The sequence below is a fragment of the Nicotiana tabacum genome, chromosome 19 (assembly GCF_000715075.1).
Source record: "Nicotiana tabacum cultivar K326 chromosome 19, ASM71507v2, whole genome shotgun sequence".
Classification (NCBI taxonomy): domain Eukaryota; kingdom Viridiplantae; phylum Streptophyta; class Magnoliopsida; order Solanales; family Solanaceae; genus Nicotiana; species Nicotiana tabacum.
Window position 1 is genome coordinate 132,973,128 of NC_134098.1, and position 72,089 is coordinate 133,045,216.

The 72,089-nt window shown below is 37.3% G+C and overlaps 2 protein-coding genes and 1 long non-coding RNA gene across 3 annotated transcripts; 1 reads left to right on the forward strand and 2 right to left on the reverse strand.

The window, feature by feature from the left end:
* Positions 1 to 36,614: 36,614 nt before the first annotated feature.
* On the reverse strand, positions 36,615 to 38,174 carry LOC142173307 (uncharacterized). Its single transcript, XR_012702971.1, has 2 exons — positions 37,999 to 38,174; positions 36,615 to 37,195 (listed from the first exon to the last, which is right to left on the reverse strand). It is a non-coding gene; the product is annotated as an uncharacterized LOC142173307 (long non-coding RNA).
* Positions 38,175 to 38,314: 140 nt separating this feature from the next.
* Positions 38,315 to 40,095, forward strand: LOC107761484 (glyoxylase I 4). Its single transcript, XM_016579699.2, has 3 exons — positions 38,315 to 38,850; positions 39,119 to 39,456; positions 39,763 to 40,095. Exons 1-3 carry the CDS (start codon positions 38,615 to 38,617, stop codon positions 39,858 to 39,860), a joined length of 672 nt encoding a protein of 223 aa, XP_016435185.1. The 5' UTR covers positions 38,315 to 38,614; the 3' UTR covers positions 39,861 to 40,095.
* A 13,980-nt stretch (positions 40,096 to 54,075) lies between these two features.
* Positions 54,076 to 55,979, reverse strand: LOC107761485 (protein TIFY 3B). The gene is made up of 5 exons (XM_016579701.2): positions 55,740 to 55,979; positions 55,536 to 55,644; positions 55,272 to 55,401; positions 54,809 to 54,866; positions 54,076 to 54,667 (listed from the first exon to the last, which is right to left on the reverse strand). Exons 1-5 carry the CDS (start codon positions 55,904 to 55,906, stop codon positions 54,592 to 54,594), a joined length of 540 nt encoding a protein of 179 aa, XP_016435187.1. The 5' UTR covers positions 55,907 to 55,979; the 3' UTR covers positions 54,076 to 54,591.
* Positions 55,980 to 72,089: the final 16,110 nt, after the last annotated feature.

Here is a 72,089-nt window from a genome sequence, read left to right on the forward strand (position 1 = left end):
TATTATGTTGGATTTGAATCTTTCTAACCCTGATCCTTGTGAAAGAAAACAAAATTCAAAATATCCTCATAATCTACGCGACCGAGTGAGAAGACATTATGTTCAAAGGGGGCCTTGTCGGCCTCGTAATTTTATTTTTTCAAAAACAAATTTCGGTAAAATATTGCGTCACTTTAATCTGGAATGGTTTAAAACTTCATATTCTGGATGGTTAGAATACAGTATTAAAGAAGATGTAGCGTTTTGCTTATGCTGTTACTTGTTTAAAAATGAGATTGGAGGATATGAAAAAAAAAAGAAGTGATTCTTTTACAAAAGATGGTTTGAATATGGATTTACAAAAAAAAGATCAAGATATTGTTAGTGCTATGAAGCTTGTTAGTTTCGCAAAGAAACAATTTCAAGATATGAGAGATTCTAGATAGGGTTCTTTGGTAGAAGATGTCTCTTTATTTTGTGTCAAGCATGGTATTATGATCCCCGAAATGGATATGAATTATGTTCGTGGAAAGTCGAAGCGTAAGAAATCAAGTGTTACATATTTTTATCATTTACGTGTAGAGGTTTTCTGTGCTGTTATTGATTTGCAAATTTCGGAGCTTGACAGCCGTTTCAGTGAAGTGAATACTGATCTACTTCTTGGTATGGCTAGTTTGAGTCCAGAAAATTCTTTTGCAAATTATGATAAAGATAAGATTATGAAACCTGCTACACACTATCCGAACGAGTTCACTAATTCTATGCTTGAGGATCTTGGTTTTGAGCTTGACATCTATATTGACTAAGTGCGAGAGGCAGGCAATGAATTTTCTAACTTGAAAAGACTTGGTTATCTTTCAGAGACGTTAGTTAAAATAAATTTGCACATAACTTGGAGACTTATTTATTTGCTTGTGAAGTTAAATTTGATATTGCCTGTCGCTAAAGCAACGGTAGAAAGCTTTTTCTCCGATGAAGTACGTTAAAAATGACTTGCGATGCAGAATTGGTGATGAATTTTTGAATGATTGTTTAGTTTGTTATATAGGGGATGAAGTATTTGAAAGTGTACCTAATGATGCGATCATTGATCATTTTCAAAACATGACAAGTCATCGAGTATAATTGTAATAGTAATGTTTATATTCATATGTTATCTTTAAGTATTTTGTTATTTTGAAATTTATGTTGAATATCGATACTCGTTCCATAGTTCGATTATTATGATATATTGATTTGAAATTGCGGTAAGAACCCATACACTTCAATTCCTAGGTCCGCCTCTAATAACGAGCCCAAGGGCAATACTTAACCGGAATACGAACGATCGATCCCTCACTCGGGGTCTGCCGTCCAACTCAAACAGCCCAAGTCATCGGGCCTCAGGAGCAAAAGACATAATAGGCAATGCCCTGATTTCTAAAGGCCATGGCTACCCCCAATCAGGGACTATTATCTCGGGCAAGCCCGGATAAAATGGGAAAACAAACCCAATGTGTAGCTCCCAAACTAAAAGGTTACGACCAATTTAACAGGCTCGGAGACGTCCGAAATCCGTAACAAAAATAGGCCTTCGAAAAAGAGAAATCTTTCACAACCGGTTCTAAAGGCTACCCTCGGCAAAGTCTCAAACTTAAGATGTTTTCGGAGAAAAACTTTGGTAATATCGAACCTCAATAACGCCTTAACCCAGAAAGGCAGTAAAGGCAAGGTTTGTTCGAACCCTCGAACATAACCTTATTGTTATATGCTAAGGCATTTCAATCTTTGTAAATACAAATAACAAAGCAAAGGAAAAATGTGAGAGCCGAAAGGCAAAGAAAAGCCTTATAGTTATATATAATAGTTTTTTTCAAAGGCCAAATCAGCCTAACACAAAAATTTACAACGTCCAAAAAACGGCCCCAGAAAAAATGCAAAAGATAAACAAAAAGTCCTAAGTGGCTTGGTATTCATCAGAGGTTACATCTCCATCATCGAGATTTTCTCCATCTTCAGATTCACTTGAGCTCTCATAATCTTCCTTAGGGAAGGCCAGCCTCCGGGCCCTGGCTTCCTCTGCTTTGGAATTTTCGATCTCAACCATAACATCGAAAACCTGGGCATGAACTCCCTCAAGGGCTTCCCTTCGAGCTTGCCATTTTTCATGATCCACCATGCCCTTGGCCTTGGCCTGGATAGCCTCGACGTCGACCCTAAACTAGGCCACTTTAGCATCAACTTTTGTGTTGGCCACGATCACCTCACATCTGGCCACTTCGAGTTCGTTGGCCAAGCTCGCCTTATCAGAAACAGCCAAATCCAACTGAGACTGAAGCTCCTTGATCTTCTCGACTTGCACCAAGGCCTTTTCTTTTGTAGCTTGGAGCTGGGTCATGGCCGACTCCAATTGCGCTTAGACTGTTTCCTTTTTCGAGGCTAGGATGTCCATGTTCTTTTTGAATTCTTCCACATCGGCATGTATCGCATCTACCTGCGTCTGGAGCCGTCCGATTTTTTCGAGCCTCGGCCAGACCTGCAGAATCGGATCGTTAGTGGTTATCTCCAATTCGTCTTCACTATCGTGAAGAACTCGGAATACCTGCTCGGCCATCTTGGCATGCTCATCCCGAGCCATCACTAAATCGGCCTGAAGCTTCTCACTGAGAAGCTTGCAGGTATCACTTTTCTTAGTGAGGTCCCGAACCTCAGCCTTGTGCTCCTCCTGAATTCGGAGTAAAGCCTCATGATGAAACACCGAAGCCCACAAATAAGTAAGAAGATATTAGAATTATCTACAACTCCAAAGTTTAAAAGAAATAATGAGAGACCCTCGAAGTTACCCGATTCAGAGCATGCTGGGACTCATTAAACAAGAAAGAGCGTCCCACCGCATTCATCACGGCTTGGTCTTCCTCGTTCACCAAGGATCTAAGGTAGCTAGAAATCCCCACGGGGGGAGAGAAAATTCGGGCATCCTCCGGGACAGAAAGCACTATATTCCGCCTGCAGTCGGGGTTAATACTTGGGGCTGGGAATCGGTCCACCAGTTTTGGGCTCGATGAAGACCCGGTAATGCCCAATGATGGTATCATCTTCGATACCGGTAAACCACCAAACCCGGTGACATCCTCTGAGGCAGCGAACTCAATCACATCCAAGAAGCCTTGGATATCAGTCTCCCCCTGAAGACCCTCGTAAGAGCGACCTTCCAACATATTGGCCTCACGGATCATAGCGTCCAAAACCTGAAGGGATCCATAAATATCGATCATCTTGGGACGGAGTGGCCTCAACTCTTCCTGGTTCAGGAACTTTGGCCAAAGCTCTCTCATCAACCTCCGCCAGTTCAGAAGACTTTTGTATAGAAACACCAGCCCGTACACGGGCCACTAGTTTGGAATTATCTCCCTCTTCTCCTTCTTCGGAATCGTCCCTTAATTGGCGGATTAAGTCTGAAGGTATAGCACCAGTATCCCCCTTGGGCTTGCGAGACTTCCTCGCCGGTTTTTTCTTTTCCGAGCCTGGAGAACTCAGAGCCCCTTTTCTCTTCTTCTCTTTGGCCTGTGATTGGGGAAGGACTTCTTCGCCACCAGATGGGAGCCTCATTGCAACATCCTTCTCGAGGCCTACAAAGGAAAAAAAGGGAGTAAGCAAGAGAAGAAGCCCGAACAGTAACCATTCTAAGAAAGAAACTTACCATGATTGCGGGCCTCCCATTGACCCTTTGATAACTCCATCCAAGAACACTCGGAGTATGTTTTCTGCGACACCAGGACCTCGACCCATTGCTTGAGTTCCGGAATCAGGTCTGGTATCTGGGCCACATCTGCAACACCAAAAACATACATGGGGAAAGAAGATAAGAAGCAAAATAGCAAAATTGAACATTCAAGGCAAAATATTACTCACGGTTCATGTTCCATTTCTCAGGAAATGGCTTGTCTTCAGCAGGGATCATATTACGACCCAAAACCTAACCCGTCGTGATGGCGCCTATCGTGATACTAGACATTTAATAGAAATGAATTAAGACATTTAAAATAACTGAATTTTTCATAAAAATGGGGTGTAACCCAAAGCATAAGTGCGAAAAAATAGTCAGACATCGGTGTGTCACTAAGTCATAAGGATATAAACAACCAGTCTAGAAACAGAGTCTACAACAGTCTGTGCCAAAATGCCAATACAGGAAAGAAAAGATAACAAAAAAGGAGGGACAAGGACTGCGAACGCCGGCAGCTACCTCGTAACACTCCGATACTCAACCACGCACGAGATCAACGTCCACCGTGTTCGAAAACACCTGGATTTGCACACGAGGTGCAGGGAGTAACGTGAGTATATCCAACTCAGTAAGTAACAATAATAAATAAGGAACTGAAGATAGTGACGAGCTATACAGTTATAGTTCATTTTCAGTAGTTCCAGCAAAGAATAGACATGCTTTCAAATCTGGCAGTTTAAGTCAAATCAGTTTTATACAGTTCAAGTTCAGGTATTCCGGATATAAAATCTTTCGGAAATTTCACAACAATGACAGATAGAAACTAAGTGCAACAACAAATGAAAAGCAAGTATAGCCTCTCAGGGAAACAGTTACTCAACTCATCACAACAGCTCAATCACTCGGCGCTCAGCCCTCAGTACTGACACTCAATAGGTACCTGCGCTCACTGGGGGTGTACAGACTCCGGAGGGGCTCCTTCAGCCCAAGCGCTATAATACGCACGGACAACTCACGTGCTGCACGCACAACTTACGTGTTATAATATCAATATCTGGATCCGTACGGACAACTCCGGTGCTATAGTATAATATATGGATCCACACGGACAACTCATGTGCTATAGTATAATATATGGATCCGCACGGATAACTCACGTGCTATACTATCAATATCTCACAATCAGGCCAACGGTCTCACTATGTCATAAATCTCTCCAGTCTCCCGGGCTATCAATAAGCATGAAAAATCAGCCCAAACAACAATGATATGATGCATCAGTAAGGAACAATAGAGACTGAGATAAAATAAATAAGTAAACTGTGACCGAGTACAAAATAACAATTTAGTAGATAATTCAATATGTACACGACCTCTGTGGGTCCCTACAGTGCCAACACATAATCTAAACATGATTTGTGGTTCAATGTCTCTACTACATGGAGAATGTACAGATAACAACAGATTATTCAACTACACAGTTCCATGGAATAGACCAAGTCTCAATTCCCACGGTGCACGCCCACATGCCCGTCACCTAGCATGTGCGTCACCTCCAAAATACTCACATGATACAATCATCCGGGGTTTCATACCATCAGGACCAGATTTAAAACTGTTACTTACCTCAAACCGTGTAATTCTTTATTCTGCTATGCCCTTGCCACGAGAATTGGTCTCCGAAAGTTTCGTATCTAGCCACAATTAATTCGATTCAATCAGTACCAATTATTGTAATTAATTCCCTAAGGAAATACAAATTTTTTTCCAATAAAATCCGAAATCAACTCAAAAATCGCCCATGGGGCCCACGTCTCGGAACCCAACAAAAGTTACAAAATATGAACGCCCATCCAACCACGAGTCCAATCATATAAATTTCACCAAATTCCAACATCAACTCGACCCTCAAATCTTTAATTAAAGTCTTTGAAGATTTCTACCATTTTCAACCCAATCTTTACCCATTTGAACTCAATAATATTTCCATAAACCTTATTGATATGTACAAATAATACTATTACACCCAAGAATCATACGATTAATCACCCATCTTTACCCAAACTCGAAATTGAAGACTAGGGGTTAGAACCTTACCTCTTGGGTGAAGATCTTGTGATATTTCCTTGTTGGATTTCAAAGATTGAACAAGATCTTGATGAACAAAGCACTTGAGCTTCTTCCTCTCTCTAGAACACTCTCCATTCTCTCTAAAAATGTCAGATTTTTGCTCCAAAATGAGCTTCAAGGGCTATAAATCGAAGTTGGATCGGGTCAAAAATTTGAAAGAATTGAAGCCCCGATGCAGATTTGCGATCGCATAACACGTATGCGGTCAGCATAAGTGAAGCTCCAAAATGAGGGTCGTCTGTTTAGGTCTGCGGGTTGTTACAGATCAGGTCCAAAGTCCTTATTCGGACAAATCGACCCATCCAACCTCGATCAGGAGCCTCGTCTATGCTCGAAAACGGGGCTTTGTTGGCCCCGTGAGCGAGCTTGATTAGCCTTCCCCGATAGAGTCGGGGACTGTAAAGGCGCATAAGGTGATCGGGGGTGAAAAGTCATCCCTCGATTTTGCTTGTGAAAAATCGGAGGAGAATCACTATTCTCCAAAAGGAAGGATGGATCTGGCCAAGGGTCACGTCGTATCTCTTGCAGAAGACAACGATGACAGGGTCTAAGGGACCTAACGTGAAGAGGTAAGTGCAAACACTTAGAAACCCCTCCACGTGGGTAGTAATCAATTCCTTAGGCAAGGGGACTACTACATATTTTTTGTCCCAATTGCATTCCTCTTTGACTTTGTCGAGGAGCTTTTCAGTGATTAAGTATATGTACCTCGAAACCGGCTCATATCAGCCCGGTACCGAGGAGGCCTTTTCGACCTTAAAGTCAGCGACAGTTGGGTACCCTACCGGAATGAATTCCTTAGGGTGGGGCTCCGTCGCAGCCTCACCACCAGCAGAACGTGATGTATAAGCGGCCTCCTTTTGCGGTACGATTTTAGAAGTTTTCACCATTGATGAACATGGAAAAAGAGAATTAGGATGGTATGCAGTTTGATTAGAGTTATAGAAATTTGGATGTGAAAATTGTGAAGCAAAGGGATTTTCTAAAGAAGAATCAAAAGTAGAAAGAGCTATGAGTGTAGAAGTTTGAAATGAGAAAAGCTAGGGTTCTTATAGCTTGGCGACGGTTCGGAACATGTAATGGCCGACCAGCGACTGATAGACATTTAATGCCTTAGTAACTAGACCGACGGGATATTTCGTCGCATACGTCATAATCGGGCTCATCGCTGATGTCATTACCCATCTAGTCGGAGTTCGGAAATTCATATCATTTCTCGCCATCTTCCTTCCGATAAATGAGGGGACTATCTGTATAGGTCAAAATCGAGCTTGCCCTTCATATGACTAATTGAGATTGGAACATAATAGGACAAGGTTCGAACTCGTGTAATATCGAACCGTGATGCGAGGTTTGAGTGCCGAGCTCGTAACTTAGAGACGGATCGAGATCGGGACCGTCCAAGATTGAGACCGAATAAGATAGAGATCGAGCGAGACCGGGGGAAGCTTATCAAGCCAAAAAATAGAAAGCTGGAATATCCGCAATTGGGCGAGAATCACAGCGGAAATCCTGGCGCATATCGAGGAAAGGCCAATTAATTAACCTATCATGAGATTTACTGTATTTAGAATTATATCAAGAGTAGGACTTCCCTTCTATATAAAGGGGGTCTGATCATTTGTGGAGGAGGAGATTTATTCATGCAATAAAAAGCAATATACTGCCTTTCTTCTGGTTTTCAATATCTAGTTATTTTGTTCTAGTACTAGTTTATTCTCCACTTGGTTTAAGAGTGATCGAACTTGAGGGCCAAGGCTAATTGATTCATTTGATTTGCATTTATTTCTTTTACAGTTAATTTCAACACAAATATATATATTTTCTCAATTTGTGCCAAGTTATATCACGTATCCTTAAAACCACGTATAAATTCAATTATTATCCATTTTTCGGATAAATAAATATATAGTCATAACGTGAGATACATTAAAAGTTACTACTATTGCTGCACTAGTTGAGTTATATGCTAAACTCATGCATGTTTTACCCAAAAACTAGTTTTGAGATTAAATAATTAAATTTCTAATTTTTAAGGGCCACTAGCAATTTGTTTGACTCGATAAGGTCGTAGATAGTGAATAAAAATAAACAAGAAATAGCAAAATAGACTTAGAAAGAATAATGCGGCAGAGAAAACTCTTCTTTATTTTCAGTTCTGAGCGGTCTCTGCTCACAAGTGTAGTTGAACTACAATGCTTAGTTAGAGAAATGCTAGAACAAGATGGTATTTTTATTGCAGAAAAAGTTTTTATGTGTCTTTCGATGATCCCCCCTTCTGAGCGTAGGAGCAACTTTTATAGCGGTAAAAAGAGAATTGTCCTTTCGAGTTTTGAGCCAGCACGCTAGTGAATTAGGTAGTAGGTAGCGGGATCCTTATATCGTAAGTATCCACAATATAAGGATAAGGTAGATCGAGTCTCCGAACTTATTCGACCACCTTCGAATACTTGACCCTTCGATGACCATGACTTCAGAATTTTCTAAATTCGGCAACGGGTCTCGTCACTTGATCTCTAGGTCTCAATTGTCACGTGGGACTTTTCAGTCATGACGCATGAAGAGGGTAATCTCATAAGAAATCCCTAGCATCCAAAACCTCGATATCCTCTCAAATCCAACAATCTTATTCTCTGAACAATGTGAAATTGCTATATATATATATATATATATATATATATATATATATATATATATATATATATATATATATAAATAATTAATTTCCGCAGACCGATCAATTTTGAGTTTTGCCAAATCATATAGGCATCAGATTTTTTGCTCATCGTCTGGAGTCTATCGTGGAAGACATTTCAATTTTATTGGACTAAGTTCATATAATAAATGCTTGTATCACTTATATACGAATAGTTGTATTAATTCGTGCAATTGTATTCGTTCACACACACAACAAATACAACATGTATCAACTCGTTGAGCGAACGAATTATCAAGAGTCGAACTCAAGACCTTTGCATACTACGCGCGCACTCTAACCAACTGAGCTACAAAGAGCTTATTGCTCTCTTGTTTCAATTCAAAATAATTGATCTCTTATTTCATGGATTTTGCTGTAAAACTCAAATATAGATACGAATGGTAAATATAGTATATATGTTTGATGTGTCGCATAATTTTCTCATTCAAAAATATTCATCCAAAAGCATAGGTCAAATATGGGTTTTTTTCACTTTTAGCCCGTAACAGAAACTATTTATATTCGATAGCTGAAAAAATTTATAAAATTTATATAATTTTTGTATAAAATTTATATATATATATACAAAAAATATTATTATTTTGAGAGCGGTTATAAGGATTCATTTTTTCGAGTTATATTGGTTTATTAAAAGTTCAATTTGGTTTGGGCTAGTCGATGTGATTGGGTCTCGAGTGCTGGGCCTTGTATCATTAGCCTAAGGTCCAATAGAATAATAGAATGTTACTTATCTTAAAGGTCTAAATTTCTGCCGCCGTTAAGTGACGTGGTGTGCCAAATTAAGCAAATAAACTGCTGGAATCATGCCACATCCCAAATAAGGTGGCATGCCAAATCAAGTCAGAGCGCCAGTAAGAACATGTCAAGTATACAAGTCACAAGTGACACATTCTGCCCAAATATGATTTTTTTACTAGTTTAATATGACTTGTTCATTAATTCAAGTGAATCAATCAAATCAAAGCAAAATAAATTTGTCTTAATCACAACTCATTAGTTTCACAATTAAAAATAGAGAGCATCCATAAGTTCAAGGATCATCGTATAAGACATATCCAGAAGGCTCATGAAAGCTAGTTAAAACTTTGAAGAAAAAATGCTCGTCATTTTTTGAAATTAAATATTACATTTTGTAGTATTATTTCTCTTGTCTAATTTGTTATAGATTCAAAAAATTGTGTTACATGCTTACAGCTTGTTATTTGGGAAGACTTTCCCATGTGAAGATCATAAAGAATTCCAGCTCAAAAGAGAATAAACAATTAATAAAAGATCGTTGAAAAAGAAAATGAAAGTGACAACATTAATACGGAGTAGTTGCTATTCAGCTAAGGTGCGGTTTGCAATCATTTATATTGTGTAAATAAATAAAAGGGAAATGAAAAAGCCAAACACCTCCAACTCTGTCAAATTTGATATTCAGTGCCTGTTTCAGCATCCTGTATATAGCAACTTCTCAGATAAGCATATCCACTTATATCTCAGATCCTGGTTTAAGTTTCAACTAAATAATGTTTAAAAAGTTATTAAAAGAAAGGCGAGGAGAGGACAGATTTTCGGGAATTGAACTTGCCAAGAATTTGAAGCTTCAGATTCTCTTGTGAATCAATTTATGACAACTCAAAGCTTGAGAAGATTTGAACACTTTGTGACAGTCTTGGTACTTAAATATCTTTAACGTGTCCTTGTTCAAGCGAGATTGGTTTTTTTTTTTATCGCACATATATGTCAAAATTTTCAATGCTAATAGGTGGCATTGAGACTCAAACTATCTGCCTTAATACCATATTAAATTATGTGATTATCTCAATTAAATATTTAAATTATTAAAAAAATATATTTTTATTTACTTAATTATATTTCAAACATTCTAAATTTTCAAGCAAGTATCCCTAGACACAGTGACACGACAAAGGAAAGTCTTATTTGGGGAATTCCACTTATTGGCTATTTGATTATTATAAAGGCTTCCAATTGTATTTTCTTAAAGTAATGGAACTTGTATACATTATTACAGCCTTACAAGTTACAGGTAAGGACTGGGATACTTCCAGCTGGATTTTCGTACAACATGTAAACCTGTTTGTTAATTAAACAAATTAAATGTGGGGGGTGGGGGGTGATTGAGGCTACCCATCAAGATTAATAATGTGGACACGAATCGATTAACAACAATTGCTTTCACATATTGCTGCCCTACATTAATTGTATAATCCCTTTTATAAAGTGAAATAAGTGAGGGCATATGCAATTAGGTAACAGGTACTATTAATTTGTTATTGGCCGGCCAAGATTCTAGAATCATATTATAGTCTCCGTCATATTCAGAGCCAAAATAATTGAGCACATGATTCTCGAGACCACTTGTCTATTCTAGCCGTATGACGTAAAACCTAATTCATATTTAACGTTTATACTAAATCAAATAATTTAATCTAGATAATAAGAAACAGAAATGAGAGAAACGGAGCGGTGACTCATGAAACGATCGGTCGAGTCGTTACCATATATATAAGACACGTATAAAATATTAGAGCACTTCTTTATTCCATTTCGCTCGTTTCTCCATTATTCTCATCCTTCAATCTCCAAAAACTAAACCCTTATCCACTATAGCTTTGTAGTATGTAGTTAATCCCTGCAAAATTAATTTTTTTTAATTGTTATTGAAAAAGCACTATACTGTATGTGTTATAATTAATTCCAAAACTTGCTCCCAAGAATTAAGATGATTTTGTTGGTATACATTTTTATATGCTTAAAGAATACGTATAAGGCAATCATCAATCAAATGTCAAACAATATTGGATCTTTTAACATCAATCATATGACAAACATTGAATATTTCATATTCATACCAACTAGTAGCCTAGTAGGTATACCCAAGAATAACGACTGTGGCATAAAATACTAAGAATCTAATTTAAGTTATTTCTAGTTGGTCTTTCGAGAATCTAAAATAATGTTGCAAGTATATATCTATTTCCGAAATAAACAAAACACTAATATTCCCATCAAATCTTACATTTCAGCAACTACTTGAAATGTAGGTTGTTTCTTTGAGGAAGTTTTCGGTTCGTTTTTTTTCTTAATAGACTTAAAGAGAAAATACCAGCTAATTGCGATTGAAGTAGGACTAATAAAAGAACATCCATATTTACTTGTGCTTCGTTGATAAAACTTGAAATAGAGGAAGTATCATTTTCGCAGATTATAAAAACAGAAAAAATAAAAGATGAAAGAAAGAACATGGTCGGTGATTTATGGGGATGAAATAAGAACGTGCTGCCGACGACAAAATGAATAAGCACCCACTAAAAGAAAAAATAAAAATAAAAACAAAGACGAAAACGAAAACAAAACAAGAGAAAACAAACCACAGGTTTTAAGAACTTAATATTAATTGTTACAAAAGTCAAAATTTTACTTCTATTATAAGCTCTACTTTAATAGATTCTTCGCAATTGATTTTCCACATATTAGTGTTATTCTTCCTGATATAAAACACTAAGCTAGCGTTTGTCCATAAATTCCTAAATTTATTTTGAAAAATCTGATTTGAGTGAAGTTTGGTTTGAAGATGAAAATGTGTTTGAACATCTATTTTTGGTGAAGTTTGGTTTGGAAAAACATGAAACATGACTTATACCCACAAGTTCTAAAAACTATCACAAATACCCAACAGTACCATTATCAATAACATTCATTATATTATCGCAAATCATAGTCCTGAACATAAATAAATTTGATATAAAATTATCATTTTTATAATGAATTACATGATACACCATCAGATGACCGAGAAGACGAAGCAACATCGTTATAAAATAATAAATGGTTGGCTCTTTTATAAAATACAAAAATTTGGGGCAATTTTAAAAAATATAATAGTGATATTTTGGCCCAAAACCAGCTGGTTTTGGGATTTGGGATTTGGGATTTGGGATTTGGCCAAAATGTAGACAAAACTTATGGCCAAACATGTGTTTGCCAAACAAAACCCAAATTTATTTTAACAAAATATATGACCAAACGGGTCCTAAGTGTAAGAAGGATTAGTTAAGAGATTGCCAGCTAATTAAATATTGCCAAAGTCATACTTAAAAAACAACTCGGAATTAGTCATTACTTTGGGTTGCCAACTTCACCCGCTACTTCATTAAAATTTCAATAATTAGCAAATGAATATTCTGTTAGTATTTGACATTTTAATTTAAATAAATAAATCGGGATCTGCATCTAGGTGTGTGTAAGTGTGTTAATTGTTATGTATCCTGGCCGGCCGATAATTCTATCAAATACTTCGTCCGTTTATTTTTACTTGGCCACTATACTCAAAGTATATTTATACTAAATCAAGAGAAAAACAATCTTTTTTTCCTATTTTACTCTTATCATTAACTGCTCATTCCCCAAGATTTTTGGAAATGCTATTCTTATTATGGGTAAAATTATAAAATAAATACTTCATTTATTTTTATTTAAGAGAATGCAAAATTAAAAATGAACAACTAAAAGTGAACGGATAAAGTATTATTAAGAATACTCGCCATCGTCATAAGAATAAAAGCCAAATAATTGAGCACATGGCCCTCTAGTTTAGAGAACGAATATATATTTTCTGTAAAATTATTATTATTATTATTATTATTATTATTACTATTATTATTATTATTATTATTATTATTATTATTATTATTATTATTATTATTATTATTATTATTATTATTATTATTATTATTATTATTATTATTATTATTAAAATTATACCCAACTCTCTCCTAGCTTTGATTGACACTGCAAAACCTTTTGTCACTTTCTTTTGGGCTAAAAGTAAACCAAAAAAGTTTTGTATAGTGTCCAAGTTGCCCGAGCTAAATGTCATGCCAATTAACTTTAATCACTACTTTATTTTATCCGTATGCAAATAGAGCTATGATTTAGTCGGAACTAATTTATTTTTCTATTATTAAAAAAAATGGTTGGAATCGTAACATATTGTTGTTGCAACTTTACCTTGTGTCAATTAGATGCAGAGAAAATCAATTAAGGGCCCTCCCCTCTTCTATATTTATTTCCTTTTACTATTCACGGGAAACGTCCATCCACTAAAATTCTCAAAATAAAATTAACTTTTCATTCTCTATCTTTGTTTAAAAGGAAATACCTCCAGAAATATCAAAAGTATCTGCAATGTTTTTTTATTACTCTTTTTTTTTTGTTTAAACAAATTAAAGTCCACCGTGGTGGTCTGGTGGATATTGGGGTTTTGGCATATACCCAACCTGTATATTATCAAAAAGAACTAGTATACGGAGGAGGACATAGACCATAGCCTCCAAAACAGGATGAGCACCGATATATATCATCCTTAGTTGGGAAATGTACTCCATTACAATTTGACACTTGACTTCACAAAAGGTTGATGTACACATAGTTAGCACCACTATACACTGCTCAAGACTAGGTACTGTCAGTGTATACGGTCGAAATAGATTTCGGCCTTCCTACATTTGATCGAATTCGAGTGTTAAAAAGTCGGAGAGAGATTTTGGGAATGAGCTCTCAGGTCAGTACTAACGAACCTCGAGCCCGAAGGTCGCTCGAGGAGGCGACTCGATAATTCTATCGAGCCCGTGACTGAATCGATCCGCAAGGTACTGCTTCGAGGTCGGAAATGCGTGACGCCCATCTCGAAGGTCGAACTTGATCCATGGCCGAAGGGCCCGATCCAGTAACGCATTCGAGCTAGTATCGAGATCACAGACAAGAGCCGTTGCAACCGCACCAAGAGAGAGAATCTTGGCGGAAATCAAGGAAGAGATAAGTCATCATGGGCCTTCCACTGTATGTTTTATTTTATTATTTTTTGTAATGACCCTCTTTTATAAAAGGGGGAATCCTTGTAAGCTAAGGGGGCTGGAACGAGAGATCACTTCTTATATTGATAGCTATCCCCTTGTGCTTGTATTATTTATTCATTCTTTTTGCTTATTATTTTTATTCCTACAGTCAATAATACACATATTTTCATTTCTCTACGCGATTTATATCGAATTGTATTGCATATTCTTAGAACCATACACAAATCTAACGTTATCCGATTTTTCTGGTAAACAGTTTGGCACCCACCGTGGGGCTAAGGGTAACAGTGATCGTTTGATATAAATCTAAAGTACACGCCAATTTGCAACTTCAAATCAGCAATGGCTTCACCTATCGACCACGAAGCCGGCCTTCAAGATGAAACCAACAACTTGGCACCCGGGGCCGGAAGGCCACTCGATGGTGGCACTGAGGCTCGAATCGAATCACCCGAAATTCGAGCGGAAGTACCATTGGATGTCAATTCGCAAATAGCTCTAGAGGCGAATCAGCGTTCCGAACCTGAAAAAAATATTCAGGGCAGTACTCGATCCGTAGCTCGAGACACCCATAACGTGGAGGAGATCGGAGTCACCTTACGGATGATATTCGAGATGTTACAAGCCCAGAAAATAGCGATAGCTCAGTTGCAGAGCCAAACTCAGGTACAAAGCAGGTCGGAGCCCAATCCGCTTCGAGAAGTCACCCACAGAACGGAACCAGCCATAGAGAAGTCAAATGAGCAAGAATCAGGGACTACTCCCAAAATTACTAAATTGCGCGAGGAACTCACGAAACGAGTCGAAGCCAACGATAAAAAAATAGAAACATATAATTTCAGGGTCGACCAGATCCCGGGAGCTCCACCAATAATAAAAGGGCTAGATTCGAAAAAATTCATTCAAAAGCCTTTTCCCTCGAAGGCAGCCCCAAAACCAATCCCCAAAAAATTCAGTATGCCCGAAATACCCAAATATAATGGAACGACCGACCCCAATGAGCATGTTAATTCTTACACGTGTGCCACCAAGGGCAATGATTTGGAAGATGATGAGATTGAATCTGTATTATTAAAAAAATTCAGTGAAACCCTGTCAAAGGGGACAATGATATGGTATTATAATTTACCATCTAACTCCATTGATTCTTTTGCTATGCTTGCAGATTGCTTCGTAAAAGCAAATGTCGGAGCCATAAAGGTCGAAACCAGAAAGTCGGACCTGTTCAAGGTAATACAAAAGGATAATGAGATGCTAAGGGAGTTCGTAGCTCGTTTTCAAATGGAACGGATGGATCTGCCACCAGTCACAGATGATTGGGCTCTTCAAGCTTTCACTCAAGGTCTAAATGAGAGGAGCTCGAGGGCTTCACGGTGACTGAAGCAAAATCTGATCAAGTACCCAGCTATTACTTGGACCAATGTGCACAATCGATATCAATCCAAAATAAGAGTCGAAGATGACCAGTTGACTTCTAAGTCCATTACGAAAAAGCAAAGGTCGACCAGAGATCGATACCAGCCATATAGCGGAAACGATACTACTGCTGAGTATCCGAGGCCTCTTTAAAATCAACCTCGTACACAGGGGGGGCTTTGTCATTGAACGCATCTGTGATGATTATCAAGTTCGGCGCAAAGGAAGTTACTTCGTTATTTCATGACAAACAGTGTCTCAACGGGAAACGTTGTAAGGGCCAGATGGTCAAAATGAACCATGCTTATATAGTTGGAACGAGCCCTGACGCAAAACATGAACCCATGTATAATAACTTACAAAGAAAGCTCTCTTCTTTACCAATATTCTATCTTCAAGATTTATTATACAAAATGAATCGAGTTTGAACGAGCGCTCACTCGACCATTAAGCCTACGGGCTACTTTAACTATTACGCCTACAGGCTACATTGCATCGAGTTCGAATCATTCGCTCGATTGCCAAGCCTACAGGCTATATTTATTTCGAGTTCGAGCAATCATTCACTCGATCATTAAGCCTACGGGCTACTTTGACTATTACGCCTACGGGCTACATTGCATCGAGTTCGAATCATTCGCTTGACTGCCAAGCCTATGGGCTACCTTTATTTCGAGTTCGAGCAATCACTCACTCGATCATTAAGCCTACGGGCTACTTTGACTATTACGCCTACGGGCTACATTGCATCGAGTTCGAATCATTCGCTCGACTGCCAAGCCTACGGGCTACCTTTATTTCGAGTTCGAGCAATCACTCACTCGACCATTAAGACTACGTGATACTATGACTATTACGCCTACGGGCTATATTGCATCGAGTTCGAATCATTCGCTCGACTGCCAAGCCTATGGGCTACCTTTATTTCGAGTTCGAGCAATCACTCACTCGATCATTAAGCCTACGGGCTACTTTGACTATTACGCCTACGGGCTACATTGCATCGAGTTCGAATCATTCGCTCGACTGCCAAGCCTACGAGCTACCTTTATTTCGAGTTCGAGCAATCACTTACTCGATCATTAAGCCTACGGGCTACTTTGACTATTATGCCTACGGGCTACATTGCATCGAGTTCGAATCATTCGCTCGACTTCCAAGCCTACGGGCTACCTTTATTTCGAGTTCGAGCAATCACTCACTCGGCCATTAAGCCTACGGGTTACTTTGACTATTACGCTTACGTTCCACATTGCATCAAGTTCGAATCATTCGATCGACCGCCAAGCCTACGGGCTACCTTTACTTCGAGTTCGAGCAATCACTCACTCGACCATTAAGCCTACGGGCTACTTTGACTATTACGCCTACGGGCTATATTGCATCGAGTTCGAATCATTCGCTCGACCGCCAAGCCTACGGGCTACCTTTATTTCGAGTTCGAGCAATCACTCACTTGACCATTAAGCCTACGGGTAATTTTGACTATTATGCCTACATGCTACATTGCATCGAGTTCGAATCATTCGCTCGACTGCCAAGCCTACGGGCTACCTTTATTTCGAGTTCGAGCAATCACTCACTCGACCATTAAGCCTACAGGCCACTTTGACTATTACGCCTACGGGCTACATTGCATCGAGTTCAAATCATTCGCTCGACTGATAAGCCTACGGGCTACCTTTATTTCGAGTTCGAGCAATCACTCACTCGATCATTATGCGTACGGGCTACTTTGACTATTACGACTACGAGCTACATTGCAATGAGTTCGAATCATTCGCTCGACTGCCAAGCCTACGGGCTACTTTTATTACGAGTTCGAGCAATCACTCACTCGATCATTAAGCCTACGGGCTACTTTGACTATTACGCCTACGGGCTACATTGCATATAGTTCAAATTATTTGCTCGACTGCCAAGCCTACGGGCTACCTTTATTTCGAGTTCGAGCAATCACTCACTCGACCATTAAGCCTACGTGATACTTTGACTATTATGCGTACGGGATATATTACATCGAGTTCGAATCATTCCCTCGACTGTCAAGCATACGGGCAATTTTTCATTTCGAGTTCAAGCAATCACTCACTCGATCATTAAGCCTACGAGCTACTTTGACTATTACGCCTACGGGCTACATTGCATCGAGTTCGAATCATTCGCTCGACTGCCAAGCCTACGACCTACCTTTATTTCGAGTTCGAACAATCACTCACTCGACCATTAAGCCTACGGGCTACTTTGACTATTACGCCTACGGGCCACATTGCTTCGAGTTCGAATCATTCGCTCGACCGCCAAGCCTACAGGCTACCTTTATTTCGAGTTCGAGCAATCACTCACTCGGCCATTAAGCCTACGGGCTACTTTGACTATTATGCTTATGGGCCACATTGCATCGAGTTTCGCTCGACCGCCAAGCCTACGTGCTACCTTTATTTCGAGTTCGAGCAATCACTCACTCGACCATTAAGCCTACGGGCTACTTTGACTATTATGCCTACGGGCTACATGGCATCGAGTTCGAATCATTTGCTCGACTGCCAAGCCTAAGGGATACCTTTATTTCGAGTTCGAGCAATCACTCACTCGATCATTAAGCCTATGGGCTACTTTGACTATTACGCCTACGGGCTACATTGCATCGAGTTCGAATCATTCGCTCGACTGCCAAGAATACGACTTACCTTTATTTTGAGTTCGAGCAATCACTCACTCGACCATTAAGCCTACGGGCTACTTTGACTATTACGCCAACGGGCTACATTGCATAGAGTTCGAATCATTCGCTTAACTGCCAAGCCTACGAGTTACCTTTATTTCGAGTTCGAGCAATCACTCACTCGACCATTAAGCCTACGGGCTACTTTAACTATTACGCCTACGGGCTATATTATTTCGATAAAAACTACTCGTTTCTTCGAATTAAAACAAACATTTGACTATTTAAGCTGAAGGACGCTCGAGCCCAATAAAGCAAAGGGGACTACCCACGAGGCCCGAATGCAACGGAGATTTAAAATTCAAACTATCTATTTAGTTTGAAAGGCCATTTCTCTTCAAAAAGAAGAAAGATTTGTATTTACAATTTTTTTTTTGTACAGAGGCGGCTACACTTCCGAAAGGAAATTCTTTATACAAAAACCGAAAGCGGTATCACAAGAACGCAACGATCGACCTAAGGCCCTAAATGAGTCAATCTTCATCGAAGGCCATATTCTCAGCATCGTCCTCGTCTTCAGACTCCCCCGAGTCATCGGAGTCCTTCTCAGGAAAGGCCAACCTCTGAGCTCTGTTCTCCTCCACACTGGCGAGTTCAATCTCGGCCCCAATATCGAAGCCCTGAGCTTTGACCCCTTCGAGAGCCTCTCTCTCCGAGCCTGCCACTTTGCATGTTCGACCATGCCCGCTGCTTTGGCTTGATTAACTTTGACATCGATCCTGAACTGAGCCACTTTGGCATCTGCTCTTTTGTTGGCCTCGACCACTTTAGATCTGGCCACTTCGAGTTCTTTGGCAAAATCTGCTTTATCTAAAGTGGCCAAATCCAACCGATGCTGAAGCTCTTTCATCTTTTCGATCAGTCCCAAAGCATTTCATTTCGCAGATCGAAGTTGGGCATCGGACAGCTCCAACTGAGCTTCGACGACTTTCTTTTTTTCGAGGCAAGGTTATCCATACACCTTTTAAATTCTTCTGCCTTGGCCAGCAACGCATCTACCTGTGAATTAAGCCATCCAATCTGCTCGATCCTCTGCCGAACCTGTAGAATCGGATCGTTAGTGGTTATCTCTTTTTCATCTTCACTATCATGGAACATTTGGAATACCTGCTCAGCCATCTCATCATGCTCTTCCCGAGCCGCTGTCAAATATGCTTGAAGGTTTTTCACTAAGAAGCTTGTACGAGTCACTGTTCTCAGTGAGGCTCCGAACCTCGGGACCATGCTCCTCCCTGATTCGGAGAAAAGCCTCGTGATGCAACATCGAAGCCTGTAAACAAAAGGAGAAACATTAGAATTACCTACAACTCTGTGTAAAAGAAGCGGCGAAAATGCCATCAGAAGTTACCCGATTCAAAGCATGATGGGCCTCGTTGAAAAGACAGGCGGGCCCCACCGCATTCATCACTGATTGATCTTCTCCGGTCACCAAGGACCGAAGGTAATTGGCAATTCCCATAGGGGAAGAAAAAATCCGGGTATCCTCGATAAAGTCGGGGACTGTAAAGATGCATAAGATGATCGAGCATTACATACGTCATGGTCGGGATCGATAAAAATATCAGTGTATATCTGATCGAGTTGCTGGGAAATCATATCGTTTCTCGCCACATCCTTTTTCGAGAAACGAGGGGACTATCTGTATACGGTCGAAATAGATTTCGGCCTTCCTACGTTAGATCGAATTCGAGTGTTAAAAAGTCAGAGACAGATTTTGGGAATGAGCTGTGAGGTCGGTACTAACGAACCTCGAGCCCAAAGGTCGCTCGAGGAGGCGACTCGATAATCTTATCGAGCCCGTGACCGAATCAATCCGCAAGGTACTGCTTCGAGGTCGGAAATGCGCGACGCCCATCTCGAAGGTCGAACTCGATCCAAGGCCGAAGGGCCCGATCCAGTAATGAGTTCGAGCTAGTATCGAGCTCACAGACAAGAGTCGTTGCAACCGCACCAAGAGAGAGAATCTTGGCAGGAATCAAGGAAGAGACAAGTCATAATGGGCCTTCCACTGTATGTTTTTTTTTTTTTTGTAATGACCATCTTATATAAAAAGGGGAATCCTTGTAAGCTAAGGGGGTTGGAACGAGAGATCACTTCTTATATTGATAGCTATCCCCTTGTGCTTGTATTACTTATTCATTCTTTTTGCTTATTATTTTCATTCTCACAGTCAACAATACACATATTTCCATTTCTCTACGCGATTTATATCGAATTGTATCGCATATCCTTAGAACCATACACAAATCTAACGTTATCCGATTTTTCTGGTAAACAGTCAGCATCATTAATAACAAAATGATTCTTGTTAGGCTTAACTCTGAAAGAAGGGATGCCATCTTGGTCCATTTTCAGTAAAGACTTCATTGTATTCGGTAAGGAATTAGTTTCATCCATTATAATAAGACCTTTTATTGTTTCTCCCATATTCGCAAGTTGATCGGCCACCATATTGTTCTCTCTGAAAATGTGAACAAAAACAAAATTACCTTTGCTAGGGAGTTGAACAATCTCACTAGTGATATGATGAATATGATAAGTATCTTCATTTTGTTGTTAATCATGTTGATAATCAATCGCGAATCAGATTCCACTATAACTGTGTATACGGTCGAAATAGATTTCGGCCTTCCTACATTTGATCGAATTCGAGTGTTAAAAAGTCGGAGAGATTTTGGGAATGAGCTCTGAGGTCGGTACTAACGAACCTTTTTCCCGAAGGTCGCTCGAGGAGGCGACTCGATAATCCTATCGAGCCCGTGACCGAATCGATCTGCAAGGTACTGCTTCGAGGTCGGAAATGCGTGATGCCCATCTCGAAGGTCGAACTTGATCCAAGGCCGAAGGGCCCTATTCAGTAACGAGTTCGAGCTAGTATCGAGCTCACAGACAAGATCTGTTGCAACCGCACCAAGAGAGAGTATCTTGGCGGGAATCAAGGAAGAGACAATTCATCATGGGCCTTCCACTGTATGTTTTTTTTTTTTTTTGTAATGACCATCTTATATAAAAGGGGAAATCCTTGTAAGCTAAGGGGGCTGGAACGAGAGATCACTTCTTATATTGATAGCTATCCCATTGTGCTTCTATTACTTATTCATTCTTTTTGCTTATTATTTTCATTCTCATAGTCAATAATACACATATTTCCATTTCTCTACGCGATTTATATTGAATTGTATCGCATATTCTTAGAACCATACACAAATCTAATATTATCCGATTTTTCTGGTAAACAGTCAGCATCATTAATAACAAAATGATTCTTGTTAGGCTTAACTCTGAAAGAAGGGATGCCATCTTGGTCCATTTTCAGTAAAGACTTCATTGTATTCGGTAAGGAATTAGTTTCATCCATTATAATAAGACCTTTTATTGTTTCTCCCATATTCGCAAGTTGATCGGCCACCATATTGTTCTCTCTGAAAATGTGAACAAAAACAAAATTACCTTTGCTAGAGAGTTGAACAATCTGACTAGTGATATGATGGATATGATAAGTATCTTCATTTTGTTGTTAATCATATTGATAATCAATTGCGAATCAGATTCCACTATAACTGTGTATACGGTCGAAATAGATTTCGGCCTTCCTACGTTTGATCGAATTCGAGTGTTAAAAAGTCGGAGAGAGATTTTGGGAATGAGCTCTGAGGTCGGTACTAACGAACCTCGAGCACGAAGGTCGCTCGAGGAGGCGACTCGATATTCCTATCGAGCCTGTGACTGAATCGATCCGCAAGGTACTGCTTCGAGATTGAAAATACGCGATGCCCATCTCGAAGGTCAAATTCGATCCAAGGCCGAAGGGTCCGATCCAGTAACGAGTTCGAGCTAGTATCGAGCTCACAGACAAGAGCCGTTGCAACCACACCAAGAGAGAGAATCTTGGCGGGAATCAAGGAAGAGACAAGTCATCATAGACCTTCCACTGTATGTTTTATTTTATTATTTTTTGTAATGACCATCTTATATAAAAGGGGAAATCCTTTTAAGCTAAGGGGGCTGAAACGAGAGATCACTTCTTATATTGATAGTTATCCCCTTGTGCTTGTATTACTTATTCATTCTTTTTGCTTATTATTTTCATTCTCATAGTCAACAATACACATATTTCTATTGCTCTACGTGATTTATATCGAATTGTATCGCATATCCTTAGAACCATACACAAATCTAACGTTATCCGATTTTTCTGGTAACCAGTCAGCATCATTAATAACAAAATGATTCTTGTTAGGCTTAACTCTGAAAGAAGGGATGCCATCTTGGTCCATTTTCATTAAAGACTTCATTGTATTCGGTAATGAATTAGTTTCATCCATTATAATAAGACCTTTTATTGTTTCTCCCATATTCGCAGTTGATCGGCCACCATATTGTCCTCTCTGAAAATGTGAACAAAAATAAAATTACCTTTGCTAGAGAGTTGAACAATCTGACTAGTGATATGATGGATATGATAAGTATCTTCATTTTGTTATTAATCATGTTGATAATCAATTGCGAATCAGATTCCACTATAATTGTGTATACGGTCGAAATAGATTTCGGTCTTCCTACGTTTGATCGAATTCGAGTGTTAAAAAGTCGGAGAGAGATTTTGGGAATGAGCTCTGAGGTCGGTACTAATGAACCTCGAGCCCGAAGGTCGCTCGAGGAGGCGACTCAATAATCCTATCGAGCCCGTGACCGAATCGATCCGCAAGGTACTGCTTCGAGGTCGGAAATGCGCGACGCCCATCTCGAAGGTCGAACTCGATCCAAGGCTGAAGGGCCCGATCCAGTAACGAGTTCGAGCCAGTATCGAGCTCACAGACAAGAGTCGTTGCAACCGCACCAAGAGAGAGAATCTTGGCAGGAATCAAGGAAGAAACAAGTCATCATGGGCCTTCCACTGTATATTTTATTTTATTATTTTTTGTAATGACCCTCTTCTATAAAATGGGAAATTCTTGTAAGCTAAGGGGGCTAGAACGAGAGATCACTTCTTATATTGATAGCTATCCCCTTGTGCTTGTATTACTTATTCATTATTTTTGCTTATTATTTTTATTCTCACAGTCAACAATACACATATTCTATTTCTCTACGTGATTTATATCGAATTGTATCGCATATCCTTAGAACCATACACAAATATAATGTTATCCGATTTTTCTAGTAACCAGCCAGCATCATTAATAACAAAATGATTCTTGTTAGGCTTAACTCTGAAAGAAGCCATCTTGGTCCATTACAAGCCCAGCAAATAGCGATAGCTCAGTTGCAGAGCCAAACTCAGGTACAAAGCAGGTCGGAGCCCAATCCGCTTCGAGAAGTCACCCACAGAACAGAACCAGCCATAGAGAAGTCAAATGAGTAAAAATCGAGGACTACTCCCGAAATTACTAAATTGCTCGAGGAACTCACAAAACGAGTCGAAGACAACGATAAAAAAGTAAAAACATATAATTCCGGGGTCGACCAGATCCCGAGAGCTCCACCAATGATAAAAGGGCTAGATTCGAAAAAATTCATTCAAAAGCCTTTTCCCTCGAATGCAGTCCCAAAACCAATCCCCAAAAAATTCCGTATGCCCGAAATACCCAAATATAACAGAACGACCGACCCCAATGAGCTGTCACTTCTTACACGTATGCCATCAAGGTAAATGATTTGGAAGATGATGAGATCGAATCAGTATTATTAAAAACATTCGGTGAAACCCTGTCAAATGGGGCAATGATATGGTATAATAATTTACCATCTAACTCCATTGATTCTTTTGCTATGCTTGCAGATTGCTTCGTAAAAGCACATGCCGGAGCCATAAAGGTCGAAACCAGAAAGTCGGACTTGTTCAAGGTAATACAAAAGGATAACGAGATGCTTAGGGAGTTTGTAGCTCTTTTTCAAATGTAATGAATGGATCTGCCACCAGTCACAGACGATTGGGGTGTTCAAGCTTTCACTCAAGGTCTAAATGAGAGGAGCTCGAGGGCTTCACGGCGGTTGAAGCAAAATCTGATCAAGTACCCATCTATTACTTGGACCGATATGCACAATCGATATCAATACAAAATAAGAGTCGAAGATGACCAGTTGACTTCTAAGTCCATTACGAAAAAGCAAAATTCGACCAGTGATAGATACCAGCCATATAACGGAAATGATACTACTGCTGAGTATCCGAGGCCTCTTTAAAATCAGCCTCGTGCACATGGGGGCTTTGTCATTGAACGCATCTGTGATGATTATCAAGTTCGGTGCAAAGGAAGTTACTTCGTTATTTCATGACAAACAGTGTCTCAACGGGAAACGTTGTAAGGGCCAAATTGTCAAAACGAACCATGCTTATATAGTTGGACCGAGCCCTGACGCAAAACATGAACCCATGTAAAATGACTCGCAAAGTAAGCTCTCTTCTTTACTGATATTCTATGTTCAAGATTTATTATGCAAACAGGATCGAGTTCGAACGAGCGCTCACACGACCATTAAGCCTACGGGCTACCTTTATTTCGGGTTCGAGCAATCACTCACTTGACCATTAAGCCTATGAGCTACTTTGACTATTACACCTACGAGCTACATTGCATCAAGTTCGAATCATTCGCTCGAATGCCAAGCCTACGGGCTACCTTTATTTCGAGTTCGAGCAATCACTCACTCGACCATTAAGCCTATGGGCTACTTTGATTAGTACGCCTACGGGCTACATTGCATCGAGTTCGAATCATTCGTTCGCCTGCCAAGCCTACGGGCTACCTTTATTTCGAGTTCGAGCAATCACTCACTCGATCATTAAGCCTACGGGCTACTTTGACTATTACGCCTATGGGTTACATTGCATCGAGTTCGAATCATTCGCTCGACTGCCAAACCTACGGGCTACCTTTATTTCGAGTTCGAGCAATCACTCACTCGACCATTAAGCCTACAAGCTACTTTGACTATTACGCCTATGGGCTACATTGGATCGAGTTCGAATCATTCGCTCGACTGCCAAGCCTACAGGCTACCTTTATTTCGAGTTCGAGCAATCACTCACTTGACCATTAAGCCTACGGGCTACTTTTACTATTATGCCTACGGGCTACATTGCATCGAGTTAGAATCATTCGCTCGACTGTCAAGCCTACGGGCTACCTTTATTTCGAGTTCGAGCAATCACTCACTCGACCACTAAGCCTACGGGCCACTTTGACTATTAAGTCTATGGGCTACATTGCATCAAGTTCAAATCATTCGCTCGACTGCCAAGCCTACGGGCTACCTTTATTTCGAGTTCGAGCAATCACTCACTCGATCATTAAGCCTACGGGCTACTTTTACTAATATGCCTATGGGCTACATTGCATCGAGTTCGAATCATTCGCTTGACTGCCAAGCCTATGGGCTACCTTTATTTCGAGTTCGAGCAATCACTCACTTGACCATTAAGCCTACAGTCTACTTTGACTATTACGCCTACGGGCTACATTACATCGAGTTCGAATCATTCGCTCGACTGCCAAGCCTACGGGCTACCATTGTTTCTAGTTCGAGCAATCACTCACTCAACCATTAAGCCTACAAGCTACTTTGACTATTACGCCTACGGGCTACATTGCATCGAGTTCGAATCATTCACTCGACTGCCAAGCCTACGGGCTACCTTTATTTCGAGTTCGAGCAATCACTCACTCGACCATTAAGCCTACGGGCTACTTTGACTATTACGCCTATAGGTTACATTGCATCGAGTTCGAATCATTCACTCGACTGCCAAGCCTACGACCTACCTTTATTTCGAGTTCGAGAAATCACTCACTCGACCATTAAGCCTACGAGCTACTTTGACTATTACGCCTACATGCTACATTATTTCGAGCAAAACTACTCATTTCTTCGAATTAAAACAAACATTTGACTATTTAAGCTGAAGGACGCTCGAGCCTGATAAAGCAAAGGGGACTACCCACGAGGCCCGAATGCAACGTAGATTTAGAATTCAAACTATCTATTTAGTTTGAAAGGCCATTTCTCTTCAAAAAGAAGAAAGATTTGTATTTACAATTTTATTTTTTTTGTACAGAGGCGGCTACTCTTCCGAAAGGAAGTTCTTTATACAAAAACCGAAAGCGGTATCACAACAACGCAGCGATCGACCTAAGGCCCTAAATGACTCAATCTTCATCGGAGGCCGTATTCTCGGCATCGTCCTCGTCTTCAGACTCCCCCGAGTCATCGGAGTCCTCCTCAGGAAAGGTCAACCTCCGAGCTCTGCTCTCCTCCACCTTGGCGACTTCAATCTCGGCCCCAATATCGAAGCCCTAAGCTTTGACCCCTTCGAGAGTCTCTCTCCGAGCCTGCCACTTTGCATGTTCGACCATGCCCACTGCTTTGGCTTGATTAACTTCGACATCGATCCTGAACTGAGCCACTTTGGCATCGGCTCTTTTGTTGGCCTTGACCACTTCAGATCTGGCCACTTCGAGTTCTTTGGCCAAATCTGCTTTATCTAAAGTGGCCAAATCCAATCGATGCTGAAGCTCTTTCATCTTTTCGATAAGCCCCAAAGCATTTCCTTTCGCAAATCGAAGTTGGGCATCAGACAGCTCCAACTAAGCTTCGACGGCTTCCTTTTTTTTCGAGGTAAGGTTATCCATACACCTTTTAAATTCTTCTGCCTCGGCCAGCAACGCATCTACCTGTGAATTAAGCCGTCCAATCTGCTCGATCCTCTGCCGAACCTGCAGAATCGGATCGTTAGTGGTTATCTATTTTTCATCTTCACTATCATGGAACATTCGGAATACCTGCTCAGCCATCTCCTCATGTTCTTCCCGAGTCACTGTCAAATCTGCTCGAAGTTTTTCACTAAGAAGCTTGTACGTCACTCTTCTCAGTGAGGCTCCGAACCTCGACGTCATGCTCTTACCTGATTCGAAGAAAAGCCTCGTGATGCAACATCGAAGCCTGCAAACAAAAGGAGAAACATTAGAATTACCTACAACTCTGTGTAAAAGAAGCGGCGAAAACGCCATCAGAAGTTACCCGATTCAAAGCATGATGGGCCTCGTTGAAAAGACAGGCGGGCCCTACCGCATTCATCACTGATTGATCTTCTCCGATCTCCAAGGACCGAAGGTAACTGACAATTCCCATAGGGGAAGAAAAAATCCGGGTATCCTCGATAAAGTCGGGGACTGTAAAGCCGCATAAGATGATCAAGCATTACATACGTCATGATCGGGATCGATAAAAATATTAGTGTATATCTGATCGAGCAGCTGGAAAATCATATCGTTTCTCGCCACATCCTTTTTCGAGAAACGAGTGGACTATCTGTATACGGTCGAAATAGATTTCGGCCTTCCTACATTTGAACGAATTCGAGTGTTAAAAAGTCGGAGAGAGATTTTGGGAATGAGCTCTGAGGTCAGTACTAACGAACCTCGAGTCCGAAAGTCGCTCGAGGAGGCGACTCGATAATCCTATCGAGCCCGTGACCGAATCGATCCGCAAGGTACTGCTTCGAGATCGAAAATGCGCGATGCCCATCTCGAAGGTCGAATTCGATCCAAGGCTGAAGGGCCCGATCCAGTAACGAGTTCGAGCTAGTATCGAGCTCACAGACAAGAGTCGTTGCAACCGCATCAAGAGATAGAATCTTGGCGGGAATCAAGGAAGAGACAAGTCATCATGGGCCTTCCACTGTATGTTTTATTTTATTATTTTTTGTAATGACCCTCTTCTATAAAAGGGGAAATCCTTGTAAGCTAAGGGGGCTGGAACGAGAGATCACTTCTTATATTGATAGCTATCCCCTTGTGCTTGTATTACTTATTCATTCTTTTTGCTTATTATTTTCATTCTCATAGTCAACAATACACATATTTCCATTTCTCTACGCGATTTATATCGAATTGTATCGCATATCCTTAGAACCATACACAAATCTAACGTTATCCGATTTTTCTGATAACCAGTCAGCATCATTAATAACAAAATGATTCTTGTTAGGCTTAACTCTGAAAGAAGGGATGCCATCTTGGTCCATTTTCATTAAAGACTTCATTGTATTCGGTAAGGAATTAGTTTCATCCATTATAATAAGACCTTTTATTGTTTCTCCCATATTCGCAGTTGATCGGCCACCATATTGTCCTCTCTGAAAATGTGAACAAAAATAAAATTACCTTTGCTAGAGAGTTGAACAATCTGACTAGTGATATGATGGATATGATAAGTATCTTCATTTTGTTATTAATCATGTTGATAATCAATTGCGAATCAGATTCCATTATAACTGTGTATACGGTCGAAATAGATTTCGGTCTTCCTACGTTTGATCGAATTCGAGTGTTAAAAAGTCGGAGAGAGATTTTGGGAATGAGCTCTGAGGTCGGTACTAATGAACCTCGAGCCCGAAGGTCGCTCGAGGAGGCGACTCGATAATCCTATCGAGCCCGTGACCGAATCGATCCGCAAGGTACTGCTTCGAGGTCGGAAATGCGCGACGCCCATCTCGAAGGTCGAACTCGATCCAAGGCCGAAGGGCCCGATCCAGTAACGAGTTCGAGCCAGTATCGAGCTCACAGACAAGAGTCGTTGCAACCGCACCAAGAGAGAGAATCTTGGCAGGAATCAAGGAAGAGACAAGTCATCATGGGCCTTCCACTGTATATTTTATTTTATTATTTTTTGTAATGACCCTCTTCTATAAAATGGGGAATTCTTGTAAGCTAAGGGGGCTAGAACGAGAGATCACTTCTTATATTGATAGCTATCCCCTTGTGCTTGTATTACTTATTCATTATTTTTGCTTATTATTTTTATTCTCACAGTCAACAATACACATATTCTATTTCTCTACGCGATTTATATCGAATTGTATCGCATATCCTTAGAACCATACACAAATCTAACGTTATCCGATTTTTCTAGTAAACAAACCGAACGAAAGTCTATGCTAATACACAAAATCAATCATTGTAACAAAGCTTTAGCCTCAACCAAATTGTTGCTACATTGTCCATAATTTTCGGCATTCACGTTTCCATAATTTACTCCAGTTTCCATATAACTCAGCATTCTCGTTACATTCTCTAAAGTATTAGACTATTAGGTCTAGGAAGCGAAAAGACTTAAAGTAATTTTATTGTTTCTTTTCTTTTTCAATTGCAAAGACTTTTGTTTATGTTCAGACGTGACGAAGCTAGTGGTTGACTAGCTGGTATTTTATATTTTTTAAATATACTATTCCAATTTGCAGATCTACCATAAACAAGACTTTTAGAGGGTACAATTGTTTTCTCGAGTTCGGAACCCAAAATGTGATCTTTTTTTATTCAAACGATAGAAATGCGTGAAAAAAAAAAATTTAGTGACCAAAATATATATAGCGTTTCGTTTTTGAACGTTAAGGTATAACGCCCATTAAAAGGGCGTTATATGTATAAACCCTTTTATATACATGGCTCAGGAAAAACAGATAAATAGAATTTAATATATCAAAAAGAATTATATTGCTAGGTGGTGCAATGGTTACAGTCTAGGTAATAATTTGGTTTTGTCTTTGAGGTCCAAGGTTCGATTCCGTCAAGCAACATTATTTTGTTTTCCAATTTCTTTTATATTTTTTATTTCTTTTCATTATTTGGTTTAAGTATTTAGATAATATAAATACTTTAATATTTATAATATTTATAATTACTTTTCAATGTAATTAAAATAATTTAATATTTATTTAAAAATTATGACTTTTGAATTCATTTAAAGTAAAAAAAAAAGAGAGAAGCCTTTTATTATTTCGTTAAAAAAACTACCGACATTTTTAATAGTTGTTATTTTGTATTATATGTAAAACAAAATTAATTTTGTATTTTTTGATACAAATACATATATAGTTTAATCTATTGCTTGAATATTTTTATTTTTTGATATCTTTCTTTTTAAATTTAGTTATTAAAATTGTAGTTATATATATCAAATAAGTATTAAATATTATTTATTTAAAAGCTATTTATATAAAGGGTGACAAAAATCAACCGACTTCGGTCGGTAATATTATTAAATTTATATTTTAATTATTTTAAAATCGTTTTTCCGACCGAAGTCGGTCGAAAATATTTAATTATAACTTATTTTGGTTGGTTAATTAAGTTAATTAAATATATATAATTTTTGTTATATTAAAAATCAATTGCCTTGGGCGGGAAATAATAATTTCAAAAATTCTGGCCGAATTCGGTCGAAAATTTATATATAAGTTATATTCGATATAGTATATAAGCTATATAAGTGTGATGACCCAAAATGTCATCTTTAAATTTAATAGTTAATTTTGTGTTCTAAGACTTTAAAAAGTACTATTTATCATTTTTCGACTTACGTGCACAGTCCATAAAATTTTCCGAAAAGTTTTCAGGTGAAAAATGGATTAAAATGTGAATTAGAGCTTTAAAACTCAATTGAGTTGACTTTGGTCAATATTTTGAGCAAACATACTCGGATAAGTATTTTGACAGTTCCGGTAGGTCCGTATCGTTATTTGGGACTTAGGCGTATGCCCGGAATCAAATTTCGAGGTCCCTAGCCCGAGATATGGAATTTTGATGAAAAATTTAAAGTTTAAGTTCAAATAGTGACCGGATGTCAAATTATGTGCAAATGACCACGGAATAGAATTTTGATGATTCCAACACCTCCATATGGTGATTTTGGACTTAGGAGCGTGATCAAAATTTTATTTGGAAGTCCGTAGTGGAATTAGACTTGAAATGCCGAAAGTTGAATTTTTGGGAAGTTTATCCGAGGGGTTGACTTTTTGATATCGGGGTCGAAATCCGATTCTGAAAATTTTCATAAATCCATTATGTTATTTATGACTTGTGTGCAAAATTTGAGGTCAATCGGAATTGATTTGTTATATTTCGGCACAAAATATAGAAGTTAGAAGATTTGAAAACTCATAATTCGATTCGATGCGCGATTCGTAATTTCGGCGTTGTTTGGCATGGTTTGAAGCCTCAACTAAGTTCATATTGTATTTTGGGATATGTTGGTATATTTGGTTAAGGTCCCGAGGGCCTCGGGTGGATTTTGAAAGGTTAACGAAATGGATTTCGGACAAAAAAGAACTGCTGGAATATTTCTGCTGCAGAAGCTATTTTTGGACAGCAACCGGTGTAATCGCAGAGCTGACTTTGGAAGCTTATATCTTGAAATCTATAAGGAATCTGAACATTTTCAAAACATAAAAGTTATAGCCCTTTGATTCTAGTTTCCAGAATGATAAACCATTTATCATTCAGACATTTATACAAAATGTTATGATCGATTAACTGAAGCTGGTACTGCAGATTTTGGCTACAGCAGTGTGCATCGCCAGGAATTTCTGCTGCACAGGGCTGACTTTGGGAGCTTATATCTCGCAATCTATAAGGAGTTGGGCGATGAGAAAAACATGAAAGTTGTAGTACTTTGTATCTAGTTTGCAGAACTTTAAACCGTTTGGCAGTTGGAGTTGAGTACAAGAAGTTATGATTGATACACTACAGGCTGTCGAGGAAGAGTTTGATGTTTTCAACATAAGCATGTAATGATCCAAAAGTTCTTTTTCAGTTCTAGAGATCGAAATTCGATTTTGAGACTTTCGACATTTTGATAATGAATTATAGGAGTGATCTGGAAAGTTTGGTCTAATTTCATCAAGTCGCGATTGAGTTTTAAGCGCGAAATATGAGTTAATTGTTTAACGAGCGAAATTGGTATCACATTGAGCAAATGAGCTCCGAATTGAGTTTCGATTGAACGAATGGGTTCGTAGTTTTATTTGTGACTCATAGGAACAAGAATCGTCGAATTCCGAGTTCGTATGATGGAGTTAGAGCCTTTTTAGTGAAATAAAACTGTTTGTGTAAATAGTCCTGGTGTGCACCTTTAGCGACCAGATGTGACACTTTTAGCGACGGGATTGAACTTTTAGCGACCGGAATAGTGTTTTTGGGGCAGAAACTTAAGGACCAAAAATGGTCATTTCCTTCATTTCGTTTTGGAGTTTTGGAGCACGGTTCTTGGGCGATTTTGAGGATTTCTTCAAGACTTCAACTTGGGTAAGTGTCCTATATCCAAATGTGATTATATTTCATAAATCCATGGTCATATTCATCATTTATTTCTGATTTAAATGGAAGAAATCAAGATTTTTGCAAAATCTTCCAAAAACGAAAATTTAAGATTTGGAGGTCGAGTTGTTATCGGATTTTGGTAAAATTGGTATGGGTGGACTCGTAATTGAATGGGTTATCGGATTTTGTAAGTTTCGCCGGATTCCGAGATGTGGGCCCCACGGGCAAATTTTGAGCTAATTTCGGATTTTAATGAAAATGTAATATTTTCTTATGAAATTAATTACTATAATTTTTGTTGACTGTATCGAATTAATTATGACTAGATACGAGTCGATCGGAGTCGAAAATTCGAGGAAAAAGCATAATACTTGATTAAATTGGAGCAAGTCGAGGTAAGTGACTTGTCTAACCTTGTGTGGGAGAAATTTTCCCTAGGATTGGTATTAATGTAATTATTGAAATATGTTGAAAGTCGTGTGCACGAGGTGACGAGTGTGTACACGGGCTAAATTGCGAAAGATTATATTTTTAATATGTGTAGATCATTGTTGCGCATTTATTAAATTATTTTATCTTGTTATATTCTTCATCATTGATCTGAGATATATACTTCAAATTTGTTTGATCTTTTCTTACTAATTGTTTTACCTGTTTAGTTGAAACTTGGTTTCTTTTATTCTGTGCATTATTTGAAGGTTGATTTTCTTTAAATTAAATATTATTAATATGAAGTATTTGACATTTTTAAACTTGATATTGAAACAACGTAGTAAAGATTTTGAAATATTATTTTCCTAAATTATTTACTCCTGAATATTTTTATACTCATTGTGAGGGAGCCGTGAGCTCTTTATTGTGGAAGAATATTATTGTTGAATTATTTTGACATGAGCCGTGAGCTCTTTATTGTGGCAAATTATTATTGATGATTTATTTTGGCATGAGCCGTGAGCTCTTTATTGTGAAAAAATATTGTTGTTGAATTATTTTGGCAAGTTAAATTATTTGAGTATTTGAGGTGCAAATTATGATATATTGTGATATTGATACGCATGCGGTGGTATAAGGTCTGGGTGTTGAAACGCATGCGGTGAGATAAGGGTGGCTTGATACGCGTGGCTAGTAGGGGTGACTACTAGAAGTCATGCGGTGTGATAAGGGTGGCTAAAACGCGGGATGCTATTTCGGGAAAAAATATTTTCTTTAAATAAATTGTGAAGGCTCCCGCGGTGATATAAGGAAATGAGATATTGTGAATTTATTTATGATTTGGGACTACGAGGCGGTAACTCGGGAGTGCCCTTGTTGATATTGATTTATGGCCATATTTGCTTTCGATTAATTGTTGTGATTTTCATAAAGTTGAAGGAAATTCGGTTTTGATTGCACGAGATATTATTTGTAATTATTTGATGTCATTAAATGTGACATACTATTTGATTCATTTCCAATGTTATTTTATTTTACTACATTGATAAACATTTTACCATGTCATTATTATATTCCAATAGGGCCTCACCTGACCTCGTCACTACTCTACCGAGGTTAGGCTTGGCACTTACTGAGTACCGCTGTGGTGTACACATACTACGCTTCTGCACATCTTTTTGTGCAGATCCAGGTACATCTTATTAGACCACGCATCAGTAAACTAGCTATACGAGGAGACTTCGAGGTATATCTGCCAGCGTACGCAGACTCCGGAGTCCCCTTCTATCTTACTATGTTGTCTTCCTTATTTGCTTTAGACTCTGATGTATAGAGACATAAAGAATAAATTCTTAGAAGCTTGTGACTTATTTCTACCGGATTTTGGGAGTTAAAATTATTTGAATTGTAGTTTATTTATTTCAGATATTTATTATTATTCCGCATTGATAGGCTTACCTAGTCTTAGAGACTAGGTGCCATCACGACATCCTACGGAGGGAATTTGGGGTCGTGACAATAGTAATAACCTATTACCATAGGTTATGTATCTATGTATTTATGAGCATCAAACATGGGTGAATTAGAGTGTACTATAATGATACTAAATTAACCCATACCTGTAGTGAATAATGTTACATATAGTATAGTATAGTGTATATATATATATATATACACGTAAGTCAATACGCGTAATACGAAGCTGCTTTAGGCCTTATGCCACCGAACGGGACTTAAATTCTTGAAACGACAAGTCGGGTATATATATATATATCAAATAAGTATTAAATATTATTTATTTAAAAGCTATTTATATAAAGGGTGAAAAAAACTGACCGACTTCGGTTGGTAATATTATTAAATTTATATTTTAATTATTTTAAAATTATTTTTCCGACCGAAGTCGGTAGAAAATATTTAATTATAACTTATTCCGGTTGGTTAATTAAATATATATAATTTTTGTTATATTAAAAACCAATTGCCTTGGGCGGAAAATAATAATTTCAAAATTTCCGACCGAATTTGCCTTGGGCGGGAAATAATAATTTCAAAATTTTCGACTGAATTCGGTCGAAAATTTAGAAAAATTTTAATAAAAAATTATTTTTGTACATTATATACAAGTATGACCAGATGTTGGTCAAATATTGACCAATTTCCGACCGAAATCGGTTGGAATTCTTAATTTTTTGCTGTGGGATCACTATTTTCGTTGTCAAAAATATTTTTGTTTTAGTAATTTTCGATCAATTTCGGTTGTTTTTTTTTTCCCACCGATTTCGATCGGTATATTTTGGACGAAATATGCGAGTTTTCTAGTAGTGATATTGTAGTTAGCCTAATGGTTAAAAAGTCACGATGAAGGTATTGGGACCAAGAGATACTAAAATAACCAACTACCAAAACTTAAAATTTCTGTTGTACCCAAGTCGCCAAATCAAAAGATATAACGTACGAGGAAATAGAAAAACCTAGTATTGGATCAGCCCTTTATAAGTAACTAGGGAATTTGCCGCGCTTTGCGCGGTTGTTAGAAATAGCATCACATTTCGAAAGAATTTTATTTATAAATTTATTAAGAATTAAAGATAGAATTTTTCAACTGTATGACTAAAAACACTAATTTTATATATTGATGAAAAAAATCACAAGATAAATGTTTTTGTAGAATTAGAGCTTAGAAAACTACATTTTTTATTATCAAATATTCTTAAAAATGAAAAAAGAACTTTTAAGGAAAAAAATCATATATTTTGTGTGGAGAGAGGTTAATACAGGATTCTCTTAGTCTTATATATTTCATAATACATGATCTAAGGACTTGATGTTTTTAAGTTTTGTTAGATATTAAAACTTTTGTTTGATGAACTTGTCTTCTATTCAAATAAAAGAAAATAAAACGAAAAGCAATGAAACTAAAAATTGGGGGAAAAGAACATAATACGTACATTGCCTGCTTATAACACATTTCCTTGACAATCTTCCCAGAAGCAACTAATTAGTAGTAAATCCAAGAATTTTTCTCACATCGCTTTTCAGTCACTTCCAATGTAACCAAAATAACATAACGGTACCTTTACCTCTTAGTTCCATCTCCATTACATTCAAGCTAAGTTTCTGCTTACACTCTTTAATAAAATAGATGAAATGGGCCTTCATGGCTTTTTTCAGTTGAAATTAAAAAATTATTATTTTTAGATCTCTTATTTGTAAAAGATGAATTTATAATGACCCACAAAACCATTTGACTACAATTATAATACAGTTATATATGTTCCAAAATAGAGGAGATGAGAAGTATTAATAATTTTTTTTTAAAAAAGAAATAGAAGATAATTGATATAAAAAATTATAATACAATGAAAACGTGCTCTCACTTCAAGAAAATTCATACCATTAGAAATCAAATAAGAAGTTCACTTCTAGATCCCAAAAAAGAATGAAACAATAAAGAACAACATCAATTGAAGATCATAATTACCTGTCAAAAATGACACATCAATGAATTACAAATGACATCCACCATATAAGAGAAATAAAATAGAACAAACAACACTTGGGAACACTTATTGTCAGGCAAAATAAAACATCAATGTATTACCAAAAAACATATATGATAAATGGAGTTACATCCAAGGTAATATTGTTCTAGGCCTACAATTACAAACAGATAAAGAACCTACAAGAAAAAGAAGATTCCAAAGGAATGACAAAATAAGTTGGCGGGGGAGCAGTTGATTAAATTTGTATTACTTACATCCAAAGACTATTTAGTTAGCATGATACTAAATAATGTTCAAAATTTATTCACGGTAAAAAATTGAATATGAGTATCTTATATATATGAATTTTTCAAAAAAGATACCTGGAACTATTCCTGGAGCATTCACACTTTGAAAGTTTTGTTTGGTATAATAATATTTGCAGTTGCAAGATTTTCCGTATTGGCAATACCAATTTGATGCATGTAAAACAATTTGTTAAAGATTATCCAATAAAAGGTGGCGAAAACATGAAATTTAGAATTACCTGATGGAACATAATGAGTTTTCACTAAGCTTGTTGGGAAGCTGCCAGAATCTTGTGTCTAAAGCCTCTAGCATTTTGTTGAGTTCTTACTACCTTCAAACGTTATAATTATTAGGAAGAAACTGAAGAGGTGGGGAAAAGAATAGGAAGATATGAATGTGTCATAAAGAGAATTTAGAGTGAAGTAGTAATTATCGAGTCATTTACTGTTATCAAATAAGGCACATAAAAATAGAAGAAGAAGATAGAATAATGATAAAAAACTTAAAAAAGGAGAAAAAAGATAAATATGTTTCTTGGCAAAAGAGAGGTGCCACGTCACTTTTCTATTGCCCACTTTATATATATATATATATATATATATATATATATATATATATATATATATATATATATATATATATATATATATATATATATATATATATATATATATATATATATATATATATATATGAGTAATAGACAACGGCAGATTTGTTGAGATTGTGGACTTCAATATACTTACGTCTGTCGCATTTTTTCTAGCTTCAGAAGTTAGCTCTCTTTTATATTATACTTCGTTTTCAACCAAATAAAAAGAAAAGAAGTGAGCACTCTATACGATGAAAGAAATTTCAAACACTTACAGAACTGTTTTAAGAAGAGGCAAAATATGAAAAACATTTTAATAATTTTTAATGTTTTGTAGGGCATCTTCTCAAAGCTGTATTAGACTGGCACAAATGACTTTATATTAGTTGCTTCTCACAGGCATTTGTTTGTCCGAGATTCTACAGTTTTGGCCTTATACAGGAGTTGCGCACATGATTCATATATATATATATATATATATATTTTTGGGTGCTAAATCACATATTCTTATTATGGATTGGAGAGTGAGGAAAAGGGCTAACCCGCTTCAAAGAATTAAGAAAAACGATAATTTGTTGCAGGAAATATTTCGTATCCATCCAAAATCCTTGGAAAGGTTATTCCCCGATCGAGGAGGTGTGATGTAGACAATTTGTTTTGACGAAAACACCAATGGTTGATTCCAAAAAAGAGAATGAATAAAAAGGGAGTAGGCAGGAGAGTTGTGATGAGTAGTAGTCATGTGGTTTGACAAAGTCATCCGCGTAAATAAAGACTGAAAGAGTATGGACAACCAAAACGTGATACTGCTGGGATAGTGCATCACATAATAGTTGTTGGTGATATGATATTTGAATTTGAGGGGTTAATTACACAAGTGGTGATGTTGGATAAGATCATACGATACACACTGATTTATTGACGTGTATGGACGTAGGATTTGATATGTACAATATAATTGCCCCTCCCCACTACCACCCCACCAAACCCCTTTATTAAACACCCTTAGGGCTAGTCTTTCTGCTTATATATATGTGTGCTTTGCAACATAAAGTTCCACACAAGAAAAGAGAGTATTACTAGTAATTCTTTTTCCATCTAGCTACTAATTCGAATTCTTACCTTTTGTTCAAGTGTTGAATTAACATAAAAATTAGAATGGGGAGAGAGATAGTGAAAAGTGAGTTGGCTGAAGAGACAACCTTCAACTGGTCATCAGATTCATCATCAACCACATCATCCTCATTTGATGATGAAAAGAGGATGCCTTTGTTAGCATTGAACCATGTTTCCTATGTCTGTAAATCTGTTGCCAGATCTGCCCAATTCTATGAGCAAGTTCTTGGTTTTGTCCTTATAAAAAGACCCTCTTCCTTTGACTTTGATGGAGCTTGGTATGAATAAACACACACATTCTCTCTTTAATTAATTTGTTTTTTACTTGCATTTATCCTTAAGATTTGTAAACATAAAAAAAGATTGGAGTACTAAGCTCCTGTTATACCCGAGATTCAGTGAAGGCTCAAACTACATTACCTTAGAGACTATTTTTATAACTTGAACTATGTCCTCCTTGTTATACTGTTACGCGAAAGATCCCCTTCTAGTATTTGAAAATTAGATTAACGATAACAAATCTGATAATTTGGGTTGATTTTTCAGGTTGTTCAACCATGGAATTGGAATACATTTGTTAGGAAAAGAAGATGCAGAGGCAAAGAAGGGAAAGATAAATCCAAAAGACAATCACATTTCATTCCAATGCTCGGATATGGACCTCATAATTGAGAGATTGGAAGAGTTGAAAATTGAGTATGTAACAGCAACTGTGAAAGAAGGTGGAGTCACTGTGGATCAACTCTTCTTCCACGACCCAGATGGCAACATGATTGAGATCTGCAATTGTCAAAATATTCCAATTCTTCCACTTTCCTCTTGCCCTCTCAAGAAATTCAACAAATATCCAACCTTCAACCAAACAATGCCTAATTCCTTTTACGGTATGTACATTACCTATAGTAGTTCAAAAAACTTTAGTTTTAAAACAAGCACAAAAATTCTTACAAAAAAACTCATAATTAGTACTATAATTTAACACGTTGCAAAGGTCTTCCCTTACAAAGGTATATAGAAGTTAAACTAGTTTGGTAATCCAACTTTACTAGCAGTGGAATGAATTATATATTTGCTCTGGAAGGCAAAAGGTATATGATTTGACTGAAAATTGTAAAAAGTTAAAAAAAGATAACATCAATTAGATTAGAATAATAAAGACTGAATTCTAATTGATTTGTTTATAAATGCAGAAAATGGAAGCAGAGCTGCAAAGATGAACTGCTCAGGAGAAGTGGAATCTCTGATGATGGAAAATTTAGCTTTGGACATGATAGATATTTGTTTTTGAGTGATATTGTCGGCAAAAGAGTGATTTTACCCCTCATAAATTTAGCCCCCTTTTCCAACAACCCAAACATACCGTAAAAATCCTTTTTGTAATATTATTTATGTACCAGTATATGCAGAGAGAGCATTAAGCATATACATATATTATTGTACTCTAGGATTGTGATTCTGTTAATGCATGATTTTGGCTGTTCATATCAAGAAATAAATGACGGATAGCATGTTATGTGTTCTAAGGAAGTCAACTATATCTTTTGATTTATTGCATTGCTAATTTCCTTTACAACAAGTTATAAAATATTTTAAAACAGTTTAGTTTTGTAAAAGTAACATGGTGGTTTATAGTAATTATATTTGTGTTTTGATCAGGCATGGAGAAAATAAAATAAAAAGACTTTTGAGATACGTAAGTTAAATGTAAAATATACCAAAAGTAAGTTCAGTATCTTATGGTTTTCAGCATCTTTTTTTTTTTATTTTTATAAATGCATATTATTAAGTGTAAAATGTGAATATGAAAAACTACAACGTTTGCTAATAAAAAGCTGCATACCTTTTTTTGTTTTGTTTTGGAATGGCGATTGAGCATAAGAATTACTATTATGTCATCCCAAAGTATATAAATTCTATTTTCATAAAATAGAGCTATTGATATCTACAATCAAAACGAAAAACGAAGACATTTGACACTTTCGTTCCGACCCTAGTAACTCGAGGATTTGGCCAACTCTAATAAATGATTTGCTTAATGAAGCTATAAATGAGCGCTCCCACTGGCCCACACCGTTGGTTATTAATTTATTACCCTTTTGACCACATTTAAGGAGGAACCTCTCTTTATTGGCTACATTGATTAATTGGGAAAATTAATGTCTGGAACCAGCGATCTCATGTCAACAATAATTAAGTTTGGTTAACGTAATTTAATAAAAGTCTGCGCGATCACTGAAGCAGGTAACTTGCAGCCGTCTTTCATAAAACAACTATACTATATATACACTCAATAGGGACGGAGCTAGAGTGTCGAATGCGGGTTCGGTTGAATCCATTAGCTTTGATTCGAACCCTTTTTTTGTCTTAAAAGATTTATTAAATATGTATAAATTATTAATTTAAAACTCAGTAATTTAAAACGATTAGAATTTGAATCCATAAGTTTGAAATCCTTGCTCCGCCTCTGACACTCAACTATCTCGTCTAGCAATTAAATATATATTGACAAAATAAACAGTAAGGGTTATACTTAATACTTATCATTCACTTAATACCAACGTATACATTCAGTAAAATCACGTTGAAAACCAAGATAATTCACTAAAGCAAAGTAATATTTACGTTTTTTGTAACAAAAATAAGAGAAAGTGGGTCGGGTCATAGAGCGGGTTGGGTCGCTGTTAAAATGGGGGATTTTTTTTTAAAAATGGTTGAGTTAAATAGAAATATAAAAAATACTCCAATATTTAATATGCCCTAAAAATGTTGAGTGGCTTTTAAATTATTCAAAGTATGATTGACTTTTCAGTTACAAACAAAGTAAAGTGATTTTCATAGTTTTCATTAGTTCAATGACGTTCTTATGAGAAATGGACTCAAGAAGAAAACTAGAAAGTGAGAATTTAGGTTTGAAAAAAATAGACTGAATGCCAAGACACTCAACTAGAAAATAAAATAAATTTTAGGATTAGAAATTTAGATAAGTAAGTGAATGTTGCAACTATATATATTTCAATTTTCCATAAATTTGAAATTAGATGTCATAACACAAACAACGATAAATCTCTATCTATCAAAAACTTATCCGTTGAATTTTGATGCCCCTGGGATGGAACCAGAAGCTTGTACATGGGCTCAACTAAACTCAATAGTTATTACATAAATAATATTTTTATATCAAAAAAATTTATTAAATTTAAAACTAATTATTAGTATTTAAAGTCGTCATATTTAAAATTCAGAACTCATTAAAATTCTAGTTCCGAATGGTCCTTTGCAAAGGCGCAGCAAGGAGTTACATTAATGGTATTCAAATTTTAAATAAGTCAATAAAAGTTTTTGCCGATGAATGGTATACCAAAATATTTAGATCAAACTACGCAACATATAGATAAATAATAAAATACTTTTAATAGAACTATAATTTTATAAATCAAAACTAAAATTGCAAAAAAAACAACATTAGAAATTTTACTAATAAAAGTAAGCATAAAACCAAATAAAAGAGAGATCCGAGAGGATTTGTTATTATAGAGAGCTTTAGTTGAAGAAATTTTTATAGAGTTTGATTTATATATTATAAAATTTATTTAAGAAATAATTTTATTTAAAACATAGCTTTTAAGATTAGTTGCTTATTTTTCCACAAAGTTTAAGTTTTAAGTTTTAAGCGTTATTTTATTAGAAAATATTTTAGATTGTAAAAAAAAATATCAAATAGACTAGACTTGGTGGTCTTAATTTAATTAAATTTGATAAATAAAATGGGCAAAATTTTGAATCGGTGAGTAACACGTCAGTTTGAACATCCTGAACCACTGAATTTTGTCACTCAATTGTGTTTAAAAAATTTAAAATATAATATATAGTTATATAAAATAGTGTTTAATTTATATACTTAATACGTAGTATAATATTTTGATCAAAGGGATGCGCTTGCCACGCGGCTGCTAGTGCTTTGGCTGATGCTGCCTGCTTCCTCTTTCGTGTTTCACGTTTTACTTTGTCTTTTCGACAAGTGTTGTGAAACAGTACGAGAAGGACCCACCACGTGATACATTAACTTGATATATGATCGTACATTTTTGACAGCTCATATTCGTAGTGCAAGGCAAGGACGTTTTTTGCTTTGTTATTTTGTCGCCATTAAGTTAAGGGTGAAACGGAAACCAGTTCTATTTTCGAATCTTCTGGATTTGAAGAAAAAAAATGAAACGAACATGTTAGATTTTAGTGAATAGTTCAATCAATGAATAGCCAGTATATATCACTTATTAGCAAAAAAAAAGTATATATATATATCACTTGTAAAAGAAAGATAAGTGATATATACATCATACATGTTATTGGCGAACCCAAAATTTTATGCAAGTGAGTTCAATCTTATAAGTGCATAACTTTAGTCGTAAAATAGTAGTTATCAAGTGGGTTCAAATAAAATATTTATACAAAATTTATGCGGCTTTAATCGTAATTTATATACATACACAATATTATTTTTTGACGAATTGAGTTCAATTGAACACGCTTTTCACCGTGTTCGTCCGCGACTGATACATGCAATGAGTAACAAGTGTCCCAATAAAACTTAAATGGGGAATACATATTTACGCACTATAAAACGGAAAATAATGAGGGGAGAATTGAACTAAACAATTAATCATATCTCAAATCGTTATTTTTATTTATTATTTGTTTGTTTTTTTACGACTTATATAATTAACGAATTAAACAAACAAATTTTTTTATTATTTATAACTAGTATTAGTACTCGCGTGATGCACTGACACAAATCATATCAAATGGTGATGCAGGTTATTTGAATCATGTGCGAATAACCTTAAAATATAAACTTCTCAGATAAAATTATATAACATTAATATATATTAACTATAAAGCAGGATATGAAATTATTGTTCAAATCTCATAGTGAACAACTTTTTTTTTTTTTTTTAGTAAGCGTACCCCTTGATTATAGTATTTGCATTTCGTTTCGCTATCAATATTAAAGAATACTAAACATGTCATGTTGTGATCTCTCTTGTTTGAGTACATTAGATTATATTATTTTAACAAAATTCTTACTACCACTTTGTTTTTATCTGAAAGTCAAATATATCTTACTTATCACATTATTTTTACATAAATTCTTTTTTCCTTTTGTTCTTTTCTTTTAGTTATTGTATTATTTATTATTTAATATTATTATACTATCATATATTTTTATTAGCTTAATAATTAAATTAATATCTTGCTTATTATCCTTTTAATAGTCTTTAAAAAATATAAATATTTTATTCTTGAAATTTGGTATATTTTTATGCTTGTATCCTCTTATTCGAATTTTTTAAATCATTTAAATCTATCAGTAATATTTTTAAATATAATTTAATTATTTAAACATTTCACATCATATAAAAATTGCGAGGATCTCGTCCTCAACTCTGAATCACAAATATTTTGCACATTGTGCCAGTTAAAATTTTCCGTTTCCTTTCTTTCTTTCTTTTAATAAATTCCGTAAAAACTTTTCACAACAGATAATGAACCTCTATACCGATAGGGCATATAATTCATAAAATTGTAATCAATTATCCCGAAATCACATCATATAAGGAGCATGAAAGGAGTTCTCACCTCGATAATCGGAATCGAATCTAAATAAGAATGGTGCTCCTTTTATTATAAATTAAATCATACCTGTAACTACACCATTTGGTGTATCGGCCTCAGCCAATTCATAGCAATTATATCAACGGATCGGGCCTCCACTTCTTAGGCTCTCTCTACTTGCATGTCCTCCACCCCTAACTGGCTGTGCACGTGGAATAAATTTAGTCGCGGAAAAATAGACCTGAATTTGTAAACTTGCTACAATGAAAGCAGTTATGAAAGTGTTGTATGAACAATTATGAAAATGATATACATAATTTATTCATTTGAGAGTTCAAAAAATAAAACTTCTTTAAATTATTTCTCTTTTTATATCTACTTCACGTTTTATATATTTGCACCAATATGAAGATGAGACGTCATCTCCATCAGTGTCGTTAATATAAAAGGGCCATCTTTTATAAAAACCCGTGTATATCGAAGTCACAGTCTGTTAGAACATTTTAAGTGCAAGAATAAGCTCAAATATTAAAAGGGCAGAAAGCATAACATGCGACAAAAATAATAAAGATATTTATAACCCTAACGAACAAGGGTTCTATTTATATCATAACCCCAAAACAGACATGGGCGGAAAAACCTTCCAAAAGTTGTCCAAAAAATATAAGGGAGTTCCCAACAAAGACTAACAAACAAACATTTTATTTTCACCAGAAAAAATCTAGAAATAGGAAAAGCTAAGGAGCATCATCAACGGGAGAAGGAGGATCAACTTGGGGAGAAGAGGGTTGAACATCAGCTTCACCAGGAGTAAGTCCATCTCCATCACCCTTATAACTTTCATCTTTGGGTGTGGAAAAGCTTTGATGTTGCTGAGTATGTTCAATTGTTTCTCTGGCCTTATCAATCTTAGCGTTAATGTCAAAACCTTCCTTGCTGGCTTCAATTAAAGTCTCGAGACGAGTGTTCAAAAAAGCCCAACTAATATCCACTGATGACTTATACTCGAGGGCGCGCTTCATAATCCTTCTCCCACTGTTCAATCTAAGCTTTCAATTCTTCTTTTACTGCCTTCGAGGCTTCATAAGTTGTCTTCAAAGAAGCAAGAGAACTTTTCAGAAACTGAATTTTACCTGTAGAGGCGCAAAGATCTTCTTGAGCTTGGGTAAGCGTCTGAACCAGTTCACCCGCGTAAACCTCTTTTTTATTTATGAGCTCTTTCAAACTCATTATCTCTTCAGTAGCCTTGGAAAGTTGTTCATCAAAAGAGGATTCCAATCTATCTTTATCCTTCTCAACATGACTAGAAGAAGCTTTTAGAATCGCTAACTCAAAAGATACCATTCTCAGTTGTTGTTCCAAAGCTCAGTTTTCTTCTGCAAGAACCTCCTTCTCCAACTAAAGACCTTAAAATTGTTCTCTCAAGTTATACGCCTCGGTGCGCAACTTAACTAGTTGCTGGTTAGTCCAAGAGATCCGTTTCATAAGTTTAGTGCCTATCAAATTAATCTACAAAAAAAGAGGGCAAAAGAATAAGAGTTACAAATGAGGAAAATGGAGGAAAAAGATATAAGTAAAGTTATACCTTAAGAGAAGAATGGACAATGTCATTTATTAAAGTGAAGGAACTGTGACCCTCTAACTTCTTCTTTTCCACGGGTCCTAAGAGTGGTTTCAACCATACTTCAACTGGTCCAGATTTTCTCAACAAATTCCCACCCCCGGGGACTTCAATAACAACGTTTTTCATATCCCGTCTGCTGCTAGAAGGCTCAACTTCTACATAAGGAGCAATAACAGACACAACCATTGGGGTAACACCAGGTAGAGACACAGTGGGGTTAACAATAGGTAAAACTGGAAGGGAAGCGAGAGGCAGCTCTTTAGAAACATGTTCCAAACCTTCCTCTCTCTCAAAGCCATGGGCAAATGACCTTTCAACATGACTTGGGGGGACGGTAGTGGATGATTTACCAACATCTTTATCAGAAATTTCTAAAGGAGCATTTTCTGATTCATCAATAAGTCTGAAGGGAATCGAATTTGACGGGGGATCATGAGAGACATGGGTTTCATCATCTAAAATCACGCGTCTTCTTACACGCTGCTTTCTCACCAAGGAACCTTCTTCCGCATCCTCTTCATTATCAAACCCACGATCTTCAATAGTTTTTCTCTTGAAGGAAGAAGCACTTAAAATCCGTTCTTGAGCAAGACTTACAGAAAGCCTAGTTGAGGGAACATACGTGGGACTGATGCCACGAATAGCAAAACCTAATAAAAAAAGGGTGATGAAAAAGTGTTATATGAACGAGTAAAGAAGGAAAGAAACGACGAGAATAAAGTGTATCGTGAGTCTTCACTTTCCAACCAAATTTCTATGAAAAAAATTTTCAAGATCTTTTGTCCATGGGAGTAACAATCAATATTTTTTCTACCCAAGCATGAAAGTCAGGAATTCTTCAAAGACTTCCATGGTTTCTGAAAAAATGAATATGCGATTATATAAAGGAGTTCAAGGCATCAAAGAAAGAAGGAAGAGAAAACTTACATGTAAAGTTCTATTTTTCTCGAAAAGAAATATTTTCTTCACTCACTAATCCATTAATGGGGGTAGCAACAAAACGGGCGTACCAGCCACAGTCACGGTCAACCTCGGGGCTAACTAAAACCCTTTTACTTTTAGCCACGAGAGAAAAGACACATTCACGAAATAGCTTAGGAGAGTAAAGATGAAGTAAGTGACGGAAAGTAAAAGGAGCTGAGACTAAATCCAACAAATAGCGAAGGCATGCTACTGCTCTCCACACAATCAGACTAATTTGGCCAAGGTAAACATTAAAATAACGACAGAACTCGATGATCACTGGGCCAATGAGAGGTTTAAACCCTAAGGTGAAAGGGTAGATATAAACGAATGAGAAGCCAGAATGGTAAGAAGTGATTCTCTGGTTGGCACCAGGAATTAAAACTGGAAAATCTGGTTTCCAATGATATTCTCGTTGAATTAAAGAAAGAAGATCATGAATGATCACACTTGGGTAGTGTTCAGTAGGGTTAAGGGAATCTATAGAAGAAATTTAATTTTTCATGGTTTCATGATCTGATACGAAAGAAAACTCTTGAGGAACAATCTCAGAAACAGTAGGCTCATGCACAGGTTCATTATGATCCCTATTTTTAGAAGAAAATCTAGGGGTAAAAGAAGCTCTAGATCTAGAAGAAGATGGTTTGGCGGAACTACTTTGAGAAGTAGAACTGCGAGTAGATAATGAACCAAGACTGGCATAGTCTACCACCTCTCCTACTCCTAGTAGGGGCAGTAGAAGGAGCAAGCTCATCGACGATCACAACTTTACGAGGGTTTGGTGTTGAAGAAGACATGATTAATGAAGAAAATACAGAGGAAAGGTATATGACTATGTAGGAAGGCTAGAATACAGATAAGAAGGAAGAAGGTTTCAGGAAATCAAAAGGGATGAAGTATTTATAAGGAGATGCGACCATCATCAAATTTGGTCATTATGAAGTGCCATAATAGAACCGTCACTTCGTGATTGATGCGGCCGCAGAAAACCCCCTAAAAAGCGTTGGGAAACTGCAGAACCAATCAAGTGAAGCCACATGGCATGGCCATTAAATGAATATGACATACGTCGCATTGATTCTAAAGAGGGCATAATAATACTCGCGAAATGGCGGCAACGAATTTCCGCCATAAATACTTATCACTTCCCGAATATTCAGTTGAGAATATTCAGAAAGTGTGTGTGTGTGTGGGGGGGGGGGGGGGGGGGACTATTTGTATTAGTGAAAAAAGGCATGACACGTGAAATATCAACGAGGTGACATGGCATGGTATGTGGACCATCGATATAGTGACAAGTGGCGTTCTTAATTAGATGACTTAAAGAATGCTGAAAAGGTACGGGAGAAATACCCACGGGGTTATACCGAGAAAAAAGTCGGGCCTGACAGTTCTAAAAGGGAAAACAAGAACGAAATGAATAAAGACTATAAAGAAGGGAAGATACACAAACCTGTCATAAATAAGGAAGGGAAATCAGTATGGTTACAAGAAATTTTTTATCATAAATATTTTAGTTACAGTTGTATATGGTAACGGACAATCAAGGCACTTAATATTATTAGTGAGCCCGGATTAAGTAAGGGAACCGTTATAATTGTATGATCTTATATAAGGACTGAAATCTCATTTGTAATGGCATCGGATAATTATTGAAATTTATGCGATCATTCTTTTCTTCATTCTCAAAGTTACGTAGATAACCGCTGCTTCGTATTTGTTCACCTGTCATTCTCATTTATTTGATATTTGATAAGTACTTAATATGGTGTTAAATACTTTTAATAAAAATAAAAATTCTTTCACAAAAAATTACTGTATTTTGTATTTTGATAAGCAGAGTAGTGGATAAATGAATGGTGCTCCTACATTTCAATTCCCTGTTTTTTTTGAGACACAAGAATCGGATTGAGATTTGAGACGTTCTGTTTTGTGGGAAGATTAACATTACTTCCCTTTCGGATGGGAAACACAACCATGTGCTTTTTCTGATATGACAACATAATTTTTTCAATTCTTCTTTGGGACCATTGCCAAAGATGTTTTCTCCTTTTCTTTTATTTTGCAAGTATAAATAAGTCAGCAAGGGAGCAATTCATTTTCTATTTGAGAAACTTCTGGAATCTGGATTATAAAGAAAGAAGAATAAATAATTGAAATTAGAAGGTAAACAAAAAAGAGAAGGAAAGATAACAAAAAGATGGTATTTGCGAGACTAATAAATATACAAGAGATGTATTTATTATAAGTTAACTATTTCAAACAATTAATAATAGTTAACTAAAATAATACTCCATCTATTTCAAAAGAAATGGACTTATTTCCTTTTTAGTTTGTTAAAAAAAAAATGAATCCTTTTTAAATTTGAAAACAATTTTACTTTAAAAGCCTCCTATGTTTTCTTAAACTTTGTCTCCAGTCAAATAGGTTCAGAGAAATTAAAACAGATGGAATATATGTTCTTACCTCAATTTGTTACTTAAGCATGATAGATTAATATAATTTGATGTAATTGTGCATGCGTAACTGTTTCCTCTAGAAGATCAGTATTGATTTTTTTGTTCTCTTAGTAGCTGTTTGGACATAATTTTTTTTTTTTTTTTTTTTCAAAAATATTTTCAAATCAATATTTGGTTATACAATTAACTGAATATTTGAAGATGAGTATCAAAAATATTTGAAGACGAGTTTCAAATTTGAAAAAAGTAAGTTTTACTTTTTTTTCAAATAAATAATATTTCATGTCATAAATCTAATATTTTTAATTGAAGTACATATTCAAACACAATTCTAATTTTTTAGTTTAAAACTATTTTTTTTCTTTCAAATTTCACATTTTTATATCCAAACGCTTATTTAGTACTCATTTAGAAGGAAAAGACTTATATATATTTAATAGTGAAACTACTTTTTTCATTACATTAATTTCCTTACGCCAATAACTAATTAGAACGGCATTGAAGATGAAAGGATGGTTTCAGTTTTCACCGAAAAGGTAGAGGAAGAAGAAGAAGAAACAAAACAAGAGGGTGAAATGGAAAATCAGAAAATACGACAACCGTACAAAGACACTAATAAGTAAAAGGGGGTGGAGTTATAATATTGAGATATTTTCACACTGGTCTTATCAATCAAACTGACATATCAAACGTATTTTTCTCGTGGGTATTGTCGTGATTCCAGACAGCTTTTATTTTCACAATCAATATAATAGGGACCACCGACCAATACTTAGGGGTATTTTTGTTTTAGAAGTAAGATTTCTTGGAATTAGTAAGTAGGAATTGTAATACGTCAATTATAACGTTGGTCTAGTAATGTAGTGAATGTAACATATGAATTAGTCATGCAAAAATTATAATGTACTAATTGCAATATTGAGATTATTAGTTATTGGATATTTTGTTTGTTGTATTAAGATTATTATTATAAATTGGTATATTGTTTTCGCTTTTTTAACAAAATGAAAAATTTGTTACTATATGAAGAATTAGTATTGTCAATTAGTTGTTTTAATCCATGTATTACTAGGGTTAATTGGTTTTTTAGTTTTTTACAAACTTGTTTTTAATTTTATGACCCTACCTCTTTTTTTAATACATGTGAGATTTATTTTTACACATAAGAGATATTTCATTTACACATAAGAGATCTAAAAAAGACATTTTCTTAAATTCAACATTGTAAAAAGCCAAGAAGACCTAAAACCTCGTATTACTAGTTCTCGCATTCATATTGTATATAAATAACACATGAAGTTCTGCATAGGAGTATTTGTTACACTTTTTTGTTTTTTGGAAACCAAACATTATAGTGAATAAAGCTAAATTTTATGTGAAAAAAATCAAATCAAACGTTATTTAAAACACATTGAATTTTATGGTTTTTGCGATAATGTTAAATTTTATGTTAAGATTATTTTGTCGGCTACTTAAATCAAAACGTCACTTCACCTTGCAGTTGCTTGTCAAAAGATACTCTAATAAATAATATATTGTCCCAAAGCTAAAACCGATCGTTTCGCCGCACCACTGTACCCTTCGGCCCTTGGGTATGCCGAATAGATGGGCCGTGGGCTTGGAGAGGCGAATCTACAGTGGTTCCTAATTATTGCAAGCAAGTGTGTTCAACTTTTTTGTTTCTTTCTATTTTGTCCATTTCAAAAGATAAATAGGAAAGTCTAAACTTGAAAATTCGAATATAGATTCATCAGTTTTCTGTTGAATTATATACTTAAAGCTTATTCAGCTTTAAATTTCCTATATCCATCTCCATTTGCGCCTTTATCCCTTTTACCAAATAGTTGAGGTGTGAGTAAACTGACCCGAATATCAATAGTTGTCAAAAAAGAATCTCACTTAATTTTCTTTCATTGATCAAACCATACCAGGCCTTGTTAAGATACCTTTACAAAAACACCTTGACGTGATATGGAGTTCTTTTTTAGTGTAAAATGTTTACGTAATAGATGAAGCTCCAGTGTAAAGGGAGACGTAATATTGGCAACAAGTACACGCGTACATCTCAGTATCGACTCAGATCCAGTACGGGGACGTATGCTTTTGGAATTCATGAGGGAAAACCAAAAATATCCAAGCTTTAACTACTGGCAAAAAAAGGTCCAAATCCAATGATCTCTCACTATCCAATATAAGCTGGGTTATGGATCAGATATACATTATAATGGACTCGACTTGAAATGAACATAGAATACCCAAATCCAATCACCTACAAAGTATCTTGGAAATTTTTAACTCATGTATAGCAAATGTATACACCCTATTTATTATACATCAAAATCATTTTAGACGCTTTTTGCTGCTGTATTTAGGGTGAATATGAGTCGGGTTGGTTCGAATTTTCTAATTACCAAACCAAATCAAACCAATTGTATCGGGTTATTAAATCTAAATACCAAATCAAACCAATAAAAGTCGAATTTTTTAATCTCGAGTTTCTCGGGTTTGTCGGAATTTTTTTCTTCATAAAGTCTTCATAGCACAAAATATAAAAATTGTGTTTCAAATATTTCTTTAATCGTAGTAAGACAGAACTATATAAGGTGTTTTTCAATAAAATAACATAAATATGAGATGAGTTATGACATTGTACTAAAATATTCAACAATAAAGATAATAAAATCGCATAAAATAAATATTATTAATAAGCATAATGAAAACAAACATAATTTAAAATTATGACTAATAAGTACTATTATTTACATGAATAACCACTAAAAGAAAAATAAGTTATACATTTTATCTAAACCATGGAAAAACTAAAAAAACAGATATCCGACACTATTTTCATTCATAGTACAATTGAATTGATTGTCTTTTATTAGCATTAGTATTGATTTATTTTTTGTTTAGGATTTATTTGAGTTACTAACATTTATAGACTATAAAACTTATTGGAGCATCCAAAAATTATAAGCCCAAGCTTGAAATAATACGTTAAAAGATAAAACTATTAAAGCTTAAGAAATATTTATAAACTACACTACCATAAATATTTTTATGTATTAAATATATTTAAAACTTCTATACATATAATGTCAGGTTGGTTTGGTTTCGGTTTGACTTTTTTTAGTTAAAATCAAACCAAACCAAATATGGTCGGGTTTTTTTTTTTCCTAACACCAAACCAAATCAACCCAAACTAGATTAGAACACTCATTAGTGTGCGACCCCATAGGTTCAATACTAAGCCGGTAGTAAATTGATCATATCAATATACTAATCAAGGATGGCGTCTAGCAACACTCCTTAACGACCGGATAGAATGAAGTGTACAATTTACTCTCAAGAACCAGTAGAAGAATAATGTAGTAATTTCTTTTGTCCTTTTAGCTCTGGGTTACACTAGGATATGGTTCAACTGTCAAATTCTAATAGGCGACCAACTATGTGTTCATGTCAAATATAATCAATAATTGAATGACCTAAGAAACTCTTTTCCTCTTTCATTCAATTGCCCTGGCCAAGGTCTTAGTTTGGTCATTTATAATTCATGACAACATGGAGCTTAAACTCATTACCAAGAGTCGACAGATTTCATCTTGATCAATCATTAATTCTACAATTATTTAATCATACCCAATATCCTTTCAACTATCGCCCTATGGCCATAGGTGTCTAGTATCAAAGCACAATAAATAACTTGTCAATTACTATGACGGTCTCAGGTCAAAGGAAACTCTTACATCACATTCTTCAAGAGAATATCCTATTGACAGTTTATGGTAATTCTAACCATTAGGAATTATCCAATGAGTCGGTTCAATGATCATATCTCTATATGCATCATCTATATATTTGATTTAGTTAATGAGATCAACTAATCTTTATCCCATAAAGACTATCATATAAATATTGATCTAACCGGATTACTAATGTCCAAATTAATAATCCTACGATTAAGAACAAATTTAGATTAAATTGTAAGATGCTTTACTCTCATTATCATGATCTCCATCACAATGACAAGTCTCAACATTTAATCAAGGACCTTATTAAATTAATAAAGCAATTAATAATAATTATGATAAAAGAATATCAAATGCCATATATTTTTATATCAAATAACGTTCACAAAAATATGTTCAAATCATCAAATATGAGATTAGATCTAGGGCATATCTACTATATCCCTAACATACATGTGAATACATGCGCATACAGATAAACTGCCCTGATTTTAGGCGCTTTTGAATACAGTAGTGCATAGCGAATACATTACCGTAACAACTGATTAATAGCTATAGGAAGTAATTATGTATATGATAGTTATATGAAATTAATAGGCAATAAACAATAGTGATTTTTAAAAATTTCTCAGGTATCTTTCCTATGGAAAAAAAACATGGATTTAACTTGTAGTGTAAATAACTTTTATGCTACGAGTAGTTCTCCCTTTTGCGTTCCGTGTAATTCATGGTAATATATTTGGTATTACAATTTATGCAAAACTTCCCTAAATATTGTCATGCTAAAAAACTATACATGGAGAATAGAAATTAATACTGAACTTTCCAAGGGGCGGCCAAAAGAAAATTAACACTGTATAACGCATAATCATTAACAAAGCCGAATTACAATAGGGGTTTGTTTTGGTATGGAACGTTAGTCAAAATGTTTCAGAATTTCTTTTATGAAAACAAATTCCTTAAAAATTAGAAAAATAACTTTCCTAGTGTGAGTAGGAAAAACCTAATTCTATAGGTGACACTCCCCTCTGATTGTTTCCTCCGCTCCCCAACACCCCACCCCTAGCCCAACCTACCCCAGCCCCAAAGTGTTTGCTAGATTACATATAAGCCCTTGGGATAATATGTTCACTTACAGCAAAAAAAGGTAAGAAAGTTATTTATTTCTCCCTTTATAATTGTTCTTTTTTTTCTTCCAAAAATTAGCGGCTCGGTATTTTTATTGGGGGAAAAGTCTATCACTTCGGTTCATATAGAATTTGATTTATATATACACTGTGAGAGAGTAAAAAACTTTTTACATTACTAGTGAAATTTAAATGTGTTTGACTTATTTTCAAGTTGCAAAATTCCACTTAGGCTGTTACTTGTTAAACTCTGTTGAATTTTGTGAAAAATTATCTCATACGGTGCCTCCTTGATTTTTGACTAACAAAGTTCTTGGAACATATAGTGAGATGTCCATTGCCAGGATTTGGAACTAAAAAACAAGAAGAAAAATATTGTCTTAATCCATCAAAAGCTAAGCCAGCCCTTCTTTGCTTCACATAGAGGGAGCAACTTTTCTGGAGGAAGAGTATACTAACTTTTCTTTTCCTTCAAACTATCATTTCAACTATGATTATGATCACATTCATCTTCATGCTGAGTACTAACAGGAGAGGCATAAGGGTGTTTACTTATAATCCTGAAAATCAACAACTACATTAGTTAGTACTACTTAAACATATGGGAGTGAATCACTGAATGGTTCCTTCATATAATTAATGGACTACTACTTATTAATCAAGAGATTAATTAAGCATTTTAAAGCTGGAAATTAATTCACCTGTTGTGGCGTTTCTCCAAGAATCTCTTTAGGGATTTCCTTCTTGCAATTGGCAGCTCTAAAGTAGAAACAACAGAATCCACCAAAAATTCAGTTAATATGCAAGATGATGACCATAAAAAAAAACCTGGATTTTTATGATATAGAATAAAATTAAGAAAGCTCACTGATGTAAGCACTTAAAAATTTTCCTAACTTTAATCGGCTAAGTACTAGCATTAGTTATAGCATATAACCACCAAGGAATATCGTCGAACGAATAAAATTGTTCCACTGTTAACCAGAGATCGCATGTTCGAGACCTGAGAATGAAAAAACTCCCGGTAGAAAGTGCTTCCCTTTTGGTGGACGCGACACAAATTCAAATTCGTCAGACCAGTGGGTTTTAGATGGCAAATGTATCAAAAAAAAAAGTAGTAATATTTATAACATATAATGTCAAAATCACCAGCTGAATGATCACCTGCTTGGAACTTGCAGGCAGATGGAACTTGGGATTTCTGAGTTGGTTCAGCTTCTTTCGGGGGAAATTTTACATTAGTAGAACCATCTAACAATGAACTTTCACGTGCCAGATCCATAATAGACTGTGCCTAAAAGAAAATATATCACACGGTGTCAATGTACCATTGCAAATTCAGAGTGTAGATACAAGAAATAATTAGATTGTCAAAAGATAACTCAGAAAAACATGCATCTTTTGCAATATCTAATTATATATCTGTACCTTTTCAACAGGAAGATTGTCATAAACATGTACAATCCCAGCATAGAATATAGTTAACTGTTCTGATTTAGACTTCTCTCTTTGTGAAACAGGAAGCTTAGTATCATGCCTATATACGAGAAGAATATCAAAGGAATCAAAATGCAAACACAATTACTTTGATAATTACCTTCAACCAACTGTTAATTAAATATGTTCACTTACATGATTTTTGGTAAAATTGCCAACTCTAGAGCAGACATCCTTCTATGACTACCATTGTTACCTATACCTTTTAAGTTGCTTTCATTATTTTCCTTCTGAGAATCGAAGTTCTTATTAAACTTTTCAATCTTCAAGAAATTTTTTGCCACTTTGGAGCTGCAATACATTTTATCAGTCTGTGCAAAATAATGTACAAACTTTTGGAACTATGGTCAGTATATAACTGTATGCTAAGACAAAAATAAGAATGAAATAAGATAACTACCTGATTAACGTATTGGTCTATGCCCAAAACCAATATAATTTTAGCATGGATTGAAGTAGTAGTAAAATTGTGTAAGATTAAAATAAAGGATGTGGGGTTGGAGAAAAGCTTGGAAATAACGCCTAAAATGGCCGATTGTCCGTCTGCCGGCATCTCGATGAATTCGAAATTGAAAACGTTTTTCACAAGAATCCCCTCATGAGATAATTGGTAAGTTAGTAGATAATATACATAGTATTAACAATTAATTAAATATTTTTCTAGTTCTTGGACATATTGTAAGGAAAAAAATGTCATGATATGGCCTTAGGAGATCCGTTTCACTAAAAACAACATTATGCCACGATCTCGACTAGTTAGTCTAGATTCTTGATCACAAAAAAAAAAAGGATTGGCAAATCAGAAGAGAAAGAAACATTGGTTAGTTAACAAATGAGAGTACTAGAATTAATAGTGCCACTGGTCAGGAATGTGCTAGATTTTTGCTGAAACCATTCTAGGCCTACGAGTGGGAGCCAATGTGGACTCCAAAATCTTTAACCTTGTTGCTGCGTTTTTGATTAATTTTGAGAAATAATTAACTGTCTTTACTTATCCATTAAGGTTGGTTAATCACTAGATCCAAGTATGTTTGTCTTCATAACATTGTTTCTTCCCATGTGCTATGTTGCTGTTGTCTCTCTAATATCTTTTGTGAGGATTTAGACTTGGCAGACTAATTGAGAGTTTTTTTTTTCTTTTGTTTGTTTAGAAGTTTCTTCATCATCCACAAATTCTGGTTGACAACAACCCCATTAATCACGAAAAGGAAAGAAAGCTTAAGAAAAGTTTATTCAAAAACTATTTGGTGTTTAATTAGTAGAATCTTGCAACCGCATCGTAAGCATAATTAGTTGATGTTTTATACTTCAATACCAGATAAGAGGGGGTGATTTGTGTGGTGTCTAATTTTTCGCGTGCACAGATTATAGAAGGACTTGGTTTTTCTATGTGCTCCTTATACTACTGATGTGGAATAATAAATGCAGAAAGTAAAGAACACAAGTATTTTTACATGGAAAACACCTAGCTCAAAAGGTGAAAAAATCACGACCTACTACTCAGTAGGATTTTTTCCAATACTTCAATAAATCACTGAGCCAAAAACAGTATTTACAAAACTCTTTGTAAATCTAAGGATTACCTCTAATCCTTTGTGGCAACCAGCCTCTACCTGTTGCGACAACTTCAAGTTAACTCTAACTTGAATACTACACTCAAAGTACCTAGTACAATTGCTTCTAGATAAAGTTGAAAGGTACAACTCAAAAGCCCTACTACAATGAAACTAGAATAAAAGACAGACACTTGAAACTGGTTCTTCTATCTGGTTCATGTAGCTTCAAGTTCGCACACTTGAATGATACAGGAATTGCTTGCAAAATGCCTTGCTATTTTGCTCTCAACTCATGTTTAACTTCAGCATTTGTGCGCGCCTGTAAAATGAGAACATCCTGAAATATATAGAGTTAGTAGAATAGGAAATAACTAGAAGTCTAATACTTTACTCTTCATTGGTGGAAGAGTTCTAGTTATCTTTAATTTCTAACTCTTCCCTTATCTAGGATGGAGTTTTTTTCGAGTAAGGAGTCCTTCTCCTTATCAATTATGCAACCTTTTCATTCAGAAGATATCAGATATAATCACTTAAGCTTATCTCATTCACGTGCATGCCTTGTGATTGAATCTGTCAGTGTCTGTGTACACTGTGTATAGACCCGGTTTATACTTGAGCTCCTTTGTCAATCATCAAAACAAACTTCACTTAAGCCAATAAATTTCCCCTTTTTGATGATGACAAAATATGTGCTTTTCATAAGCATAAGACATGTTTCAATTCAGCTCAACATCAACATAATGTTAGAACACTTTCCATTTTAAAGTCACAAATCATCAAGGACCAGTTTCATTAGTTTATAAACATCACAGTCCAAAAAATCACAACCTATCTTTCCCCTTTTGGCATCATCGAAAAGTTGCATAATTATGTTAGATAACCAGATTTCTATATATATATCACTCATGGCCGCTGGAGCTACTTCAAATGCAATCATGGAGTCATGCATCATTTATCAATCTAATGATATTAGCTATCTAAGAAGCATCAACAAATAATTAGAGCAAAAAAGAATAGTTGATTATCATTGATACTAGTCATTAACAAAGCATAAAGAAAAATAAAGATACTGGATTATGAGCAAAAAGAACAAAATTAATCCCATTCGGGTCACTAGTTTGTCTAACTAAGCTAGGAATGTTTCAAGACTGGGAAGGACCAGGTTCTTGATTTCTGGCCTGAAGTAGCTTTAACATATCATGAAGAATGCCTTCATTCTTCTCCTTCTCCTTTGCAAGCTTAGCCCTAAGAGCATCCCTCTCAATTTCTACTTCATCTAACCTCTTCTTCAACCTCTCAATCTCAGCATCCTTAGCCCCACTCTCTTACACCAAGGCTCTTACTTTGTTGTTCACAGGTACCTTCTTGGATGAACCAGGTTCTTTGGGAGTTGTGTGGACTTCATAGTCACATGTAGTCAAGGTGTTAGCCCCAAAGTGATTTTTGCTTGTACTAACATCCCATTTCTTGAGGGGTACCTTGAAGTGAGCATGTAGTCGTGAGAATGAAACCATAGGGTATGACATGCGTTTTGGTGCCAGTTAGAACCCAATCAAGAAGCTGGATGATAAAACCAGGTCAATTGATCTGCCTCCCATTATTCAAGCATTCCATAAGGGCCAGGTCCATAAAAGTGGCAACGTGCCTTCTTTCCTTCCCGGGCAACACAACATTGTTAACAAATTCAAACAGCATTTTGTGAGCATGCCTCATCTCACTTTTGTAAACAGCCTTGGGCTGAAGCTCTTCCTCATTGTCAGCAAACTTCCTTGTAATGGCAAGTGAAGTGCGGAGGTTTTCTAGGCTTGGCCATTTTAACTTTTTGTAATCATTGAACCCTTCATCAGGTACTCCCAGAATCTCTCCCAATTCCTTGTCATCAAAGCTCGCAGACACCCGCTTCACCACACTGGTGACTCTGCCATTTTTTATCTTACAATTTTTCATGAACTCCACAATCTCAGTTCTGGCAAGCTTTCCATCCATATGAAGGACCATTTCCTTCCAACCCTACAGTTGTAGTTTTTCCAACAGCATCATCATGTCTGCTTCCTCCAAGTCCCTGAGGAGTCTACCCTTCAAGATGGTTCTTTTCCCAAACTTAACCATCTTGTTCACCTCTTCATCATATTCCTCTTCTTCTTCACTTTTTTCTTTCTCCACTACTTTCACTTTTCTAGATTTCACGGCAGACCTGGTTCTTTTTGCCAAGGTAGAAGGCTTTGCAGACTTTGTCTTTGAATGAGACTTCTTTTTGGAAGACTTTTTTTCTTTGCTTTTAGAGTCAAAACCTCCACCTCTTCTGTCTCCTCTTCATCATGAAGGACCAAGTCCATCTCCTCAATTTCAACTGCCTCAACAGGCTCACTCACTTTTTTCTTTCCCTTTGCAACAACTTTTCTTTGACTCTTTTCCAAGGCCTTTTCAAGTTCAGCCTCACTCTGCTTCTTCTGACTCCTTCTACTATTTCCTCTTGTAGGAGGAGTGTCTAAAGGGATAGAAGAAGCAACCTTTCTTTTCTCATTTGCCCTAGCAGTTCCAGGGATTTTAACTCCTGAACTCTTCTTTCTTTTTGGATTGTATTTGTCAGACACTCGTTTCAACATGTCTTCGAGGGGTTCCTGCATAGATGAAACATGTTCTTGGAAGCTATTCCTTAACCTAATCAACCCTTCAACAACATTTGCATCTCCAGACCCACTACCCTCTTTATCTCTCAAATTTTCTTCCCCCCCACAACAGCATCCTCACACCACAATACCATAGGTCCAGTCTCCTCAGTCAATTGAGCAGGAGTAGGTAAAGATTCAGCCACTCCTTCTTTTCCCTTTCCCCTCACATCACCTTGAGCACCCTCACTTTCTTTTTCTTTTTTTTCTTCTTATCTTTACCACTAAATTTCCTAGATTCAGTGGTTTCAACCCCAACCATAGTTCCTACCAAAACAAACCTATTCTCTAGATTATCAGCAACCTCAGAAATTTTCTCAGATGTAATCTTAGAACCAGATGTTATCTGCTCTGTTTCATATGAAACCTGTTTCAGATGAAACAATTTCTTCCCCCTCAGTTGCAGACTTAAATGATTCTTTAGATTTCTGTAGTTCTTCTGCCTGACTTGCTTTTAACTGCTCATTAATTTTCTTGATTTGTTCTGTCACGACCCCAATTCACCCTCTGTAGTATGTTGTGATGGCACCTTGTCTCTAATACTAGGTAAGCCTAACAAATTGCGGAATAACATAATAAGAGTCTGAAACTCAAACCTCAATAACTATAATTAATGGAAACTACAAGTCAAAGAACTAAAATCTCCCAAAACCTAGTAGAAACAAGTCACAAGCTTCTAAGAGAAATACTAATTGTCTCTATACATCAGAGTCTACTAAAGTAAGGAAAACAACATGATAATGATAGAGGGGGACTCCGAGGTATGCGGATGCTGGCAGATGTACCTTGAAGTCTCCGCACACAGGTAGCTCACTGATATCCGGGCTGGTAAACGGTACTCGGTTCTATACAAAATGATGTGTAGAAGAGCAGCATGAGTACACCACAGCGGTACCCAGTAAGTGCCAAGCCTAATCTCGGTAGAGTAGTGACGAGGTCAGGTCAGACCCTACTAGAAATAAAAGAAAAATATGACAGAGTATATAATAGTATAATGAAATGACTGAAGAGAGAACAACACATCAAAAAGACGTAAACAACAGGGGCGCTCTCGAGATACCGTCTCGTAGTCCCAAAAGTAAATGCTCAACAGGGGATCTCCCGAGATACCATCTTGTAGTCCCAAAAGTAAATATGCAAGAAGATCTCCCGAGGTACCATCTCTAGTCCCAAAAGTAAATATGTAGTACAGGGAGATCTCCCGAGGAACCGCCTCGTAGTCCCAAAATAAATATGCAGTATAGGGGGATCTCCCGAGGAACCGCCTCATAGTCCCAAAGTAAATATGCAGCAGGTAGTCGGAGGAACAACAAATGTTTAGCAAAAATCTTACAGTTAAAGATTTATATCAAATCAAAGAAAGCAGGTTATTCAGTTAAGCATGTTGCACATATTGCAAGTAAGAGTTAAGGCACGTAGACATGTGATACTAGGCTAAACATGATCACTACATATACTAAAGCAACTCAATTAAAGAATTTAAAAGAAGACTACTCAGCAATAACCGATATTTCCAAATTTAGCCCGTGTACGCACTCGCCACCTCGCGTACACGGCGCTCACATATCACAAAATGTTACAACAGTATCAAACCCTAAGGGGATTTTCCCCACACAGGGTTAGACAAGCCACTTACTTCGAATCACGCTCAATCAGTCAAGTAGAATGCCTTTCCCTCGATTTTTTGACTCCGATCTGCTCGAATCTAGTCATAATTAATTCGATTCCGTCAATACAAATTATAGGAATAAATTCCATATGAAACTACAAATTTTTCAACAAAATTCGAAATTTAACTCAAAAATCGCCCATGGGGTCCACTTCCCGGAACTCGATAAAAGTTACAAAATATGAACTCCCATTCAACTATGAGTAAAACCATACCAAAATTATCCAAATCCGATATCAACTCGACCTCCAAATCATCAAATTTTATTTCCAAATTCCTAGGCCCAAATCCCCGATTTACACCTCAACAACACGTAATCTAGTCGGATTATTCGATGATAATTCAATATTATGGAGTATAAATGAGCATAAATGACTTACCTCAAGAATTTCCATGAAAACCTCGCTCAAAATCGCCTAGCCCGCGCTTGAAATGCCCAAAAATGGCAAAAACTTGGAAACCCTCTGTTTTTGTACTGTCCAGGGGTTTCCGCTTCTGCGAGATTTTTAGCCGCATCTGCGGTCTCGCAGATACGAGAATTCCTTCGCTTCTGCGGCTTCATCTCTTCTACGAAGCCGCCTAGCTCCCCCTTATTTTTGCTTCTGCGATGGAACCTTCGCATGTGCGACGCCGTTTCTGCGGACCACCCGTCCGCACCTGCGACCACTGCCTCACCAGCCCCTCGTCCGCTTTTGTGCTTGGCATGCTCGCTTCTGCGAGCTCGCACCTACGAGCCAATTTCCGCAAGTGCGATTGCATCAGATGGCAGAAACTTTTAGATTTTCTTCTAAGTCTGAATTCGATCCGTTAACCATCCGAAACTCACCCGAGGCCCTCGGGACTTCAACCAAATACACCCACAAGTCCTAAAATATCATACGAACTTAGTCGAGCCTTCAAATCACATCAAACAATGTTAAAACCACGAATCATACCCCAATTCAAGCCTAATGAACTTTGAAATTTCAAATTTCTACAAACGACGCCGGAACCTATCAAATAACGTACGATTGACCTCAAATTTTGTACACAAGTCATAAATGGACCTATTCAAATTTTAAGAATCGAATTCCGACCCCAATATCAAAAAGTCAACCCCCGGTCAAACTCCCAAAAATTCAACTTTCGCCATTTCAAGCCTAATTCCACTACGGACCTCCAAATAATTTTCCGGACACGCTCCTAAGTCCAAAATCACCTTTCAGAACTATTGGAATCATCAAAACTTTATTTCGGGGTCGTTTACATATAGGTCGACATCCGGTGACTATTTCAACTTAAGCTTTAAACCTTGGAACTAAGTGTTTCAATTCATTCCAAAATCTCACCGGACCCGAACCAATTACCCCGACGAGTCACATAACAACTGTAAAGCATAAATAGAGTAGTAAATGGGGGAACGAGGTTGTAATACTCAAAACGACCGGCCGAGTCGTTACATTCTCCCCTCTTAAACAAACGTTCGTCCTCGAACGAGTTTATAATTATACCTGGAGTGATGAAAAGATGAGGATAATGACTGCGCATATCATACTCGGTCTCCCAAGTCGCCTCCTCGACCGGATGACCCCTCCACTGTACTTTTACTGAAGCAATGCTCTTCGACCTCAACTTTCTTACCTGTCTGCCCAAAATAGCCACTGGTTCCTCAACATAAGATAGATCCTTGTCCAACCGGACTGAGCTGAAGTCTAACACATGAGACGGATCATCGCGATACTTTCGAAGCATGGAAACATGGAACACTGGATGAACTATAGTGAGATTAGGTGGAAATGCAAGTCTGTAAGTCATCTCCCCAACTCTCTCAAGGATCTCAAAAGGCTCGATATACCTTGGGCTCAACTTGCCCTTCTTCCCAAATCTCATAACACCCTTCATGGGTGAAACCCAAAGCAAGACCCGCTTACCAACCATGAATGCAACCTCACGAACCTTCCGGTCTGCATAACTCTTTTGTCTAGATTGGGCTGTATGAAGTCGATCCTGAATCAATTTAACCTTTTCCAAAGCATCTTGAACAAAGTGCGTACTTAATAGCCTAGCTTCACCCGCCTCGAACCCACCCACTGGAGACCGGCATCGCCTACCATATAAGGCCTCATACGGTGCCATCTGAATGCTCGACTGATAACTGTTGGTGTAAGCAAATTCTGCAAGTGGAAAGAACTGATACCAAACACCCCCCAAATCTATCACACACGCGCGTAACATGTCCTCCAATATCTGAATAGTGCTCTCGGACTGTCCGTCCGTCTGAGGGTGAAATACTGTACTCAACTCTACCCGAGTACCCAACTCATACTGTACGGCCCTCCAGAACCGTGATGTAAACTGCATAATCCGGTCAGAGATGATAGATACCGGCACGTCATGAAGCCTGACGATCTCGCGAATATAAACCTAAGCCAGCTGCTCCGAAGAGTAAGTAGTAACCACAAGAATGAAATGAGCTGACTTGGTCAATCTATCCACAATTACCCAAACTGCATCGAACTTCCTCTGAGTCCGTGGGAGCCCAACAATGAAATCCATAGTGATCCGCTCCCATTTCCATTCTGGAATCTCTAGCTTCTGAAGCAATCCACCTGGTCGATGGTGCTCATACTTAATCTGCTGGAAATTTAGGCATTGAGCTACATATTCCACTATGTCTTTCTTCATCCGCCTCCACCAATAGTGTTGTCTCAAGTCCTGATACATCTTTATAGCACCTGGATGAATGGAGTACCGCGAACTGTGTGCCTCCTGGAGAATCAACTCACGCAAATCATCTACATTGGGCACACATAGCATGCCCTGTATCTGTAATACACCGTCATCTCCAATAGACTTCCTTGGCATCACCGTGCTGAACTGTGTCCATTAAGGACAAGCAGATGGGGGTCATCATACTGATGGTCTCTGATACGATCATAAAGAGAAGACTAAGAAACCACACAAGCCAAAACTCGACTCGGCTCGGAAACATCCAATCTAACAAACTGGTTGGTCAAGGTCTGAACATCCAAGGCTAAAGGCCTTTCTGCTACCGGTAAGTATGCTAAGCTTCCCAAACTCTACGCTTTATGACTCAAGGCATCAACCACCACATTGGCCTTCCAGGGATGATAGAGAATGGTGATATCATAATCCTTAAGCAACTTCAACCATCTCCGCTGTCGTAAATTAAGATCCTTCTGTTTAAACAGATGCTGTAGACTCCGGTGATCAGTATAAACCTCACAATGGACACCGTACAAATAATGCCGCCAAATCTTTAAGGCATGAACAATAGCTGCTAACCCAAGGTCGTGGACCAGATAATTCTTCTCATGTACCTTTAACTGTCTAGACGCATAGGCAATCACCCTACTGTCTTGCATCAACACTGCGCCGAGACCAATACGTGATGCATCACAATACACAGTATAAGATCCTGAACCTGTAGGCAACACTAATACTGGGGCTGTAGGGAAAGCTGTCTTGAGCTTTTGAAAGCTCTCCTCACATTCCTCGGTCCATCTGAACAGAGCACCCTTCTGGGTCAATTTGGTCATAGGTGCAGAAATAGAAGAGAAAACCTCTACAAATCAGCGATAATACCCTGCCAAACCAAGGAAACTCCGGATCTCAATAGCTGAGGCCGGTCTAGACTAACTCTGCACTACTTCAATCTTATTCGAATCTACCTTGATCCCCTCACACGAAACTATATAACCTAAAAATCCCACTGAATTAAGCTAGAATTCACACTTTGAAAATTTTGCATATAACTTCTTTTCTCTCAAAGTCTGAAGCATAGTTCTCAGGTGCTGCTCATGATCTTCCCGGTTCCGGGAATATACCAGAATATCGTCAATAAACACAATGACGAAAGAATCAAGATAGGGCTGAAATGCACTGTTCATTAAGTGCATAAATGTTGCTGGCGTTAGTTAGCCCAAAAGACATCACAAGGAATTCATAATGACCATACCGAGTCCTTAAAGCAGTCTTCAGGATATCTGGCTCCCGAATCATCAACTGGCGATAGCCTGAATGCAAGTTGATCTTAGAGAACACTCTGGCATCCTGAAGCTGATCAAATAGGTCATCAATACATGGCAATGGGTACCTGTTCTTTACTGTAACCTTGTTCAACTGGCGGTAATCAATACACATCCGCATAGAACCATCCTTCTTCTTTACAAATAAAATAGGAGCACCCCAAGGCGATACACTAGGCCGAATGAAGAACTTATCAAGCAACTCCTGTAACTGCTCTTTTAATTCTTTCAACTCTGCTAGGGCCATACGATATAGTGGAATAGAAATGGGCTGAGTGCTCGGTAACAAATCAATGCCAAAGTCAATATCCCTGTCGGGTGGCATACCCGGAAGATCCATTGGAAATACATTAGGACAATCCCTTTCTATAGGAACTGACTCCACGGTAGGAGTATCAAAACTAACATCTCTCACATAGCCCAGATATGCATTACACCCCTTCTCAACCATTCGTTGAGCCTTAAGAAATGAAACAACCCTGCTAGGAACATGATCCAAGGTACCTCTCCACTCTAGCCGTGGTAGACCTGGCATAGACAACGTCACAGTCTTGGCATAACAATCAAGGATAGCGTGATATGGAGATAACCATTCCATGCCCAAAATAATATTGAAATCCACCATATTGAGTAATAATAAATTAGCTCTGGTCACGAAACCACTGATAACAATCAAACATGACTGATACATGCGGTCAACAATAATAGAATCACCCACGGGTGTAGATACATAAATAGAAGAACTCAAAGAATCACAGGATACGCCCAAATACAGGGGAAAATAAGATGACACATAAGAATAAGTGGAGTCTGGATCAAATAAGATCAATGCATCTCTATGACAGACATGAACAATACATGTGATAACAGAATCAGATGCAACTGCCTCCGTCCTAGAAGGAAGGGCATAATATCTAGCTTGGCCTCCCCCTCTAGGGCGACCTCTATCCTATCTGACCTCTACCTCTAGCTGGTTGTACAGGTGGAGTGACAACTGGTGCAGTGATCATGGCCTGAGAAGCCTGAGGGCCCTGTGGAATAGGTGGGGCCTGGGCCTGCGAAATCTATGAAGGTGCACCCCTTCTGAATCTGGGGCAATCCCTAACCATATGACGAGTGTCACCACACTCAAAATAAGCTCTTGGAGGACGTGGCTGCTGTGACTGGATCAGGCCTGATCGACTGGACTGACCGCTGGAAGCACTCCATACAGGAGGTACACTAGACACTGGCGGTGCATAATAGGGATCCTGGGGCCTAGGAATGGCCGGAGTACCACTGGCGGCTGGAAGTGCTAAATGAACAGGACGACTCTCATAACCCCTACCCTAACGAGCTGTAGATGAGGCATGAGAACTGTTATATGTGCCAGAATCTCTGGGCCTCTTAGCTTCCATCTCTTCTCTCCCCCGGATCCACATACCCTCCAATCTCCTAGAAATAGACATCACATGTTGGTATGCGATGTCCATCTCCAACTCTTGAGCCATACTGAATCTGATACTAGGGTGGAGCCCCTCAATAAATCGGCGAACCCGCTCTCGAAGAGTAGCAACCAAGGCTGGTGCAAGCCTAGCCAAATTACTGAATCAGAATGCATACTCTGACATAGTCATAGCACCCTGGCACAACTGCTCAAACTCCATGCGTCATCCGTCTCTCAGACTTTGGAGAACATACTCCCTCAAGAACATGTCCAAAAACTGAGTCCATGTAAGTGGAGCTGCCTCAGCCGAACTATCTAACTCGTATTCCCGCCACCACTAGTAGGTCGCTCCTCTAAGCTGGAATGCCGTGACTGAAATCCCACTGGAATCCGCAATACCCATAGTACATAGGATACAATGACATTCCTCAAGAAAATCCTGAGCATCCTCTGAAGCTAAACCGCTGAAAGTGGGAGGGTGGTACTTTTTGTACCTCTCGAGCCTGAGCAGCTCCCCTTCTGAAACTATTGCTCTATCCTTGGGCCGAACTTGGACAACTGGCTGCCCTGGTATAACCTCTAAGGCATTGTCAACTTGGGCCCATGGCTCTAGGGTACGGGCGGTGGGAGTCTGTGTTTCTCCCCCGACCTGAGATGTGGCAGGAGCAAGTGGAATCAACCCTGCCAGAGCTAAAGTGCCAAACATGCTCAGAAACTGGGCAAGAGTCTCCTGAAGAGCAGGGGTAGTAACAGGCGTCTCAGGTGCCTGTTCTCCAACTAGAGTTACTGGTTGTTCTGCTGCAGCAGCTCGTGCAGGTGCTCTGGATGCATCACGTGGTCTTCCTCGGCCTCTGCCCCGGCCTCTTACAGCTCTAATAGGGGGTGCGAGTGTTTGATCATCATATCCAGTTGTACGTGTCCTAACCATCTGTGAGAGAATAGAAAGACAATGGTTTAGAACTTCGAAGTCAACAAATGCACACTATAAGGAATCAAAGAAGTGAACATTTTCCTAACAGTTCCATAGCCTCCCAAAGATAAGTACAGAGGTCTCCGTACTGATCCGCGAGACTCTACTAAATCTGCTTGTGACTCATAACACCTATGAACCTAGAGCTCTGATACCAACTTGTCACAACGTCGTGATGGCACCTAGTCTCTAAGACTAGGTAAGCCTAACAAATTGCGGAATAACATAATAAGAGTCTGAAACTCAAACCTTAATAGCTGTAATAAATGGAAACTGCAAGTCAAAGAATTAAAATCTCCCAAAACCCGGTAGAAACAAGTCACAAGCTTTTAAGAGAGATACTAATTATCTCTATACATCAGAGTCTACTAAAGTAAGGAAAATAACATGATAATGATAGAGGGGGACTCCGAGGTCTGCGGACGCTGGCAGATGTACCTTGAAGTCTCCACACACAGGTAGCTCATTGATATCCGGGCTGGTAAGCGGTACCTGGTTCTACACAAAAAGATGTGCAAAAGAATAGCATGAGTACACCACAGCGATACCCAGTAAGTGCCAAGCCTAACCTCGGTAGAGTAGTGACGAGGTCAGGTTAGAACCTACTGGAAATAATAGAAAAATATGATAGAGGATATAATAGTATAATGAAATGACTGAAGATAGAATAACACAACAAAAAGAGGTAAACAACAGGGGCGATGCCGCCACCCGTCTCGTAGTCCCAAAAGTAAATGCTCAACAGGGGATCTCCCGAGATACCGTCTCGTAGTCCCAAAAGTAAATATGCAGTACAGGGGAATCTCCCGAGGAACCACCTCGTAGTCCCAAAATAAATATGCCGTACAAGGGGATATCCCGAGGAACCGCCTCGTAGTCCCAAAGTAAATATGCAGCAAGTAGTCGGAGGAACAACAAATGTTTAGCAAAAATCTTACAGTTAAAGATTTAAATCAAATCAAAGAAAAGAGGTAATTCAGCTAAGCATGTTACACATATTGCAAGTAAGAGTTAAGGCACGTAGACATGTGATACTAGGCTAAACATGATCACTACATATACTAAAACAACTCAATTAAAGAATTTAAAAGAAGACTACTCAGCAATAACCGATATTTCCAAATTTAGCCCGTGTACGCACTCGTCACCTCACGTACACAGAGCTCACATATCACAAAATGTTATAACAATATCAAATCCTAAGGGTATTTCCCCCACACAAGGTTAGACAAGCCACTTACTTCGAATAACGCTCAATCAGTTAAGTAGAATGACTTTCCCTCGATTTTCCGACTCTGATCGGCTCGAATCTAGTCATATTTAATTCAATTCAGTCCATACAAATTATAGAAATAAATTCCATATGAAAATACAAATTTTCCAACAAAATCCAAAATTTAACTCAAAATTCACCCGTGGGGCCCACGCCTCGGAACTCGACAAAAGTTACAAAATATGAACGACCATTCAACTACGAGTCCAACCATACCAAAATTATCAAAAACTAATATCAACTCGACCTCCAAATAATTAAATCTTATTTCCAAATCCCTAGGCCCAAATCCCTGATTTACACCTAAAGAACACGTAATCTAGTCGGATTATTCGATGATAATTCAATATTATGGAGTAGAAATGATCACAAGTGACTTACCTCAAGAATTCATGTGAAAACCTCGTGCAAAATCGCCCAGCCCGAGCTTGAATTGCCCAAAAATGGAAAAAACTCGGAATCCCTCTATTTTTGTACTGTCCAGGGATTTCCTTCGCTGCTACGACTTCATAACTTCTGCGGACAAGAAGTTCACTTCTGCGGACTCGCTTCTGCGAAGTCGTCTGGCCCCCCTCATTTCCGTTTCTGCGATCGAACCTTCGCAGGTGCGACGCCGCTTCTGCGGACCACCCGTCCGCACCTGCGACCACTGACTCATCAGACCCACGTCCGCTTCTGCGTTTTCCATGCTCGCTTATGTGAGCTTGCACATGCAAGCCAATTTCCGCAGGTGTGATTGCATCAGATGGCAGAAACTTTCAGATTTTCTTCTAAGTCCGAATTTGATCCGTTAACCATATGAAACTCACCCGAGGCCCCTAGGACTTCAACAAAATACACAAACAAGTCCTAAAATATCATATAAACTTAGTCGAGCCTTCAAATCACATCAAACAATGCTAAAACCACGAATCATACCCCAATTCAAGCCTAATGAACTTTGAAATTTCAAATTTCTGCAAACGACGCCGGAATCTATCAAATCACATCCAATTGACCTCATATTTTGCACACAAGTCATAAATAACATAACGGACCTATTCAAATTTCCAAAATCGGATTCTGACCCCGATATCAAAAAGTCAACCCCTCGGTCAAACTTCCCAAAAATTTAACTTTCGGCATTTCAAGCTTGTTCCACTACAGACCTCTAAATAATTTTCCGGACACGCTCCTAAGTCCAAAATCACCATACGGAGCTATTGGAATCATCAAAACTTTATTCCGGGGTCGTTTATACATAGGTCGACATCCGGTCACTATTTTAACTTAAGCTTTAAACCTTGGAACTAAGTGTTCCAATTCATTTTAAAACCTCACCGAACCTGAACCAATTACCCCAATGAGTCACATAACAACTATAAAGCATAAATAGAGTAGTAAATGGGGGGACGAGGTTGTAATACTCAAAACGGCCGGCCGGGTCGTTACATGTTCTCCTCCAGCGACTACTTTGCGAGCAATCATCTTGAACCTTCCTTTGTTAGAGATGGGTGTGGTTGAATGTGTGATAAATAGTGTGGGTGTAGTTTCCTTGGGTGGTGATGAGGGATTCTCAGAAGAGGTCACCATTGTTGTGTTTGGGTATGTGTGTAGAGAAGATGAGAGAAGATAGGGAGAGTTATTTGACGACAAGGAAGTTTAGAAGTGAAGAAATGGGTAAGCCCAAATCAAATTTAAAGAGGAAAAGTTTAATTGGGTAACGACAACTTTTCCAGAAGCTCAGAAGTCTAATCAAACTGGAAGTCAGTTTGAAAAGACGTTGGAAACTCTCCCTAGAATCTAGGCACTTATTGCGTTGGGGGTTCTCTTTGGGTGAAACTAGTTCTTTTTGTAACGGATAAGCTCGAGACATGGTATGTGAAGATTACACAAGAGAATTCTCAGTGAGGTTAGGATTACCATCACTGAGAATTTATCAAGATCAGTGAAGATCATGATCCAAATATAATTATTTCAAAATTTGCAGAGTGAAGAGTACATACCATGTAATCTTGATGAACCAAGTTCTTCACTGAGAATTCTCTTGTGTAAGTCTGAATTTTCCAAGAAAATAAAGATAATATCATTAGAGATTAATGAGATATTTTAGCATGTATCACAAGAGTATACTAGTGAAAGTATGAGACTGAGCAAAATCAAATCTAATTATGTACAAAATTCACAAATTGTCTAACCAATATTTGAGTTAGAACTGGTTCCTTTTAGGTGATCTTAATCATCCCTAATTCTAACATGTTTCTTTCAAAGTGATCTCTACTTAGAGCTTTTGTGAAGATGTCAGCTATTTTCTTGTCAGTGGCACAAAATTTCACAGTGATCAAACCCTTTTCATAGTTGTCCCTCAAAAAGTGATGCCTAACATCTATGTGGTTAGTTCTTTTGTGATTAACCGGGTTCTTGGTCATACTAATTGCACTAGTGTTATCACAAAAGATGGGGATACAATTATATCAATTTCAAAATCCATTAATTATTGTTTGATCCACAATAGTTCAGCACAACATGAGGCACCAACAACATACTTAGCTTCAGCAGTAGATAAGGCCGCAGAATTTTGCCTTTTGGTGGCCCAAGACACAAGACATGAGCCAAGAAAGTGTGCCATATCCGAGGTGCTCTTTCTATCCACAAGAAAACTTGCATAATCAACATCAATACTAAGTTGAAATTACTACATTTTGGATACCATAGACAAAGGTCAGTGGTGCCTTTTAGGTATCTCAAGATCCTCTTAAACAACAATCTAGTGAGACTCTTTTGGATTTGCCTGAAATCTAACACAAAGGCCTACACTGAAAATAATGTCAGGTCTACTAGAAGTGAGATATAACAAAAAGTCAATCATTCCCCTATATAACTTCCGATCAACAAATGAACCAGGTTCATCTATA

What these genes read in the sequence shown, in the direction of transcription:
- LOC107761484 (XM_016579699.2), top strand. Translation starts at nt 38,615, where the DNA reads ATGGGGAGAGAGATAGTGAAAAGTGAGTTGGCTGAAGAGACAACCTTC. An exon ending in TTTGACTTTGATGGAGCTTG is followed by an intron (nt 38,851 to 39,118) that starts GTATGAATAAAC and finishes TTGATTTTTCAG; the next exon opens with GTTGTTCAACCATGGAATTG. An exon ending in AATGCCTAATTCCTTTTACG is followed by an intron (nt 39,457 to 39,762) that starts GTATGTACATTA and finishes TTATAAATGCAG; the next exon opens with AAAATGGAAGCAGAGCTGCA.
- LOC107761485 (XM_016579701.2), bottom strand. Translation starts at nt 55,906, where the DNA reads ATGTATTGCAGCTCCAAAGTGGCAAAAAATTTCTTGAAGATTGAAAAG. An exon ending in TGCCTGCAAGTTCCAAGCAG is followed by an intron (nt 54,867 to 55,271) that starts GTGATCATTCAG and finishes TTTCTACTTTAG; the next exon opens with AGCTGCCAATTGCAAGAAGG. An exon ending in TTGGAGAAACGCCACAACAG is followed by an intron (nt 54,668 to 54,808) that starts GTGAATTAATTT and finishes GTTGATTTTCAG; the next exon opens with GATTATAAGTAAACACCCTT.